A 72,089-nucleotide genomic window follows, 5' to 3' on the forward strand; every position below is an offset into this window, starting at 1 on the left:
CCTAACCTTTATATGATTAAATTTTGCTAGGCCATTTTAACCGTATTTCGTATCTTTCACTATCTCTACCCTAGCTCTTAGCTATAGTGCTAAGCTGGAGACTTCTATTTTCTAATTTTCAAGTCTATTAAATAAAAGTGGTGACCCATGAAAATCCTTATTTAAAATAAATTTGCTACCTATGTGAGCCAGTTGTTAAAAAATTTGCGGCATGCAAGCCAATTTATAAAAAAAATTATATAAAAAAAACAAATGCGTCAATTAACAAATTTATTTCTAGCATTTAAATTTTACGTTTGGCATTTATCTTTAATCGTGACCCCTCATTTTAAGGTATTTCTCACTTTCGGGGAGCTGACAATTAGGTAATCAATAAAGATTGGGTATTTTGTTAAATAAGAACAATTGTCCAATTCTCCGGTGCTTATTCGAGTTGATTTATATCTTTACTGTTCCAATTGCTTCAAATAATTGTATTTATTTTTAGCTGTATTTTTTCAAGCAATATTTCATAATTTTCTTGGGTTTCAATTTAAAACAAAAAGGGTCATGATCATATTCTTCATATTGGCTGATAGTATTCTTTGGATCCAAAGTTTCTTGAGAATTTCATCACTAAAATTAGTGATGTCTTCATTTCTATTAATGCTAGCAATACATTGATGTCTCTTACGTTTTTTTTAACTCCGAATTTCCTCTAATATATTAGTATCATCTAAATGGTTTTATGACGATATCCATGGTTCAACCATGTAATCTTTTTTTGAAATTTTGACTTTCATCTAATCAGATTCCTAGTCCGAAAAATATTTTGCGATATTTGTATTTATTAATTTATAAGGGGGATTAATTATGATCCCAAAACAAAATAAAACAATAGTTAAAATTGTTATTGCGCGAAGAAATAATATATGAAAAAATATTTTAAATTTTTTAGAAACTTCAGGCGTTTCCCACCTTTAATCTTTATAATATGTCCTTTAAATTGAATCAAATCAAATTTCAAAAAATCGAGATAAAATGGATGAATCACCGAATTATCTATTAACAGTTATTATTTAAATGAAAAACTTAAATATTTCCAAAGTTTAAATTAAATATATATTTCCTAAATTAAGATAATTAATTAGAACAATGAATTCATTATACTTGTAATTTAATTTAAATGCTATAATTATTTTAATGGTTTAAAATACTATAAAACTATACATTTTCTAAAAAATCTATCAAAATACTGAAATATTATTATGGCAATCTTGTTATTGAAAATAAACAATAAATACTGGAGAAATAAATAACAGCATTTATGTTATTTTTTTATTGAGATTTGAAAACGCCAAATTATTTTCAGTCAATTTTTTTTCTTCGGATAATATAATTGTAATATTTTTATCTATAAATATAATATCTAATGAAGGATAATTCGAATAAATCTACAGGCGCGTGTCAAAGAAAATCGGCTAAGTATTGAATACGAGTTAAGTTATTAAGTTGAACTACATTTCAAAAATAAACCCAAGGCCAAAATTATTTTTTCGTCGACTATATATATATTCGCTAATAGAGGACTTACCCAACGGTGGGAACCAATAGAAAACCAAAAAATAATTGAATACAAAAAAGTAAGATTAAAATATACTTTAAAAAATCAAAATATAAATGCACTTCTTTAAAGAACCAAAAGTAAAAAATATAATATAAAAGTGCACTTTAAAAAAAAAATAGCAAAAATAAAATAAGAAAACCAATATTAAAACCAGGGCTGTGTACCCTCCTTCTAAAAAAAGGGGTTCAGGTTTGGGTTCTGGTTCAGTAAAATATCTTTGAACCGGGTTATGGTTCAAGGTTTGTGGTCCAGAAAAATAAAGACTCATAAGATTTAGTAAAAATAATACACATCAGTTTTTTTATAAACTTATTTTACTATATTTAGATACCATAAAAATAATATATATTATAATTAGTATATAAGCGAAATACCATAATTATAAAAAAAAGATATAAAAATATGCTGGTAAAATTTTAAAATTTTTACATGAAATGGAGTACTCTAAAATAAAATAGGATTCCACGCAAAATAATTTTAAAAATGTTTTTATATTGAAAATAAAAAAAATATATTTTAAATAATTTGCAGGTTTTTTATATTTAATTTTATGTAGTTTTATATATTTTTCAATATAAATAAAAATTTAATATTTTTAAAAAAATTATTGAACCCTGAACCCTACATTTTAAAGAAGGGTCATGGTTCAGAGTTCGGGTTCACAGCCCTGATTAAACAAAAAATGTCATTTTCTTATCAATTTTTACTAAAATTAGAATTAACCAACCTTGATCATCTGCTGACCATAGGGTATAGATAAAGCTGTGACCTGTGTCTACCTTGTAAATTTAAAGGGTGCGGGAAATAGCCTGATCATAAGGGATGGCCTAGCTTGTTTATATTCTAAAGGGAGGTTCAGCCGCCAAAGAGCTAAATTTATATTCTATAATAAATTAGATTTGGCTAATTATCCAAATCTCGTGGAACTCGTTCAGTCTAATGGGAAAAGGCCAGATATCTTAAAAATATTCTTTGATTTAGAGAAACACCTTATTTGGGATTTCACTTGTGTCTCACAGCTTTTCTCTAATTCAAAGCCCGATTATTATAGCCAATCGAAAATTTGAAAGTACCATGCCATTTAGATTTTTATTTTATCTCTAATTTTTTAAGATTTTGGGTGGAAAAATTTTACTAATTAAATTAGAATCGTGGATCTTAAATTTCACAACCAATCCAAATTGCTGTGTTCCGAGGCATTATTCTTTGTTTCCTCAGATCTCAATTATAGCTTTTCTTTTTAAATTTATAGTTATTTCCCGGTTTATGTTTTTTTAAATATTTTTTAAATAGTTAACATGTTTTTTATATTTTAATATAGTTTTCTATGTTATTTTAATATATTTTTATTAAATTTGCTGCCATATTTATAGCTTATTTTGAAATAATATTTAAATTTTAAAAATTAAAATAAATAATAAAAATATACAAAATCTCATACTATAAAAACGTAATAGTTCCCAAAAAACAAGAATGATTATATTTTAAAAAAATAAATTTTTGGGGGTTTTGATGTAAGGCCTCTTATTTTGCCACCTATATTTTTTAATTTAAAGTTCCGATGATATATGTCAAAGGAAAGAGATCACGATTCGTAAAAAAACATATTTGTTGATTTTGAATATTTTTTTCCTCAGCTATATCAACCGGATTCTAATTTACATTTTTTGGAAATGAAGAGACGCATGTGAAATACCAAATTAAGGATTACCCAAAGACCAAATTACCGAAATTAAACCATTTGGCCTCAGGTCATCCTGATGATAAATTAGAAGGTTACAGGATGTTTAGTATTAGACAAAAACTAGTGAAAACAAAAAAAAATATAGAATACAATACATTTATTATTCCTGATTTTATTTTGGTTACCGTCCAATTCCGAGTTGAAATTATGTTCAAATGAGAATTCTCATGAAACTGATGTTTCAAATGAGATTAATATTGATCCGTCAATTAAAACATATGATATTTTAATGACTGAGAGATTAGTTGAACCTCGTCCTTGTCCAAGAGTTATCGTAAGAGTTGACTCGAGGGATATTGACATGTTGTTCGACACAGGGGCTAGCATTTCTATAATGTCTCGAAGAAATTATTTTAAGTATTGGCCTAAAGGTAAGCTTGAGAAAGAATCTATGTGCGTCAGACAATTTGATGGGTCTGAGATAATAGTTTTGGGAAAAACTAAATTGGGCGTAATTCTTCATGATACCACATTTTTCCTAGATTTATGAGTAGTAAAGAAAGATTGGAAACCATCATGGGGTGGGATTGGATTGTTCAGTTAGGTCCTTTCAGTAATTATTGGAATATTTTTGCCCTACATAATGGTTCGGCCATAATTAACCCGAAAGACCAAAATATTGCCTATAACGCTCGAAAAAATATCCGTGAAATAGAAGGGAAGGATTTAACCATAAAACAAAATGATTCAACCCGTAATTCTGATAGGTATGTAAAGTCCACGGAATTAATGGTTGAAAACAACATTAGCATTGATAAAACCCCAGTGGTTGCTATTGGTATTCCTGATTACATAAAATGAGTGAAAATATATCTCGTTTAATGAAGAAGTATGAAATAATTTTCGAAGACAAATTAGGTTGTCTTAATGATTATCAAGTAGATATAAAATTAAGGGAAGGATTTGCACCTATTTTCCTAGCGTGTCGTCGAGTCCCTTTTGAATGGAAAAAGGAAATTGACGAAGAATTGGATCAATGGGTTAACGATGGTATCATTGTTCCAGTGGAATATAGTGTATGGGCAACCCCGTTGGTGCCGGTTAAGAAATCAAATGGTAAATTGAGACTCTGTGCTGATTTCAGAGTAACCGTTAATCGATGGGTAGTAGAGGTTAAATATCCTTTACCCCGAATTGAGGAAATTTTGGCCCAGTTGAAGGGAGCGAAATATTTTTCAAAGGTTGATTTTTCGTCAGCCTATTTACAATTACCTTTGAGGGAGGAGATTCGTAAATTATTGACGATCACGACTCCCAAAGGGTTGTTCGCTTTTTGTAGATTACCATTTGGGTTGAGTGTGTCAGCGCCTATTTTTCAGCGCACCATGGCGTCCGTTTTTCAAGGATTAGAGGGTGTATTTTATTACATGGATGATGTGCTAATTACAGGGATAACGCCTGAGCAGCATAACCATCGTCTAGAGGAAGTTTTTAAAAGAATTCATGGTAAAGGCTTGAGAGCCAGCAAAGAAAAAAGCATTTTGGGTGTAATGGAGGTCGAATATTTAGGCCATCAAATAAATGGGATTGAGGTGAAGCCATTGCAAAAAAATTTAAAAAATATATTAAATTTGAAGCAGCCCAATAATAAGGCTGAGGTGCAGTCCTTTTTGGGTATGGTAAATTACTATCATCGTTTTATAGAGGATTTTGCGAAGGTAGCTGCCCCGTTATATGATTTATTAAAAAAGGGTGTTCATTTCGATTGGAAAGTAGAGCAACAAGAAGCATTTGAAATTTTAAAGGGCAAAATTGGGGAAGAGCCAATTTTAGTCTGTTTCAACAATGATTTAGAAATTATTTTAGCGGTTGATGCCTCCAACAAAGGTGTTGGAGGAGCCCTATTACATGTAATTGATGGTGTGGAAAGACCCATCCTTTTTTTTCCCGAGTTTTTAGGGATGTCGAAACGAGATATTCGGTGATTGAACAGGAGGCCTTGGCCGTGATTTTCGGTTTGACGAAATGCCGTGAATATTTGATTTGTAAAAAATTTGAAATTTTTACTGACCACAAGCCATTAATCCACCTATTCCGAAAGGATAATAGAGAGTTAATGCTATCTCTCCGGTTACAACGTTGGTTGTTATTAGTGGGCAGTTTTAACGTGGAAGTTAGATATCGTCGGGGCAAAGAGAATCATTTGTAGAGATATTTTGTCCAGGTTGGGTTCTGACTGTGCAGACCCGGAAATAAATAGTAGTATAAGTGATAGAGAGAAAGCCTTAGTGCGTTCTCTGTCTTATATTTTAAAAGGGGGTCCTACCAATTGGGAGGATTTGAAAGCCAATACTGCGAATGACAAAGTGCTAGGTCAGATAAAATTAAGTCTAACAGGAGATAAACCTTGGAAAAACAAATATGATGCATATAAAAAAATACAGAAAGAATTATCAATTGTTGATGATTGTATTATGAGGGGAAACCGGGCCGTAATTCCTTATAAATTACGGAGTAAAATTATGAAATTATTGCACGCCGGTCATCAAGGTCGAGACAAGATGAAGTCTTGGGCTCGAGAATATGTATGGTGGCCTGGTATGGGCAAGGATATTGAACGGATTACCAGGAAATGTGTTCCTTGTAATGCCTGTGCTCCTATGCCCCGTAAAGAGGTAAGGCAATTTTGGCCTAAATCAAAGAAACCTTGGGAACGTATCCACATCGATTTCTTTGATCTTGATAAAAGGACATATTTTTTAGTGGTAGACTCGTATTCTAAATGGATAGAATATGCAGAAGTACATGGATATACCACAAAAATTGTTGTGAAAAAATTAAGAGAATTATATGCTCGGTTCGGTTTTCCGGACAAGATAGTGTCTGACGGGGGTCCCGCCTTTGTCAGCGAAGATTTTAAACAGTTTTGTGTTGAGTCACAGACAAAACACATTCTAGCTCCACCATATCATCCCAGCTCGAATGGACAAGCTGAGAGAATGGTAGCCATTGTTAAAGATTGGATCAAAAAGGCTGGAGCCCATAAAGAGGAGGCTTACATGTCTCAATTATATTACCTCAATTCTCGTAATCGAGATGGAGTTACGCCTGTCGAGTTATTTTTAGGTAGGCGAACACGGGGTCCTTTGGACTTCTTAAAACCAAAGAAGAAGACTATTACCTCAATGGAAGTAAAATTAGGGGTACGGTTTGCCGTGGGACAAAAGGTTTGGGCCCGATTGTTCGACAATCGGGCAACCAAATGGGAAAAGGGTCGGGTCATATTGAACCGGGGTTCGAAATTAAGTGAAATTTTGTTAATAACAGGGGTGACCGTGGTTCGTCATCACGATCATATGAGATTGGGATAAATAAGAAGCGTCTTATTTGTTTGGGGTTCATATGGGTTCGGTTTCCGAATATATTTAGTCATATTGAAAATAGTTCAATATAGACAGGTTGTTGGTCATTTGCAGTTATAATCATAGTTCTATTAGACGAGTTTAATAAAATCGGTTTCTGAATATATTGGTCATATTAAAAATAGGTCAATATAGACGGGTTTAATAAATTTGTCAACATGGTAAAGATATATATATTTGGTCATATTAAAAATAGGTTAATATAGACTGGTTTAATAAATTTATCAACATGGTAATGATATGGAAAGTTTTCTTCGGTTTGGTTCGTTAAGGAATGTCTTTGTCTGTTTTGTCAAATGAAGATTTGTGTTAATGTTGTCTTGTATTAAATAAAGTTTGGTTTTCAAAGTAATGAAAACATGTTTGTATATTGTCCGTTTTTAAATGAATAGCAAGTTTTTTTTTGTGTAAGGAAAAATTGTGTTAATGTTATCTGGTATTAAATAAAGTTTTGTTTTCAAAGTAATGAAAGGATGTTTTTATCTTTCATTAGATTAATAGAAAGTTTTTTTTTTAATGTAATGAAAAGATGTTTATCTTTTATTAGATTAATAGAAAGTTTTGTTTTTAATGTAATGAAAAGATGTTTATCTTTTATTAGATTAATAGAAAGTTTTGTTTTTTTTCTTTTAGTTTTAGGATGGCAAAATTTTTCCTCACTTATTTTTATTGGGGGATTCGCGTGAATGAGTTAGAAAGTATGTTATTTGTTTCAATTGACGCTCCCACCAAGGGATATTGTAATTATATTATTGAGAAAATTGAAGCACATGGGAGAAATAGGTTTTATTTTTGTTATAATGTATGCACCGCAAATAGTATACATTAATACATCAGACCATAATTTTTTTGTAAAATATATTATAAGTTTTTTTTTTTAAAATATTATAATAAATTTTTTCAAAAAGTATTATAATAACTTTCTCATTCAATCGGTAGTAGCGACAATGACAAAATCAACAATTATCTTATTAATCGAAAGTTTTGATTAAAAAAAAATACTTAATATTAATTATATAAAAAAAAGAGACTAAATTCTAATATAAAAATAAACTCAAAAAGAAACACTACTGAATTAAAGAGTTAAATTCGGAATTATAAAATAAGGAAACACTTTTTTATTAAATTTCATAGTTTTTATCATTACAAAAAATATCATGAAAAAATTACCAAGTAAAAAAATAATGATTTCTTTTTCACAAAAATTAACAACCTATTTTTCAGAAATGACTGACATTTCATTAATTAAAAACTAATATATATATATTTATAAAAATTGATTGACATTTCTATTAAAATAAGTATCGTTTACGACAGTTACCGTCCAAGACTTCTAAATTTTAAAGTACTTTTAGAAAATTTTAGAAGAAATTATTTTTTTAATTGGAAGATATTTCATTTTTATAAATTGAGAGAGTCTTCCCAGATATTCGATTCTATTTATTTCTAAAAAAACAAATATAAATTTCAAGGTATAAGCTCCAGGTTTGCATTCTGAATAGACCTGAGCACCAAATCGGGTTGTAATTTTTATGAACGTTCTTTACAATACTATAAATCTATTTCAAGTGTGAACTTTCTATTCACTTTAAAAACTGATCAAGTGAAAGATCATCTGCAACATGTATGGTAGCCCTTTCCATATTGTAAAACAATTAAAATAAAAAGTGTGATAGCTCTCATATTGATAATTATAGATTGCTAAATGTTCCTAACAAACCTTTTATTTATTGTTTTCCAAAATTATTTTTGATATTCGATCAATTCCTTTGAGAAATTTCAAAAATTAAAAAAATGTAAATATAATTTGAATTTGATAATTAGCATATTTGTGATTCTGTACAATTATTTTGATATTACAATAACATTACAATCAAGTTACACTATAAAATGATTCAACAAATCAAATGAATACAAAATTTTGTAATATCAATTTAACAAAATTTAAACTATAAATAATTAACAAGAAAACAAAATGGGCTGAGATCTCTCACACAACATAATCCAACGGCCGATTGAATCCACCTTTTCTATTCATATATTGTCTATAATTTTTTTTAAAATTAAAATTTATCAAAAAATAAAATTTTTACATGTTTGAATAGCTAGGATTCGTGATAGAAAAAACATAATTTTTCGATCTATTAATTTATAAAAAAAATTATGCCTTTTACAATGAAAGTCGCTAGAAAAAAGGGTATATTCTATTATTCTTTACTGAATTTTTCCGAAATGAGTCTAATAAATCCATGATTCTTTGGATACTCTCACAATACATATATTTTTTAGTTTGAGATTCATTTTAGTATATACATATGCAATAGCCTTACCTGTTCCTTGTTTTAAAAAATTTTAACATTCCCATTCACGATTTTACAACTATAAAATTTTCAATTTAAAGATGCACCAGATTCTAGATAATCGATCCGTACCCACACTGAATTTCAGACAATTTTGCCATAAAATTATAAATCACGCTTAATTTGTATGTATTTATATATAGATTTTTCGTATAAATTAATTAATACACAAGGTTTAATGGCAAAAATTGTCTGAAATTAATAAAATGGTTACTCTACATATGTTGGAATACATTTCAGGTCAAATCAGATTTTCCAAATTTTGAAATCGTCCTCAATAAATTATATAAAATTGAGAGATTTTAAATACTCGTGGATTCCATATCCCAATATGAAATATTTATATTAATGCATTTATTTTTGTAAATCAAAAATTATAAATCAATAAATTATCTAATTTTTTCAATTTAAAATTAATAAACAAAGTATTAATTAGAACACTAAATAATTCATCTTTAAAATAATAAAATATTGTAGATTATTTATATTTATTTTATTGTTCAAGATATACTAATAAATTTTAATGTATTTTTAATGAATTAAATTTAAATTCTAAGAATAAGAGTGTTAAAAATATTTTTTAATATCCTAATTCAAAAATTTTAGGATATGGTAGCAGAACCGAGGTAAAATATCTTTAAATATTATGAAATAATAACCTGTCCTGCTAATTTCGCCTGTAAAATATTTTAAATTCACCTGCTCACCCATTGTTTTAAAAATATATTTAGCCAGTTTGCTCAAAGTATGGAAGGATAAAAATTCAGGTTTCAGACCTCCGCGTGTATTAAAAAAAATAACCCACCAGTCCATTTGTTTTTGTTACTTTTCAACTGATGCTTAAAAATTATTTGATTGCTTGGTTTTTTTAGGTTATTTTATTTTAATTTGATAAATAAAATATCCAATATCTTGAAATAAATAAAATAACTAATCTTTAATAAATATAAATCAGCCTTACTTATTTTGCCCGCAAAATATTTTAAACTCACCCACCATTCGTTTAAAATTTTTAGACAGTCTAATGCAGACATAAGTTATGGTGTCAATTTTAAAAAATATATATTTAATTACCGATATTTCCGTTTTTTGATAATATTTGAACATTCTCCAAATTCGACATTGCCTTCAACGTGTTTTCCCTTTTGTATGTCATTAAAATATGAAAAAAAAATATTCATAGTATTTATGATTTTAAAATTTAATTGATAAATAATTGTTTTAAAAAATTTAATCGGTATTATAAATAATAAGCTGGACTGAGAATAAACAAAATAATTGCCAATAACCCTTTGATGAAGAGAAAGTCGATTTTTAAAAAATATCTAAAGTGTACATAAATAATTCATATCTAAAGTTGTTAAAGATACAGAAAATAAAAATATATAAAAACGAATAATGATCATGTATAGTGTGATTTCTTGTTTCAATATTGAGATATATTATTTTAGGCCATACTGCCAAATTATGTTTTGACGTTATACTGTGCTTTAAAAAAAATTAATTATAGTAGTGTCACTATAGCTAAAGAAGGTTTGAATCCTTAGGCAAAAATTGGCAGTTATACTAAGTGGAATATAAAAGATAGTGCCTTTATGTTATTTCAATTTATATCTATTAAACAAGAAGTGAAATGGATTGCTTGCAAATAGCCCTTGATAAAGATGGTGAGGATGAAAATAATTATTCATTTTCAGAGTAAATTTTTTGATTATTTTAAAAATATTTGTGAATTTTTTAATCAGCTATCCAATCAAATCTTTTTCAAAAAATATCAGCACATCAAACATAATAAAACATTTACTTGACAAACATGACTTATCATGTAAAAAAGAAATATCTAAACAAAATTTAAAGTTATTTTTCAAGCCTATTGTAAAAGATACCCTATAAAAGATAAAAAATGGATTCTGGTAAGGAATTATGTTCTCATGTGTTGCAAGGATTTAATGCCAATCTCTTCTATAAATAATACTGGAATGCAAGATTTTCTAAAGGTTATTTGTAAAATCCTTATAATTTTTTATAGGGCAATCTTCATTTTTATTTTAACTGTTAAGATATTTAATTATTTTATGATAGAATATTTAAATAAAACTGAAATCATCAGAATTTTTTATGGCATAATATTTTTATTATTAACTTTTTATTATATGGAAATATGGCATTATTTCAGATACAAAAGATTTACCAGATAGATCAACACTTGGCCGGAGTGGATTCGATGATATGTATTTATCAATGAAAGCATACATATGCCAACAAATTAATATAGGTCCTAAATTTTGTGCTATAACTTTTGATATGTGGACCGAAAATATAGACGACGAAATTATATTACTTTTACATTTCACGAATTGTATTTTATACATGGCGACACATCATGTCACTCAAAAACATACCGCTGAAACTATTCTTTACGAGATAGAAAAAGTTGAAAATGAATTTGATTTATGGTCCAAGAAAATTCAAATGATTGATGCAGGACCCAATGTAAAGAAAAGTGTTCGTTTAGGAGAATATGACCATCATTTATGTTTGGGGCATGGATTACATAATCTAGTGACAGTTGAGGAATAAAAAAAGTTAATAAAATAGAAAATCTCATTAAAAAGTGAGAGAAGTTATAGTTGCCTTAAGATTCAAAACAGCGGACTTTGAAAATATAGATGATATCGAAAATGTTTTGAATCGATATCATATACATCGGATATTTTAGATTTGGTTGATAATGATCCTTTTTATGAAGATCGTTTGGGGTTTGATGATGATAGTGCAAATCAAAAATCATATGAGAAAAAACATAAAACCTTAAAATTAAATGTGCCTACAGGTTGGAATAATATTTTAATAATGCTGTTAAGTGTGACTGGCAATAACAAAAATCTTATAAATATTCTATTAAATAGAATGGAGAACCCGGATCTCAAATTATTTAACTCCGATTGGGATTTGGTGCATGAACTTTTAAATTTTCTTAAAACCTTCAAAAAAACTGTCGAATTTTTATCCGTCCAAAAAGGGATTACTATAAATTTATCCTTATTATTTCGTAGTGAAATTAAAAATCATTTAATTGTAAAAGAATATGATAGTCCTCCCATAGCATCCCTTAAAAAAATATGCTTACTAAATGTGATCATAGATTTCCAATAACCGATCTTCAGGTAGTATTTTTAAATACATTAATTATTTTTTATATATTATTTCTCTTTGTTTTAATTTTTTACTTAGGTGTTAGGAACACTTTTGGATTCTCGTTTTCAATCTATAAACATAGTAAATAAATATTTAAAGGAAAGAAATATTACTCCGGTGCAATTTTTATGTCAACACGCTACTTCTCTACGACCTTACAAGGACGAATTAAACGAATGTGAAAAGACGGAAGTTGCTTCAAAACTCGATTATCTTAAGTCATTGGCTATGAAACATTCATCTATTCATAACAATAACCTGGAACAACAAGACAATCTAACAAGTTTAGAAAAAAAGTGCTATTCATCATTTTCGCCTTATAATTTAGAGATAAAAGATGTCTTAGATTTTTGGAAGATAAGAGCATTGGATCTTCCTAAACTTTCAATATTAGCTAGAAAGGTCCTGTGCGTTCCAGTTATGAGCACACCCAGCGAGCGTGTATTTTCCATAGCTGGACTCACTCTGAACTCTAAAAGATTATTATTATGTCCTATAAATCTAAATAAAATAATATTTATACATGATAATTATTACTAAAAAGGGTTTCCAATGAATTTATAATTTTAATTAAAAAAATTAAAGTTAGAAAAATATTTGACGCCGCCACGCCGCCGCCGCCGATTTTTGTGGCGGCATCTAAATCGATTCGCCGCCGCCAGCCGATCATTTTAAAAAAGAAACGCCGCCGCCGCCAAAAATGCTGTCGGCGCACATGTCTAGATAATATGGATTTTTTTTACCATAATATCATATATTTGATATAATTGTATTGATAAATTATTATTGATTTTTATTATATTTAGAAATCCAAAATGTTAATGTTTTTTATGTGATAAAATTGAAAAAGAAATAAAGAAAAATTAATTTTTAATAAATTGGAATTATCGTAATATAGGTGCCGTTCTCTTCTAGGAAAAAACATTTTTGCGGCATAGCGACAAATAAAAACTAACTAAAAATTTACGATCATGGACAATTAGAAAATAAAAAGGAAATTCGAAATCAAAGTTAAATTTTTTTCAGTTGAATTTTAATGTATTGTTGATAGTGATTTTATTATTAATTGCATTGGCTTATTTTATCATTTAAAATTGTAAAAATTTTTTAATAATATTAATTAATTTATTATAAATGTATTTAATATATATTATATATTTTTTTTGGCAATATATGATACTTTATTTAAAAAACAAATTTTTCTTTTACAAATTATAATTAAAAATATATATTAAAAAATAAATAAGCATATATTAAAAATGAATTAAAAAATATATATATGTATATATATATAAAAGAACTGAGAAAAATTTTTTTTAAAAAAAGAGTACAAATCACCCTAGAGAAGAGTGAATGCTTAAAAAATTGGACCGACAGATTTCCAGGGAAATCTGCTGACGAAGGTGATATCCTTCATTGGGGTTCCCTGAGATCCGCCAGGGAAATCTGCTGACGAAGGTGAAATCCTTCATTGGGGTCCCTGAGATCTGCTTCATTTTTTTTCCTATGGTTTTAATGAAATTGAGAGCATCACTTTCGAACATGCCTAGGGTAATAGTAACGATTGGGATAAACACGGTGTTGGTGAGGCAAGCATATTTGTTTTTTTAGGATTTCGGCCTTTTCGATGGCAGAAAATGAGAGGTTGGACTTGGCGGCAAAATCGACACAGGTATAGTCCCAAGCAAGTGGAAGACAATTGGTCCAGGGAATGAGAGATATGCCATCGGCTATTCGATGGGATGGCTGCAGTCGATGCAAATGGAGGGAACCACGGCATTACAGCCAAGGCGGAGGGCTATGGAAATGCGTAGCTATTCACCAGTCAAAAAGGAGGCCAAGATTGGAACTGGGGATGACTTCCAGCCATTCGTAACCTCAGCTTGCATATAATACTAAATTATTGAGAATGTCCTCAAAGGGCCTGTTCGAAATAAGGTATTCAACGGAACGGGCGATGAGAGGAGCATCCCAGTCTATTACGACAAAGGGTGGGTGAGCAGTTGCTGTCCCAAAAGGTGAAGGCCTGCTAGAGGTCAGTATCTAAAGGAGTGGATCCATTATCAATGATAGATTGAGCAGCAAGACGAGATGAGATAAAGGTTGAGAGGGAAAGTTGTATCGGGATCGGATACCAATACCACCAGATTTGCTGGGAAGGGTGGCCTGAAGCCAAGATGAATTGGAAAATTTAAGGTTTAATATGTTTTCAAGAAGACCCTTAATTTGGGTTTCATGGGAAACGAGCAAGTCACGGCATTTAAAGTTCGGAAAGGATCTCAGGGCGTAAAGGATTTTAGGTATGTTGAAATAATTTTTTATTGAAAAAAAAGATTGATGGGTTGGGAGGTAATTAAATAATGTATTTAATGTGGATAAATTGTTAAGGGATTTGTTTAAAAATGCTTCAATGCCCTTTTCACCTCCCATGGGTGATCCTAGGTGTGTCATCTCGTCTCTGTTGATGACGTGATATGCCATGCCTGAAGGCATAGAAGTGGGATTTAGGAAGCAAATCTCACATTTGGGGAGGTTGAGAGATAGTCCTGTAATATGAGAGATTCTCAATGATGAGGGGGGTGGATGTGATTGTGGAAAGGTTGTCCGAGACTATGCCGTCACCAAGATACCAGGAATTAAAGGTAAGATTAGATTTAGATTGAATTTCCTGAATTATCTTGTGGATCTCGATGCAAAAGAAGGCTGGGCCTAAGGGGTCTCCTTGTTGAATTCCCTCTTGAGAAATTTATTTGGAAATTAAAGAATTTTTAGATAAAAATAAAATTTTAAAATGCTTAATAGAAAAAGTATAAAAACTAATAATTATTTTGAAATTATAAATGTTTCCCAATTAGATATTTACTTTGGAGTAGCAATAATTTTAGTATTATGGATTATAATTTATTTTTGGTATAGAAAAAGAAATGGAAATAAAGGTGCAAATAAAATAATAATGTTTAGAAATGGAAAAAAATGAAAAATTTGGTAAATTTAAAAAAGAAATGGAAATATTATGCAAAGAAATATATATGTAAAACAATGAATAAAAAAATAGAATAATAAAAACAGATATATTTAACTATTTTAAAAAAAAATATTTGGAATTAATATTAATAAACCAGATAAGAATGGAAATCTGGGAGAAAAGAATAAATGGAAATTAAAAAAAAGATAAAATGAGTTAAAAAAATGGAAAAAGAAATATTTAGAGTAAAAATGGCAGTAATGAAAATAAAAATAAAAGAATTGGAGAAAAATGAAAAAAAAGAATAGAAGAAAATTATGGGAATAATAATAGAGGGGGAAATCGATATAGAATTTAAAATAGGAGGAATCAGCAGAATAGAACGGGGCAAAATGGATCATCTTATAATTGCGGAGAGTATGGTCATATAAGTGGTGGGGAATGTAATCAAATAATAAACAAAAGAATGTTACCGGAATATGTAAAAGATGTGGAAATAAAGGGCATAATGCAGAGGAGTGTGATGTTCTGGCATATAAGTTTTTAGATGAAAAACAAAAAATTGGGGTTTCGTGTGAAAATTGTGGATATACTCAAGATAAATGTTATAGAAATAAACAAGGATATTCCAAAGCATTACAGCTGTGGAATATGTAAAAAATGATAGAATACATATGAAAGAAACAATGTGGGAGACATAACTTGCTCTAAGAGGCGCAATATTTGGCATTATGCGAAAGATTGTACAGTAGGTTGACTGTATGATAGCGAAATAAAAACATTTGCAGTTGTTATATCAAAGAATCCATTGGGTCAAATGAATGAAATTATAAATGATAATAATAAAATGGAAATTGTTATGTATTGAATTGCTTATGTTGTTATTTTGTATTTTTTGTAAAATGTTTTTTTCATTATTATATTATTATATGAATTTGAATAAAAAAGAACATATTTTTTGATAAAAAATAAAGAAAATGAATTATAAGAATTATTTCTGGCATTATATTTCGATTACTACTAATGGAATTGCAAGAATTATTTCTGACATTATATTTCGATAACTACCAACATTACAATTTAAAAATGGCGCAGTCAATAAAAGTCTAACGGATTCAAACCTGTGTTAAATAGCTTACTACGACTTTTTTAAAGATTTAAAAACACACAACCAAGTTTAACATCACCATAAGAAAAATCACTATTATTAACAACATAGGATGTAATATTTACAAATTACTGGTAAATTTATGTGCACCTGATCAGGAAACAAAAAGGTATTAGAATTACGTTTTAATCAAATTTTTTCATCCCAAACCTAATATAATTGTGGAGAGATATAATTTTTAACAATATAATCAAAAAAATGAGGAAAAATTAATAGACTATATTCATAAAATTAGAAAATTAGCAACGACTTGTGAATTTGGGGAATATTTAAATACTGCATTAAGAGATAAATTTATATTCCACGATCTCAGATATAATCTTGGATATACTTAATTTGATTCTTAGATGCAATGGTTTCTTCCAACTTATGATTGTAACGACACAGGAATATGCTTTTTAATAATTTTATTTTTTATTAATTCTATTTATTACAGAGTTAATAATTAAAATTCAGAAATATTAAAATAATTTTTATAACAAAAAAATATGATTTCAAAAAGCACAATTTCAAAAAATGAATAAAATTTCGACGATTAAAATTATTATAAAATCAAACTAATATAAAATTAAAATGATCATTTTGTTTTTGACTAATAATATTTTTCTTTTTTACACCAATCAACAATATCAAATATCGTTGATTGACGTTTTATATAAAAATGCATATAATTATTTATAAAATAAGCAAAGCGATGGCATGCCACCCCTTTATGGGTTAGTGGCATTCATCCCCCCCCCCCCCAAAAAAAAATATATAATAAAAACAACAATATAAGCTCATATATATATAATAATCAGGAATATCTATGTTAGTGTATTATTATTTAGGAAAAAAAATTATGCCTATGTACTATAACTCGCTTACACTAACATCCATTGGCGTACGCAGCGGGGGAGGGGGCAGGGGGACAAATCCCCCCCCCCCCCCCAAGCCAAAATATGCAGATGCCGGATATATTTTTCAAAAATATTGTTTATATTAATTTATATTTGTTAATATTTATTCGTATCTCATATTAAATATATATTTATTATCACATTTATCTACTAAGTTATTTTATCAATTAATTTCGATTTCAAGTTTTCCGGCGTAATATTTACTTATTATTTTCAAATTTTTAGTGGCTTAATATTTATCTACCATTTTCAAATTTCTAGTCAAATATTAATTATTTCTCAAACTTCTTGTCCAACAGGGAAAAAGAAATTGCAACCTTGTCCAACGAGATAGAATCTCTGCCATCAAGCACTAACAGCTTTTAAGGATAGAAAAGCCAATTATTTGCTATTACTGAAATATCACAATGAAATATTTTCTCAGAAGCAAGAAAATTATTGGATTCAATGCTAATTCCAAATTTTATTTCTCATTAGAATGTATTATTTAATTATACAACTATTTTAAGTATTACTTTTCAAAAACATGACATTGACTTGATTAAGAAGATGAGAATAGCGGAGAGCATTTTATCAGAACTCAAGGAAATTAGGGCTAATGTTGATGGAGAATTTCATATTTTATTGTTGAGTCAAAAGCAGAGCTATACGTGTTTAATATTTGTCTCCCTCGACTTGTAGCAAGGCAAGCTCATCGTTAAAACATTAATATAGGATCAGTAGAAGAGTATATCTTAAATACAGATAAATTTATAGCCCAGATAAATGAATTTTTAATTCATCATGCAGCACTTACTAATCTGCAAATATTACTTCTACAAAAGCCTTCCCAACCTTTTTCAGATGGTGATAGAAAAAAAAATATTTGTTAGATTTTTATTATGAAGATGTTAAAGTATCTTAGGATGCCTTACTAGCTGAATAATTATGTTTATAAGATTAACTATGGTTGATATAGTCCCAAAAAATGCTATGGATGCTCTGCATTATTTCAAACACATTTTAGATTAAATTCCCAATGTATTAAAAGGGTTTATAAACTCTTCCCATTAGTAAACTAATGAGAGAACATTCTCTTTTTTAAGAAGAATAACAGAGGCCTGCAGAAGTACCATTTGCAGGGCGCGGCCCGGATTTTTTTTAAAGATTTTTTATGGCCCGGCCTGGGTTTTTTTAAAAAAATTTTTATGCCCGCCCCGGTTTTTTTTAAAATAAAATTTTCAGGCCTGGCCCGGATTTTTTAAAAATAAATTATTTTTATTCTTATAGCTAATAACGATTTCAAATATAGGCTGTTTTAAAAAATACAGCCCGAATTGGGTGTTTTTTAAATATAATTCAGGCCCGGCTTGTAGTTTTTTAAAAAAAATTCGGGCCCGGCCCGGGTATATTTAAAAAAATTAAAATACTATCCAGCCCGGGAGCCGGGCCTGCAGGTCTCTGAAAAACATACCAAGAAGTATAACATCTGAAAGTAGATTGAAAGGTTTGGATTGAATTTTCATAGGCATTTGACGACAAGCAAGGATGAGATAATTGAAAAATTAGCTCAATCACAACGAAGATTGGATTTTACATTGCAAATATTTAACATATGCAATTAATCCTAAAAAACTTTTGTGTAAAGGCTCAAAAAATTCAAATTTCTATTTTGGGTCATTTACAGTGAAGAGGGGGATATTTTTCACCAGATGTTAAAACAAAATAAAAGGATGTTATTACATTTTTATTTTAATGATACTTAAACATTAATCTATGTTAAAAAAATATTAAACAACTTTTACAAAAAATGCCGCACTTGAAGTTTATAATTAAAAAAACTTTTTTAACATATCATTTACATAATTTAATATTTTTGTATATTTAATTTAATATTAATTAATTTTTCAATCTTTACATATATAATGTTTAATATAGACTACTTACTTTATAATTTTAATAACTCTCCTTTACTCCCAAGTACTTCTGTAAATTATTCTTTGCCAATCTCAGATGGGAATGATATGGAAAATTATCAATCACATTCTAGCATTTCTGCCAATAATAATTCTTTAGCAACTATTAATGAAAATATAAATCATTCGGATCATATAATGGTATATTATTCCGAAATTCGTTAATGGAGATTATTAGTATGTTACCACCAGATGCCATCTTAGTTATGGATAATGCTTCTATACATAAAAGTCATCTAATTGATGGAGTATCTCCCCGCATATTCACCACAATTGAACCCAATTGAAAATTTTTTCGGGGTCTTCAAAAACAAATATAGGTCATTAATTCCCAGACCAAGCACAAGGGAGCACATAATAACAAATATTAATCAAATTATGCATCAATTTATTCCTTATGATTTTAAAAATTTTTATAATCATATGCAACAATATTTGGAGTTGAGCTATCGTGGACTACCTATTGACTAAAGTAATCTAATTATATAATAAATTACGATTAACATTTTTTAATATTTTAATTAAATAGGTACTACTAAGCAAATTTATGACTATGAACTACCATTAAATATTTCATATTTTATATAATCAATATTCATGTATTAATGTAATTACGAATTTATTATATAATGTTTATATGTAATATACGAATTGAATAAAATATTAAATTAAAGTTATGTCTCAAATATGATAAAATAAAGTGAGAGAAAAAAACTATTTTCAGAAATAAAAGATTTTGACTAAGATCTAATAACTAAGATGAATAATTTATTATTATTTTTAAAATTATTCTACATAAAATATCGTTAACTAAATAAAAGAAAATATGTGATGACAAAACTTTATATTTTTTTATAAAAAAATTTTTTAAGTGTGACATTTAAGAAAGTTGTTTAATATTTTTTGAACATAGATTAATGTTTAAGTATGATTAAGATAAAAATATAATAATATCCTTTTATTTTGTTTTAACATCTGGTGAAAAATATCCCCCTCTTCACTGTAAGTGATTTTTTACATATAATTTTTTTATAATTCACATTAATTTAAAATTGTGTATTAGAAATAGTTATTAGTCCTAATAAATATATGCTTGATATTTTAAAAAAACAATAATATTTCTTAAAAAATTTTATTATCTTCCCCCAGACCAAATTCCTGCGTACGCGCCTGATAACATCTGATTCTCCCACAACTCCATAGCATTGCTCAATCCCGTATCGAATAAGGTGACGGAGATGCTGGGCACATCCTGACTGATGGTAGCCATCATTCGATGTAGCAGATCATCGGTGTTCTGGGAAATGGGAACCTCCGCGCCGTCCTGTCCAGAGTTGTGTAGAACAGGTAGGGATCCCAAAGTTCTCGCAGGTCGCTCACCCCAGAATATTGCTGGCTGTAGTCGGCTCCCGAACACTTCTCTGACCAACCTTATGCTGGTTACGCTGAAGCTACTCATCGAATTGTCTTGGCGGATTCCCAGCGGCATCTTGGCCCCTCTAGTCGATAATTGGGATTGACTACGTATATGATCGTCCGCGTTGCAATTGAAGCAACGTCTTTTCTGGCACCTGAGATTGCATCGTGTTTTCCTTCTGCGGACCGGCAACGATGTTGAGTCCATTATTTTTAGGAATTAGCGTCAAATGGATGTAGTAGTCGCCTAAGTCCACAAGACGAAATTTAGTTTCGATGGTAAAAAGGAGAATTTTTGATTACACAAAAATTATAATACATATTTCTTTTTTTTTACTAACAAAAACAATTATATGAATTTTATTTCTTTTTAACTGAAATCAAAATTATGGAAAACAAAAAACTTTTTTTTAATTAATTAAAAAAATATATATAACAAGATAAAAAAATATATAAATTATTTAAAAAAAAAATTTTTTTCGTGAACAATGAACCATATCTGTATCAAGAAAAAGGGAAAATAAAAAAATATTTTCACACCACAACAACTAACACAGACATATGCATCACCAGGTTTAATTATATTACACACTAAAAACACAACTTCTGCTTTCCCTTTCTCTTTTGCGGTACAAATAAAATCATACAAAAAATAATAATACAAAGGAAGGGAGGAAATATTCTTCTCCCGATGGCGTTTATTGAACCACCATCCTTATTGGTTAATTATAACCTTACCAATAAAAAAAATTTCTTTTTTCCCAAATGTTTAACGATATTACTATCTTTTAACAAATGTTACGCAAGGCCATCATACAAAAAAGTCATTTACCTATTCATGTATATAAAAAAAAATCCTTTATATAAAAAAAAATCAACAAATATGATTACAGTCGTAATACAAAAAGGTCATTTACCAGGCAATGAACCTATCAGCACAAAACATTCTACTTGTCTCCTTTTCCCCCCCTTTTTTATACTCTAGTTTTCAGGTGATCGTTGTGCCTCACCACGAGAACCCCATTGTCCAAGCTGATATAATTTAATTTTGACCCCATATTCTGTACTATACTAGCCTTTTCCTATTTTTTATTCTTATTATCGAATAAACGCGTCCATACCTTTTATTCCAGCCGAAACTTGGGACTTGTTTTTTCACCCGGTAATGCAATGGTAGTGGCCCTCGGGTTCTTCTATCCAAAAACAACTCAACCGACGTAACTTCTTCCTGATTTTTGGAGTTATTGTAATATAACTGGGCCATTCAAATCTCGTTTTTCCCATATTTGGCTTTTTGATCAAATTTTTCATTATGGCTACCATTCTCTCAGCCTGCCCATTAGTAGTAGGAAGATATGGTGAAAAAAATTTTTTATCTTGGTATTATATTTTTTTTTTGTTTTCCATAATTTTGATTTCAGTTAAAAGAAATAAAAATTGTTATAATTGTTTTTGTTAGTAAAAAGAAATTTGTATTATAATTTATGTGTATTCAAAAATATTTATTTGTACCATGGAAACTAAATCTCGTCTTGTCGACTTCGGCAACTACTACATCCATTTGACGCTAATTCCTAAATGGATTCAACATCGTTGCCGGTCCGTAGAAGGAAAACATGATGCAATCTCAGGGCGTCAGAAAAAGACGTTGCTTCAATTGCAACGCGGACGATCATATACGTAGTCAATGCGAATTGCCGACTAGAGGGACCAAGATGCCGCTGGGAATCCATCAAGACAATTCGATGTGTAGCTCCAGCGTAACCGGCAAAAATTTGGCCAGAGGAGAATTCGGGAACCGACTACAGCCAGCATATTCTGGGCCGAGCTACCTGCGACAACTTTGGGATCCCAGCTACACAACTCTGGGCAGGACGGCGCGGAGGTTCCCACTTCGCAAAACAATATAAAAAGAAAAATAATAGATCTTTTAATAGCTAACAATACATTCATGAAAAGATATTATAGAAAATTTACCTCCGGGATTTCCTAAAAATGAAGGAACTATAAGAAAATATATTTAAAAAATAGGATGGTCTAAAAAATGTGGAGGAAAGTAACCTGATAGGAGGAACACACTGGGCACAGTCAATCAATATACGCCAAATTTATTGTATAAAAATATTAAATATAGCCAAAGAAAAAATATTTTTCTTAGATGAGACAGGCATAAATTTACATGTTGTACTGTTTACGCCTGGGCACTGTCGTATTCGTAAATACGTTTACATTATATATTTTTTTTTACATTAGATATAATTGTAGTTATAAATATATATAGTATATATTATAACACGTCACTCATAATCACGTGTTTTTTTTGTAATATTGTAGTTATATAATATAGATTTGATATTATATTGGGGAATCATTATTTTTTTTGGAATTAATTTTATAAATATAAAAAATTATTGATATTATCTTAAATAAAGATTTATTATTATTGACTTTTGAGTTATTTAATGGATTGTCATTTAGTTTTTCTTGGTTTTCTGATTGGTAATTTCGTATAATCTTTGATAGTTTGTTTTTTTAGAAGGGTTGGGTTTAGTTTCGAGGATTTGTTTAGGTAGATTTTGTTTAGTTTGTGTTTTTTAGGGATTTTTTTAGGCACCATGCAACCTTATGCCAACTGTTAAAGTCCCACCATCGAAGGGTAAAAATTTAAGTATATTATGTACTATGGGAATCGAAGGTGTGATAATTTATTGAATCATCGAGCGAATTTACAATAGTCTACTATTTCTGTTATATTTGAATATCGTATATATACAAAAGGTTACGTTATATATTTTAAAAGGACGTCATTTGTATATTATATTATTATAACTTTCCGACATGTAATATTATATTATCGAGGTTAATCAAATTGCATATTATTAGAAGTTAAATTGGATAATTATATAAATGTATATATATAAAAGAATTACAAATAAAATTCATTATTGTTTTTAAACATTAATTGATATAATATTTAGCGACGAGGTAAAAAAAAAAGTCGCGCGGTTTTCGGTCAAGTTAAATGTTATATAGAATTATAATTTTTTATTTTTTTTTTCTATTTATAAAAAAATAAATAAAATGTTTAGAAATTATGGATAAAAGATGAATGAGATAAATGGGCTATTGACGACTATAGACACATAAAATATCCTCAAAATTTTCTATTGACGACTATAGACACAAAAAAAATATTTCTCAAACTGACGTCATTTTGAAAAAATTATTTATAACTTATGGAGGAATAAATATTAACTGATATAAAAAAGAATTACTCTTCCCAAGAAAATATGGGCAGATATATACAAAATTGCAAAACAACTTATAAAGATAAAGCAACTGCAATTATATTATTAGCATCATTCTTGTACATTATATCATAATCATATGCCGATAATTTATAAGCCCAACGTAATAATCTTTGGTTTGTTAATGAGCTTAAATCTCTGTTATCACCATATATTTTTATTAAAGGTTTAATAAGTAGGGGAGAAGTGCCATGAATGGCCATGTTTTTGCTTTTTTGAAAAAAAGGTATTAAGAATAGGGTTTAACCAAACAAATTTGATATCAATGTGTAGCTAAATTATTAATCTTTAAAATAAAATTTGAATTAAAGCTCTATCTATAATTGTTTATGAGCTAGATGAGGTTATGTGAAAGTTATTTTTCTGATATATTGACTGGCCATATACTATGTGTTAACTGGCCATAATATATTAATTAAGAATTTTAATATAAATATGAAATATTACAATATGAAATACTTGCAAAAGACCTATCTTATAAATTTTTGCATTTTAGGTATATAAAAATTTAATTATACACTAATTTAATAAGTATAAGCATTAAATTTTTCATCATCCATTTAATGATACTTTATAAATTAATAACTTAATTATCTTTTTGTTTATAAAATTAACCACTCTCTATTTAATGACTTTATAAATTATTATCTTAATTATCTACATGTTATAGACTATTTTAATAATTAAATCATTCATCAATTTATAAATTTATGTTTAATAACCTTAGTTAGACAATATATTATTTAGAATTTTATTATAAATATGAAATATTACAATTAGAAATACTTCATGATAATATTTCTTAATTTTTAGGCAAAAAAAATTTAATTATAAGTATTAACATCTAAATTTATCATTATCTATTTAATGATAATATTTTATAAATTAATATCTTAATTATCTTTTTGTTAAACATTCTTATTTCAATATAAAATTAATCACTATCTATTTAATAATTTTATAAATTATTATCTTAACTATCTACATGTTAAAGTGATTTTTAATAATTTAATCATTCAAGATGTTTAATAAGCTTAATTAGGCAATTATTAATACACAACAATAATGAAAGCCATTTTATTAATTTATAAATGAAACAATATCTTTATTTACATACATAACAAACAAATAAATCATTGTTATTACATTGAGTATGGGTCCATTCTTCACATTGCACTTGCAGGCATTTAATCCACTCTTCACCTTTCTTGCTCTTTGAATATGCCTTCTTGCATATTATGCATAGATTTTTTTTTATTGTTTTTTTAAATATTAGTTAATTTATGTTTTTTATAAGGTGATGAGGTTAAAATTTCTGATTTCTTTCTCCTCTTGTCTTTTTTGATAATATTATTGCTATATAAAATTGGATGTGGTAGAATAGATTGTGAATTCAAATTATTATTGGGCTGATGACATGATGTTAAGCATAACTCATTATCAGAAGTGGTAGTCATAGGGCTAAGAGTGGAATTTATTGTATCATTTTCAGGATCACAATAAGCTAATTTTCCCACTGCCAGAGGAATATTGGATAATTCTGACATATCATCATCATTAGATATTAAATAACTATCTTCAGAGAATATATCAGGGTTGAAGGGATATATCCCACAGGCTAAAAATCCATTCTGAATATTTTTGGGGGTTGTAGCTTTAGGAAGCTCCATTTTATAAAATTGATGGTATTTCATATATGGTAAATGATTTGCCTACTGTCAATGCTGTTATTATAAAAAATTTTAAATGGTCCAAAGACTGATTTATCTAGTGGTAACTTGTGGGAGCAGTGTGGTGGTAGGATGAGCAGGATTATTCCATTGTCTCTGCAAAAATCTATTGATCTTAGTGAGCAATGTGAACAATGATTGTCTAATATTAATAAATTTTTATTTGTTTTGGATGCTTTTGTTAGTTTGCAAAAATGAGTTAAAAATATCAGGAATTCATTTTCCTGCATCCAGATCCATTTCCAACACCAATACAACCTGAATGAAGTAAAATATAAATAATAAACATTCTTATAAAAACCTATAGGGCCATCTCTGATAAACCAATCTTTGTATCGAATTCTTGGAAATAGTAACATAGGAGGAATGCTATTTCCAATTGCATTTATAGCTATAGCAATGGTCACTAAGGATCCTCTTTCACCTGAGGTTAAAAATCCTACCTGTTTCATGCCCTTCTCTGCAATAACTTTACCAGGATCTTGGACAGTGGTTACTCCATATGTCTTGTGGTTCAAATTTATATTCATCCATTAGAGATTTTAAATTATCAAAAAAAAATTTGACGTGAGAATTGAAGCCTCGAGCTCTAGCCAAGCTTGTTGCTTCAGGGGTTCTAAGGGCTAATGTAGGATGTCTATTTTCAAACCCTTTGAACCAATCCAAGCCAGCCATTCCATCACGAGTCCAACTTTCTGGAAACTTTAACTCATAATTTTTTGCTAAATCATGTGCCAATATTCTTATCTAATATTTAATAGAGAATTAAATTCTTTAAAATATAAATTTTACTTGCTTTATGCCAAAACCCATTAGTGATTTACTAGCCTGAATTATATAATCTTTTAAAAGGTCCTCCTGAGCTTTAGTGAATATTAACCTATTTGAACTCCATCCCATATGAGGATATTCCAAAGTCTCTTTATATTTATTCATAGCTCTTCTTAAAGTCGTTCTAGGAATATTAAATTTATTAGCTATTGATAGTGTTGATTTTTTATTAATGATTATATCAACAATTGCCAGTTTAATTTGTTCATCACTTGAATTTGCACCAAATATTGTTTTGCGCGCCTTTTTCATTTCAATATGAATGTATGATTTTGGCCAGTCAATGCCTGGCCAGACAATACTCACCTGTATTATTAATAAGCGCCACTATATGTCTATTAAATAAAACTTTTAAAGTCTTATTTTTTGTGTGAATAATGCTAAATGCCTAAGGATAATATTTATATAAAATATCAGTAATTTTTTCACCAAACAAAAAAAAATGTGTAACGTGATTTTTCCAGAAAGAGGTACCAAAAACATTTTTTATAAAATATTTTTATATTGAATTGCTCTATTCAATAAATGAACTTAGGTAAGGTAAATATCATAAATATACATATTTTGACTAATTTTGAGAGAAATCGGTCCAATAGAAAAAAACAAACATGGCCATTTATGGAACTTCTCCCCTACAGCTCCAAATCCTTGGTTAAACTTTTTTATATTCTCTATATGTTCAGTATCATTTTTCCCTGTGATTATAACATAATCTAAATAAATTGCTTTATCTTTACATTACGATGGTTAATAATTCTTGCGATTCATCGTCAATGCTCATTTGTAGATATGCATCTTTGAGATCTATAGCGATTTTTGCGATTAATTCTTCAAACATTGGTAGAATTATTCTCCACATAATCGTAGTTCACCTGAAATTTTACGTACCTCTACCATTGGAATACTCCAGGTTACTTTTGTTGTTGATGAATCTATTTTCTTTATTATATTCACGTTACCATTATCATTTATATCTATTGTTGCTCATATTGATATTTATACTTGTTGGTAACGATAAAATTCAATTATCCACCGAAATCTAAATAGGCTGTATTAATCACGATAAGTCAAATTCTATAATCCACGGAAATCCAAATAGGCTGTATCAATCATTTTGATAGTGCCCTTTATCATTATCATAAATGAACATATAGAGTATATAAAACAAGTTTAACCAAGGATTTGGAGCTGTAGGGGAGAAGTGCCATAAATGGCCATGTTTGAAGACTGGCCACCACCCTTTAACTTTTTTCTATTGGACCGATTTCTCTTAAAATTAGTCAAAATGTGTATATTTATGATATTTACCTTACCTAAGTTCATTTATTGAATAGAGCAATTCAATATAAAAATATTTTATAAAAAATGTTTTTGGTACCTCTTTCTGGAAAAATCACGTTACACATTTTTTTTTGTTTGGTGAAAAAATTACTAATTTAGATTACTGATATTTTATATAAATATTATCCTTAGGCATTTAGTATTCACACAAAAAATAAGACTTTAAAAGTTTTATTTAATACATATAGAGGCGCTTATTAATAATACAGGTGAGTATTGTCTGGCCAAAATCATACATTCATATTGAAATGAAAAAGGCGCGCAAAACAATATTTGGTGCAAATTCAAGTGATGAACAAATTAAACTGGCAATTGTTGATATAATCATTAATAAAAAATCAACACTATCAATAGCTAATAAATTTAATATTCCTAGAACGACTTTAAGAAGAGCTATGAATAAATATAAAGAGACTTTGGAATATCCTCATATGGGATGGAGTTCAAATAGGTTAATATTCACTAAAGCTCAGGAGGACCTTTTAAAAGATTATATAATTCAGGCTAGTAAATCACTAATGGGTTTTGGCATAAAGCAAGTAAAATTTATATTTTAAAGAATTTAATCTCTATTAAATATTAGATAAGAATATTGGCACATGATTTAGCAAAAAAATATGAGTTAAAGTTTCCAGAAAGTTGGACTCGTGATGGAATGGCTGGCTTGGATTGGTTCAAAGGGTTTAAAAATAGACATCCTACATTAGCCCTTAGAACCCCTGAAGCAACAAGCTTGGCTAGAGCTCGAGGCTTCAATCCTCACGTCAAATTTTTTTTTGATAATTTAAAATCTCTAATGGATGAATATAAATTTGAACCACAAGACATATGGAATATGGATGAGACTGGAGTAACCACTGTCCAAGATCCTGGTAAAGTTATTGCAGAGAAGGGCATGAAACAGGTAGGATTTTTAACCTCAGGTGAAAAAGGATCCTTAGTGACCATTGCTATAGCTATAAATGCAATTGGAAATAGCATTCCTCCTATGTTACTATTTCCAAGAATTCGATACAAAGATTGGTTTATCAGAGATGGCCCTATAGGTTTTTAGAAGAATGTTTATTATTTATATTTTACTTCATTCAGGATGTATTGGTGCTGGAAATGGATCTGGATGCAGGAAAATGAATTCCTGATATTTTTAACTCATTTTTGCAAACTAACAAAAGCATCCAAAACAAATAAAAATTTATTAATATTAGACAATCATTGTTCACATTGCTCACTAAGATCAATAGATTTTTGCAGAGACAATGGAATAATCCTGCTCACCCTACCACCACACTGCTCCCACAAGTTACCACTAGATAAATCAGTCTTTGGACCATTTAAAATTTTTTATAATAACAGCATTGACAGTAGGCAAATCATTTACCATATATGAAATACCATCAATTTTATAAAATGGAGCTTCCTAAAGCTACAACCCCCAAAAATATTCAGAATGGATTTTTAGCCTGTGGGATATATCCCTTCAACCCTGATATATTCTCTGAAGATAGTTATTTAATATCTAATGATGATGATATGTCAGAATTATCCAATATTCCTCTGGCAGTGGGAAAATTAGCTTATTGTGATCCTGAAAATGATACAATAAATTCCACTCTTAGCCCTATGACTACCACTTCTGATAATGAGTTATGCTTAACATCATGTCATCAGCCCAATAATAATTTGAATTCACAATCTATTCTACCACATCCAATTTTATATAGCAATAATATTATCAAAAAAGACAAGAGGAGAAAGAAATCAGAAATTTTAACCTCATCACCTTATAAAAAACATAAATTAACTAATATTTAAAAAAACAATAAAAAAAAATCTATGCATAATATGCAAGAAGGCATATTCAAAGAGCAAGAAAGGTGAAGAGTGGATTAAATGCCTGCAAGTGCAATGTGAAGAATGGACCCATACTCAATGTAATAACAATGATTTATTTGTTTGTTATGTATGTAAATAAAGATACTATAATTGTTTCATTTATAAATTAATAAAATGGCTTTCATTATTGTTGTGTATTAATAATTGCCTAATTAAGCTTATTAAACATCATGAATGATTAAATTATTAAAAATCACTTTAACATGTAGATAGTTAAGATAATAATTTATAAAATTATTAAATAGATAGTGATTAATTTTATATTGAAATAAGAATGTTTAACAAAAAGATAATTAAGATATTAATTTATAAAATATTATCATTAAATAGATGATGATAAATTTAGATGTTAATACTTATATTGAAATTAAACTGTTTAACAAAAAGATAATTAAGTTATTAATTTATAAAGTATCATTAAATGGATGATGAAAAATTTAATGCTTATACTTATTAAATTAGTGTATAATTAAATTTTTATATACCTAAAATGAAAAAATATATAAGATAGGTCTATTGCAAGTATTTCATATTGTAATATTTCTGATTTATAATAAAATTATTAATTAATATATTATGGCCAGGGTATCACGTCAATTCGGCGCGGAAAATTCGGCGCATCGTCAATTCAGCGCGGCGACAACTCGGCGCAACGTCAATTCGGCGCGGTGTCAATTCGGCGCGTATCTAATACAGTTGCAATTTATTAGTATAAAAAAAGGATGATTAAATAGAAATGATTATGTTGGTCATATTAATTATTTCTTCGTATTTTTTTTTACAAAAATCTCAATTTTATTTACTAAATGTGTAATATCAATAAAAAAAACAACCAATATTTATACCGATTTCCTTGCTGGACCAATTTACCACATTGGTAGGGGAGACTGGGGTTAGTTAGACCGATTTTTATAAAATTTAGCTCCTGATTTTTTTAGATAATATAAAAAATAATATATGATTAGATACCTCCTAAAACTATACTCTATAAAGGTACCTTATAATAATTTTAAGAATATAATCATTTTTTTTAAATTTTACTATTTGAAAAAGTAAAAATAATATCCAAAAAGTCCCAATAGCGGGGTGAGGCAAATTCAAGGGGCTTCCTAAATCATTGATTTTTTTAGCCATAATAAATTGAAATGCATTTTTATTTATTAATAATGATACGTATAGAATAATTTTATTGTTTTATTGTTAAAAATATCATAATACTTATAAATTGAAGCAAATTATATATAAAAATTGAAACTTAATTTAGGTTAATTTAATAAACATTTTGGACATAAAGGAGATACTATGATTTCTTAGAATAAATCCTAAATACCAATCATAAACAGCCATGAAATTGCCTTTGTGCGTTAATTCGTTTTTGATTATTTTATAATAGAAAAAATTAGTTAAACATAATATATATTTAAAATGATTAATAGAATTATTTTAAGGATTTTTAATAAATCTAAAAAATGAATCAGTCTTAATTTGAATTTTATTGGATCAACATTAGTGTTGTTAAACGTCCGATTTGGGTCGATTAAGATTTTAGCCATAATAACATGTAAGATTAGAGATAGAAATCAAAACTTTCCTTACATTTAGCGCAAAATCTCGCTTACATAATATTGACTACTAATCAAAATAGGGGAGACTGGGGTTAGGTACCGGGGCTTGGCAAACCACTTAATCTCATCTTAAAATTAAATACACCAGAAGGTTACGCCTGTTATTACCATACTAGCTGACGGGGTTGAAGGGTAATTATTTAGTTTGTGTGTATGGTACTAAATATATTTTATTAATAAATTTTATAAAAATATTAAAATTTAAAAGAAAAAGAGGTAAAATTGTTGCAATACAGTGAGCATTAAGAGTATTAGAAATATCAAAATTTAAATTTGTGATGGAAATCATATTGGATAAAATTTAAAATAGAGATGTTAGATTTGAATTTTAAATATGGGTTAGACATTGGCCTGAAATTTTTTTTTGCAGACATAGCTAGGCCTGATCAAAAAACTAAAGCTCATGCAACTTTCATATTCTGATTGTATTTTTAAATGAATTATGACTTTTACATATTTTATTTCAGTTCTTAACTACCAAAATTATTATAACCTTTGGAAGGCTTGAGAAAATTTTCTCAACATGATTATGAGCATGAACCTTTTGGGAATTTTTTTATATTAGATATTAGGCATAATATTTATATAGGTCTCAGGTAAAAGCTAATTTAAATATATTTTTACTCAAAAAGTAAAAATAGTTCACTATTAGTCCTAATGAGTTGGTCTTGGTCTGAAGTAGGATTGAGCAGGATTAAAAAGAATAAAAAATGACTATGGTTTTTAAAGATTTACCTATCTCCAGGCTTAAGGTAAAAATTTCAAAATTATTACACCTTGGTCAGGTTTGAGAAAAATTTTTTAAAATTATTATGGGTGGGGCTGGGTTTGGAAAATATTTATATGAATTATATTGGACTGGGCTTAAGGAAAATTTTTCAAAATTATTATCAGCTTGGACGCTTGGGAATTCCATTATTACTATGGATCAGACATTGACCTAAAACAAATTTTTTTGAAGGCCTGAGGACCTGGCCTGATGGAGGAGGGGGTTATAAATAATAAAAAGATATTATTTTCAAATAACAGGTAACAACTATCATAAAAGTAGGGAGAAAAACTTACTAATTACCCCTCAACCTCGTCATTCTTTACGGATTATTTTTAGCTAGTTTTATATAAACAACATTCTCTATCATTATTTTCTCTATTAAAGTTTGTTTTTTCTTTAAATGTTTGTCACCAAAGATCATTTTAGAATATTTTAAGTAATAATATTTATGTTTTTTAAATTTTGATAATTTTTTTTTTAAATTATGGCTGAAATTATTTTAAATAGTCGAAACAATCAGTTTCTACTTCTTGATTTTTTACTTATTTCAAAGGGAAAAATATTTAACCAAACGACCTATAGGAGATGTATTGAATTCCACGTGGGTGAATGCAGTAGGCGCGCTATAACTAAGAACGGAATACATATATTCCACAATCAAAAGCATAACCATATACCAGACATTGCAGATATTAAATAAAGAAGAGAGCTAGATAGAATTAAACAAGAGGCTTCTAGTTCCCAATATCTGCCCAAAATATAATGTCTGATAAATCTAGCAATATGTACATAGCCGTCACTTAGATGCCCAATTGTTTCTTAATTAAAAAGACAATTCAAAGGATAAGACCAAGTAGGAATTGCGCCAGCAGTTCCCGTGAGCCTGATTCACTTAGTTATACCATTGAATAACATTTATCCAATAATAATGAGCAATTTTTGTTATATGATACTGGTCATCATGATCACCGATGCATCATACCATCAAAAATTTACAATTTTTATCAACATGCGATAAAAGGTTGCAAATGGCACATTCAAGATATGTCCTCCTCTCTTCCATCAAATATACACCATCCACGGGATGAAACATATAACTATTATCCCCGCTATTTATGTTTTGATGACATCACGTCGCTAACAAGATTACGTTGATATTTTCAGTCAAATAAAAAAATTTCAAATTTTTTTAAATCTTAATTCATCATGATCGACTTTGAATTAACAGCAGTCGTTTCCACTGACTGCAATGCGTGGTTACCTATTTCATATGCCGCAATGCATATGGCGCACGTTTCAAAAAAATCCGATAATTTTCAATGAATACAAAACACAAACAAATTTTGCTATGTACATAAAAATGTTAATGTCACTGGCATGTAGATGTAATTCATGGATTCGAGGAATTATGTGCTTCTGAATTCTATCAAGAAAATAGGGATATTTTCGCCCAAGAGACATGGATTTGAAAAATGATAGCGATGGAGAGGAGGTCGCCAATATTTAGCATTTCTCTTTGGAATTGCTACGAATCGACACTATCTTGTGAACCGAATGAATACCAATAATTTAGTAAAGGGCTGGTATCGAAGTTTTTCGTCGTTTCCATCATCTAACGATCTGGAAATTTGTAAAGAGTTGGTAATTATATTATGTAATAAATTTTAAAAACTTTTTCATTCTTAGCTCTCAATAGCTGAATTATTACAAATTGGAACAATATTCTTTAGGACTATTGGCTCCACTGTCAAAGAAAGAATATCGCGAAAGATCCAAAAGAATTTTTCTAATTGTTGAAGATTTTCATTCAAGAATCATGCTGGATTATTTAAGGACTTTAGCCCACAATATAAATTTAAATGTTTAATTTAATCATATAATTGTATTTTTTATATTGGTATATTTTTATAGTATATTTATTTGGATTTCTAATGAATAAAAATTTATTTGATATTTCGAATGAATATTGCTGAGCTCTTATTTAGTAGATATACAATGTTAATCTTATAAAAACTTCATATACAAGTGGTATTAATCATATTCTTTATAAAATAATTCTCTTATAAATAAATTCTCTATAAAATCATTCCCTGTAAAATCATTCTCTATAAAATAATTCTCCATAAAATAATTCTTTATAGACGACATTCTCTATAATTGTTTTATCTGTAAAAGTTTCTCTATAAATGTTTTGTAGATTCCGTAGAGAAATGTTAAATATTGGCAACCTCCTCTCCATCGCTATCATTTTCCATGTCTCTTGGGCCAGTGTATCCCTATTTTCTTGATAGAATTCAGAAGCATATAATTCCTCGAATCCGTGAATTACATCCTTATGCCAGTGACATTAACATTTTATGTATATAGCAAAATTTGTTTGTGTTTTGTATGCATTGCAAATTAGCGGATTTTTTTGAACCATATGCCATATACATTGCGACATATGAAACAGGCACCCGCGCATTGCAGTCAATGGAAATGACTGTTTAAAAGCAGATAACGCTGTTAATTCAAAGTCGATCATGATGAATTTAGGATTTAAAAATTGAAAATTTTTAATTTGATTGAAAATATTAACGTAATCTTGTTGGCGACATGTCATCAAAACATAAATAGCGGGGATAATGGTTATATGTTTCATCCCGTGGATGGTGTATATTTGACGGAAGAAAGGAGGACATATCTTGAATGTGCTATTTGCATACCTTTTATCGCATGTTGATAAAAATTGTAAATTTTTGAAGGTATGATGCATCGGTGATCATGATGACCACTATCATATAACAAAAATTGCTCATTATTATTGGATAATTGTTATTCAATTGGTATAACTAAGTGAATCAGGCTCACGGGAACGACTGGCGCTATTCCTACTTGGTCTTATCCTTTGAATTGTCTTTTTAATTAAGAAACAATTGGGCATCTAAGTGGCGGCTATGGATATATTGCTAGATATATCAGACATTATATTTTGGGCAGATATTGGGAACTAGAAGCCTCTTGTTTAATTCTATTTAACTCTCTTCTTGCTTCAATATCTGCAATGTCTGATATATGGTTATACTTTTGATTGTGCAATATATGTATTCCGTTCTTAATTATAGCGCACTTATTGCTTCCATCCAAGTAGAATTCAACACATCTACAATAGGTTGTTTGGTTAAATGTTTTTCCTTTTGAAATAAGTAAAAATCAAGAAGTAAAAACTGATTGTTTCGACTACTTAAAATAAATTCAGCCATAATTTTTAAAATAAAATTAATAAAATTTAAAAAAAAATAATCAATTTATTACTTAAAACATTCTAGAATAGTCTTTGGTGACAAACATTTAAAGAAAAAACAAACTTTAATAGAGAAAATAATGATAGAGAATGTCGTTTATATAAAATAACATATTTTGTTTTCAATTGATAAACACCTACTGCCATAAAAATATTTTGATATACCACATTGAGGTATTGTAGGAAAGGTTAATCGCTTCGTGATAAATATCTTTTAACTAAAGAATGGATTATCCGTATGTGACATCTATAATTTAAAATTTTTAAGAAAAATAATTAAGAACTAAAATAAATCTGCTAAAGAAAAAATTTATAAATGAAAATCTCTACAATAGTGTTGTTAAATTAAGTGGTTACCATTAACTAGCTACATTTTTGCTAAAAAAATAACTATAACTATTTATATTTACGAAATATTAATAGTGCTGGCTATATTTTTAAGAAAGTAACTATTCACTTAATTTATATATATGTATATCTTAATAAATATAAATAAATTTAAATTTGTAAAATTTTTCAGAATCAGAGTTGTTAAAGTAGCTCGCTATCTTTTTTGGTAGTTATAGCTAATAACGCGCTCCTTTTTGCTACTTAAATACTTTTTTAAATATAATGAATGTAACTATAAACATGAAAATTTAAGTATAATATCATAATTAATTATAATTTCTATAATTTATTATTTTAAAAAAAATTGAAACTTCAACTTGTATTATAAACCTATATCATATCATCTAGTGTAAATTATTTAAAATGTCATCGCAAATGGATATCCAAATCGATGTAAGTGACTCAGACAATTATAATAATAATGAAATGGAAGGTACACTGGAAGAAAATGTTCTTGACAGCAATAATAAAAATTTTCCATTTCCAAAATTTGAAAATATTTTCAAATTAATGTAAAAACAAAAGCTGGAAATTTATTTGTTCAAACTGTAAAAAATATATATCCTTAAATGTAGCCATAACCTTAAAAAACACCTAAAGGTAATTGTCATTTTTAAATTTTAATAGTATTTTTATTTTGTAAGAATGTAACAGTGTTAAAGAGATAGAAAAACATTTTAATAATTTTGTTATAATGGAAACTGCATTCAAAGAGACCAATTCAATTCAAGCTAAATTAATTAATAATAAATATTACACATGCCAATATTTCTCAGAAACTGGCTAATTAAGTTATTGTCGATTATAATTGATACAGTTCATCCAATGTCATTGGTTGATAATCTATCATTTACCATGATGATTAAAACTCTATCCTCTGGTACAACAACTTTTTTTCACTACTGATTGAGATAGCAGACAAAGATGTCCTAATTAGAACCATAAAAACGACTTCCAAATTTTTTGAAATAAAGGAAACTAATATAATAAAAAATTCCCTAGACGCATTTTTTAAATCTAAAATACAATTTTTCTTTTATTAAAAATATTTTATAAAATAAATTACTGCCTTCTTCTCAAGTGCTAGTGTAGAGATTATTTAGTAAAACGAAATTTATAGTTTCTGATCGTCGCGCTAGACTTGGGGATGATAGTATAGAAAGATTTTATTATTAAAATGCAACAAAATAAATAAAAAATGAATATTACCATAAATAGTTCATTTTATTACATAAATTATGGTATTTTTAACTAAATTATTTTATAATCAAAACTAACTATATTTATATATATAAATGTTGATTTTTATGTATTATACACTATGGAATTACATTATAAGCAAAAAACAAACAAATTTATTTCTAAATTTTTTTATAAAAAGAAGCCAAAGCTACTATTAAAAAGCTAATAGCGCGCTACTTTTTTTCGTGGGTAGTGATAGAGGTAGCGCGCTACTTTTAAAAGTATGGTTTAACATCTCTGTACAGATTTGATTTAAATCTTAGCCAATGAATACTTATTTTACATTAATATATAAACATATTATAATATATTCCATTTAACGTAATTTAATTGATCCGGCTAGCCTGTCTACTATCCACTAGATACTAATATTTATAACCTTCTAAAATTTATTTAAATATGATATAAGATTATAAAACTTTCTGAAATTCTAAAATAGAGTTTTATATTATTATGACAATTTTATATTTAATCTCAATAATGCCATCAAATATAACGATATAAAAACACTTAAATTTTCTCTCAAAGATGCGCTCTATTAATATTTTATGAAGTAACTAAACAATTTTCTGTGCCGATTGCAATAATTTTCTTACAATAAAAACTACCCAATTATTCGCTTATATAAGGTAATTCTAATATTTAATATTATTTCATATACTATAATATATTATATAGATATAAAATTCTTTATAAAATAATCATATTCTTTATATAAAATTCTTTATAAAATAATTCTCTATAAAATACATTCTCTATAAAATCATTCTCTATAAAATCAGGTTCTACGTCATTACAGAGAAACCATTACAGAGAAACCTTTATAGAGAAAACAATAATAGAGAATGCACTTATAGAGAAAGTCATTTATAGAGAATTATTTTATAGAGAAAACAATTATAGAGAATGTCGTTTACAGAGAATGATTTTATAGAGAATGATTTTATAGAGAATGATTTTACAGAGAATGTTTTTATAGAGAATGATTTTACAGAGAATGATTTTACAGAGAATGATTTTACAGAGAATGATTTTATAGAGAATGTTTTATAGAGAATTATTTTATAAAAAATTTTATTTAAAGAATATGATTATTTTATAAAAAAAAATTATTTAAAGAATATGATTATTTTATAAAAAAAATTTTTTAAATATGATTAATTTATAAAAAATGTTATAAATTTTTTTGTAAATTTATGTGCTCTGCATAGTCAAAGGGGGAAAAAAATTATATGAAATATAATTAAATATTAAAATTACTTTATATAAGCGAAATATTGGGCAGTTTTTATTGTAAGAAAATTATTACAATCGGCAAAATATTAAGAATTAAAATATAAAATTATAAAAACACTATTTTCGAATTTTAGAAAGTTTTATAATCTAATATCGTGTTTAAATAAAATTTTAGAAGGTTACAATTATATTAGTATCAAGTGGATAGTAAATTCAGGGCAATCAGCTCTGTATAATATTATAATGTAAAAAAATATAAATTTATTATTTAAATATATTTATTAAGAGTACCTAGTTACTTTGGACAGTTACTTTGTATAAATTGTAGTCAGCTCGGAATCATGTGGGATTCGGAAACCCAACATGGAGATTCGAGATCTTGAATCCCCACGTTTTATTCGGAATATTTTCGGAATATTTTTTTAAAATATTCCGAATCCCCATGTATATTTTCTAAAAACTTTTAAATTATATTTTTTTTTCTTCCTTTTTTTGCCGTCTGGCTGGCACCAGAAAATTATATTTTTTAGAGATATTTTATTTTCTGTTTTTGTTATATAAAATAAAATCATAAATATTTTCACCTGAATATATATTTTTAAAAAATCAGAATTATAAAAAATTATTTATTGCAACTCATTTTGCAATTGCAATAATGTTTTCCCATAGTTTGTAACAGGGAAGCTCCTAAATATTTTTAGCAGCTTAAATAAAAAATTAATATATTACACGTACATCAATTAATTTGAGGAGTATGTGGTTACTATAAAAATAACTTAAATTACATATGATTGATATATCTTTGTTGGGAACTTAAAAGATTAGAGAAATGGTGATGAAATTCTTCCAGCACACGTTCCTACCCATATTTTATTTTGTTCAATTTTTAATACATTCCCTTCTAAATTTACAGATATTAGTCCTATCCAGAGTTGTTAAAGTATCTAGATACAAGTATCTAGATACTGTATCTAGATATAAAAATGTAGTATCTGTATCTAGATAGATTTTTTAGAAAGATATCTGTATCTGTATCTAGATATTATTTTAGAGGTATCTGTATCTGTTTTTAGATACTTTTTCAGATACATTTTATATACCCCTTTTTTTATTATAAATAAAAATATTTGACTGTAAAATTTATTTTATTTCATATGTGCTTATGAAATAAATATATATATATATATATTATATATTAATATTTATTAATATTATAATAAAGAATTATATATACATAAAATATTAAAACTTATATATAAAAAATATATATAAATATTCATTAATTTAAATATTATGTCCGAGTTTATCAATAAACCATACAAATTTTAATATTACAATATGGAAATGGTAAATTTTATTTTATAACTAAATTTTTAAGTTTATATATTTATTTAGATCTATATCGATGAAGAAGAGGAAGCAACAACAAGTTCTATTGCTTTACCATGGCCAATTTATAGAGAATATTTTAAAATAATATCTCAAAACAAAGAAAACAATTCTCTAATGGTATTTGCCGTGTCTACCTAAAAATACAAAAATATCCGTCAGTAAGACTTCAACGTGCAATATCTTGAAGCACATAAGGGTATAGATATTATATATTTAAAATTCTAATTTAAATTTTAAGAGAAAACATCCAACCTTGTTAACAAAAATAAAAAAGGGGAAGGAAAATAAAACTACCAAAGAAAATACTGGACAAGGCTCATCCTCCATCAATATTTTTGCTAAAAGACCTTTGACTTTAACTCAAGGCACTTTAGATGATTTAATTATTGCTTTTATTATAGATGGCATGCAGCCATTTTCAATTGTTGAAAATCCTTCTTTTAAAAAAATGATCAACACTTTGGCTCCACACAAAAATATAATTTGCCGACAGACAGTTGTTGGTAGAATTTCCCAAAGATGGGAAAATGAAAAGAAAGAAATAATTAAGTCTTATAGAACCATCATTAATATGCACAACAGCAGATTGTTGGAGTGCCTATCGCCGGTATAGTTAACATTTCAATTTGTATAATAATTAATTAAGAATAATTAATTCAGCAATTTTAATAAATTTTAATTTCTAGTTCATATATAGGAGTAACCGCTCATTATATAAATCCAATAAGTTTGGAAAGAAAAAATGTAGCGTTGGCTTGTAAAAGAATGACTGGTAGTCATACATATGATAAAATAGCAAAAAATTTACAAGATATAGCTAAGGATTATTGCATTCAAAATAAAATTTCAAAGACCATTACAGATAATGCCAAAAATTTTAAAAAATGTTTTAGGTTTATTTTATTATAAATAAATATAAACATAATATATGATTGATTACTTAATTTATTAAAGAGTTTTCAAGCCAATTGAAAATAATACAAGTGAATCAATTGATGATCTGGAAGATGAAGCAGTTGTGCCAATTTCTATATCAAATCTTTATAATACTGCACAGGATTCTGAATTATCAGAATCATTTAGTTTACCTCATCACCAATGTTGTGCCAGTCACACATTGAATCTTATAGCCACTGTGGATGCCAATAGAGCCATGCAGTGTAAACAATATCAGAGGGTAAAACTAATTTTAATTAAATAAGTAATATTTTCTTCATTAGATATATAGCACAACACTACTTAAATGCCAAAATATATGGAATAGGCAAAATAAGTCTCCTATTTCATCTGAGATTATTAAGGAATATATTGGTCGTTATTTTATATGTCCTAATATAACTAGATGGAACTCCACCTATAATGCCTTACAATTAATGTCAGAAATTATAAAAGATAAATCTGACAAAGTAGACAAGATATGTGATGGAATAAAACTACCTAGGTTTTTACCTAATGAATGTGATTTTATTCATGAATATTGTTTAGTAAGTTATAAATAATATTTATATATATAGCATTATTTTAAATTAGCTAATGAAGCCAATAGCTAATTCCCTTGATATTTTGCAGGGAGATAAGTATATGTACACAGCTTATTACTGTGCAACTATTTCACAACTTATTATCAAATTAAAGAATTTTAAAGAAATGAACCTGAGATTCTGTTTACCACTCTTAGATGCCTTACTTAAAGGGATTGAGGATAGGTAAATTAATATAATAAATTAAAAATATTTAATAATTCTAGGTTTATTGTGACCTTATTTGAAGATGATAATATTATAGCAACCATGCTCCACCCTTTTTTTAAACTTGATTGGACATGGTTGCAAATGGAAGAAAATCTTAATAAAAGAAAACAATTAATACAAAGATTAGCTGGTGAATTATCAAAGTCATCAACTGACTGCAAGCAAATAACCTGCCAAAAAAAACAAATAATTTAATTTCAGATTTTTTTCAGTACCCTACAGCAGATATAATTTCTAATAATGATTTAAATTTTGATAATCAACAAATTTTAAATAATTTTTTCAAAAATGAATGTAGAGATTTTAGCATTTTTAAAGAATACCCTGATATAAAATTGTTATTTATTAAATATAACACTACAATTCCTTCAAGCGCCCCTGTGGAAAGACTATTTAGTGTTGCTAAAAATGTCTTTACAGATAAACGAGGATGCCTAAATGATCAAAATTTTGAAAATGTTTTATTACTGAAATCTAATAATTATTTATAATTATTTAATCATATATTATCATATATTATATTAAAATCATTATTTTAGTTATATTCTGACAAATGTAATATCGCGTCAATAAATTTTTTAGCTCATTTCATGAATTTTCACAATATAATATTAATTTAGGTTTATGCAAACCTATAAGAGCATAATAAAAAATGTATCTGTATACAGATACATTTAAAAATTGTATCTGTATCTTGATAACTTTTTAGACGCTGTATCTGTATCTAGATAACTTTTGAGACTATGTATCTGTAACTCTGGTCCTATCTGTCCTATGGATAGATAATAACACGTGATCACCTAATAAAGTAACGCCCACGATCATTTAAATATGAAATAAAAGAAGGGCCCTTTTTAAAATATTAGAAATACTATTCCCGTATTATTGGTAGCATAACTACTTTTCCATGTATAAATTATCAATAAATTTTTTAATCTGAATAAGAATCGTATTGGGCTGGATTTTTTTTTCAAAAAATTTCTAAATTATTACATTTTGAAAATTTATTTTTATCTTTGTAAATTTATATTAAGACAAATATTTTTTTTTTAATTTTAGTTATTTTTTTTAATGCCTCAATTTTTTTACCCAAAACAGATACAGAATATAATTTATTTAAAATCACATTAAAAACACCCAAATACAAATCTATTCAAAATATACCGTCAAAATTAAAACTTAAAGTATTTTTATATTTATATTTAGAAAACGAATCTTTTATTTGTAAAAAAACAGTTATTATAATATCCAATATTCATTCAATATTAAAGGTTAATCATAACGACAATAATCATCCTAATGTTAATACAACAATTAAAAATATTGAAATAATATACGCATGATAGAATATATCCAAGAATGTTCAATATTCACGATTTAAAAAAATCTTCTAGGGGCGATCTTTTTTTTATTTAAAAAATCAGAAGCTAAATAATTTAAATATAAATATCGATTTTCCTCGATAATAAGGAAATGAGATTATATTTTTAACGATTAAGGAAAGAGGGGATATTAAATAAAAATATTTATTTATATATTCACAGATAAGCCGTCACTTTTTTTATTGTTTACCTATGAGGAAAACCTTATATACATCGCTACTAAAATAGCAAATGTTTCAAACAAAAATTCGTGCTTCAAATTGTCCATATTATTACTAATAGTCCTTGTTCAAAAAATGTTGGCTATAAAATTATATGGAAAAATAGTTGTGCTACCAATAATATTGGGAATAGTATTTCTAATATTTTAATAAGGGTCCATTCTTTTATTTCATATTAATGATTGTGGGCGTTAAATCTTAATTTATTCTCAAATAATTGGACAAAATAACTTTATATTAGGTGATCACATGTTAATACATATTCATAGGACAAATTGAACTAATCTTTCCTAAAAATTTAGAAGGTGAACAAAATAAAATATGGGTAGGAACGTCTGCTAGAATTTCAACAAAATTTATTGCCTCTAGTCTATATAAAACTATAAAATTAAATGATTTTAAAGTCCCAACAAAGATAAATCAATCAGAGGTAATTTAATATTTTTATAGTAACCACATATACTCCTCAAATTAATTGACGTACATAAAATAAATAATTTTTTAACTGCTAAAAATATTTAGGAGCTTCCCTGTCGCAAACTATGGGAAAACATTATTGTGCAATTGCAAAATGAGTTGCAATAAATAATTATTTATAATATGGATTTTTTAAAAATATATTCAGATGAAAATATTTATGATTTTATTTTATATAAATTTATAAAAACTGAAAATAAAATATCTCTAAAAAATAAAATTTTCTGGTGCCAGCATGACGGCAAAAAAAGGAAGAAAAAAATATAATTTAAAAGTTTTAAAAAAATATACATGGGGATTCGGAATATTTTTTTAATATATTTTAAAAAAAGATGGGGATTCAAGATCTCAAATCCCCATGTTGGGATTCCGATTGATTATTATATTTAGAAATCTAAAATGTTAATGTTTTTTATGTGATAAAATTGAAAAAGAAATAAAGAAAAATAGATATTAATTTTTAATAAATTGGAATTATCGTAATATAAATTGAAAATAATTTTTAATAAAATGGAATTATCGTAATATAAATCAGGGTTGGCATGTCGGTCAATTGACCGGTCAAATACGGTCAATTGACTGGTCAATTGACCGGAGGAGTATTTGACTGGTCAAATACGGTCAAATACTCTAAAATCTTAATGGCGAATAAATATTTTGATATAATTAACTAGTATGCATTAAAAGCATGTTTATCAATCTTATTATTTTTTTATTAAAATATAAATATGTAATTTTTCTAAATATAGTAATATTTTTAGTTATTTTTTTGCCTAATCATTGCCGTTTCTCCTATTCTTTATTTTTAATTCATTTTTCTTAAAAAAAATAAAAATACCCGATTTATTATAATCATAATATAATTTTTTCATTCTTATTTTTTAATAAATTTAAATTTTATTTAATATTTAGCCGAGTATAAATTATATTAATTCTCATTTGTTTTACTTACACTTGCTATATTTGGTTATTAAAATTAATTTTCATTTTAATTGTTCTGGTCAGATTTACGGAATATTATTCAATTCTGGTAAAAAGTTTATTATATTATATTTATAATATTAAGAAATTATTGGAATAATTGGTCGATAATTATAAAATAGTTAAGATTGATTAACTTTACAATAATCAAAATCATTTTTTGTTAAATTTTAATATATTAGGGATTATGGTCAAACCAAAGCATCATGTTTGGAAACATTTTCAAGAAGTACGCGATGGTAAATCAGTTAAAGCGGTGTGCAAGTTTTGCAAGATGTCCTATATCACCCACGTTGATAGAATGGTCAAACATTTATTAAGCAGCTGTACTATGTGCCCTGTTATAATTAAGGAAAAATTTTATTCAAATTCCAAAATATCAACCTCTACAAAAAATATCACAAATGTAATTTGTAATACTTCTAAGTCTAACTCTAATGAAGAATTGGGTGAAATTAGTGAGAATGATTATCAAATGAACAATATTTTGTCTTGTGACTCAGGAGAATTTGATTCCCTTATTTCTAATCAATCTACAAGCAAGGCGATTAAATATAAATCTCAATCTTGTATAACCGGTTTCATAGATAGAATTAATCCCAAAGAAAAAAATGAGCTGGATCAATTGTTTGCAAAGGCTGTATATGCGAGCAATTTACCTTTCCACATCACTGAAAATCCCTACATCCAAGAATTTTTTAAAAAAATACGTCCTATTTACACATTACCCAGGAGAAGGTGGCTGGATATCTTCTAGACAAAGCGTCAGGTGATATGGAGGTGAGAGTTGCAGATATAATAGATAAAGCTCCTTACTTATCAATTGTATCAGATGGCTGGAGCAACATTAGAAACGAGAGTATTATTAATTTTATGGTGATGACGCCTGTTCCAGTGTTCTACAAATTTCTAAATACTGAGGAAAATCGCCATACGGCAGATTATATTGCCCAGGAATTTAAAAATGTAATTCATGAATTGAATCCGGTAAAAGTATATTCTTTAGTTACTGATAATGCCGCTAACATGAAAGCAGCCTGGAGAATTCTAAAATCTGAATCTATTTATAATCATATACAATGTTATGGTTGTGCAGCGCATACATTGCAGTTATTCTTTCACGATTTTGAACGATTGGACGCCTTCAGTGACCATATTTCAATAATTAAAAAAATTGTTAAATTTTTCAAGAATAAACACATACCAGCTGCAGTATTTTCCCGTAATAAGAATCTTCATGGCATACCATATACATTAAGTACAATTAGCCAAACAAGATGGGCATCGTCAATAAAATGTATGGAGCAAATTCAAATATGCAAGAAAGCTCTAAAAGCATGAGTTGTTGAAGAAGCTGTTTGTGATAATTGTCCCATAGAAATTACCAATAATATATTAAACGAAGAATTTTGGACGAAAAATTTAAAATTTTTAGCTATACTCCAACCTTTAGCTACCTCATTGTTGAAAGTGCAAGGGGATAAATGTACTTTGGCCCAAGTAAAAAACGAGATGCTTAATTTGGAAAAACACATAATACAATCATGCCATGATTCTATATTTTCTCCATCTCAAGAAAAAAAAATTAAGGTTATGTTTGAAAAGAGAAAAACTGATATAAATACATGTGCTCACAATGCTGCTTATTTATTGGACCCCCAATATCAAGGGGAGCATCTTACTAATACTGAATTTGATGAAGCATGTAATATAATACAAGAATTGGGTATTTTACAAGGTGGTGATAATCAAAATATTTTGAGTAATATAGTAAATTTCTGAAGCAAAAGCGGTATATTTAATAGCCATAATATGTGGAAAGTTGTAACTTCCATAAGAAACAATCAAATTTCGCCTCAAGTTGGTGGAATGCATTTTGCCCACCTTGCCCATTAAGAGAAGTCGCTAATATTTTACTAACATTTCCTAGTTCGACTTCTTCTTCTGAAAGAAATTGGTCGGTTTGGGGCAATATTCACACGAAAAACAGAAATAGATTAAAGGCTTCTACAGCAGGAAAATTAGTAAAAGTGTATCATAATTTAAGATTGATTAAAAATATTAAAGAAAATAATGATATTGAATATGAATCGGAACAAGACTCTGCCACGGAGGGTGAAACATTGACTATAGAATGAATTAAAAAATATTATGATATTTATTATTATACATAGATTTATTATAATATTATATAAATGCAAAATAAAGTTAATATTGGTGTAAAAAACATTTATTTGAATTTGACCATATTTGACCGGTCAAATATCGGTCAATTGACCGAATTGTATTTGACCGGTCAAATGCACAACCCTGATATATAGATATTAATTTTTAATAAATTTGAGTTATTGTAATAATAATGAACAAACTTTAATATAAATTATTAAAATATAAATCGTTTAAAATATAAAGCCATTCATTATAGCCCTACTATGATAAAATATTATTATTTGTTAATATTCTGGGTTTTCGATTCCCACATAATCTCTAATATATTTTTTAAAGAATATATCTACAACACTATCTTCTAAACTTTTGTTTAAGTCAGAGACCTGCAGAGGTTTTTTAAATTTAAGCCAGGCTGGGATTATTTTTTGAAAAATTTTTTCAGCCTGGCCCAGTCATATTTTTTCTGCCTGGCCCGGTCATATTTTTAGACCCGACCCAGGTATTTTTTTTAAATTTTCAGGCCTGCCTCGAATATATTTTTAAAAAAATTAGGGCTAGGCCTGCAGGTCTCTGGCTAATAAATTCTATAGATATTGTGATCCTTTCAAGGTTTTTATAAATTTAATTATATGTATGATAAGGTTCATCTTGCTCGAAGGTGTAATTTGCTTAATTTTCATAATAAATGAATTGAGAGGATCAGTGCTTCTATGAGAATACCTTGATATTTAATATTTATTTATTACTAAAATTTTTACTAGAGCTTTTTCCCCCAATACTAATAAACTAAATGGAAGTTTAACAGACTTTTTATAAGCAATCAGGAAGGTAAGAAGTTGCTGCTAATCTTATTACCCTATTTCGTACTATTCAAAAATATCTATAAAATTTGTCTCTGATACTGATTGTGTGCTCTTTTATAAATTACATTATTTTAATGCAATATAAAAATATCTATAAAATTTGTCTCTGATGCGATTGTGTGCACTTATAAATTATATCATTTAAAGCCCAATTTTATCTTTAGTAATGTTTAAAAATGGTTTCTTCTAGAGCTATATGAAGTATGATGTAAACAGAATTTTAAATGCTTTATTATCTTATAGTAGGAGTATCCTATTAAATGCAATCTTTGTCAATAAGTTTATATGAAAACTTGCTACTCAATTACAGAAATCTAATCAAAAAATATTATTGAATATTGAAATATGCCGAGAACAATTTTTAGTAGAATATTTCCTTTTTTAAATTAGTTATCCCCGGGATTTATGATTCTGTCTACACTGATTGAGATTTTGTTTAATATTAGATCCTTTTTTAAAAAAATTTTTTTTATTTAAGGCTGTGTCCTAACTATCAAAAATATAAATAAATTTTAATTAAATTTTGCTTAAATTTTATAAATTTGTATAATTTTATGAAAAACTAGTAAATAATATTAGAGTGGTGGCATTGTTATTTTTCGTATTTTATTCTCTTTTTTTTGTTTTTATCGTTTTTCTTTTTAATTTTTCTTTTGCTTTTTTGGCTATTTAACCAATACTAAATAGCCGGCCATTTAGTATTAAGATCTCAAAACATCGCTCAAAATGATATCATTTAATGTAAAGTTTGAATATTTTAAAACTTTATAAAAAAAAGAGAGAATTTGATTTTAAAAGTGATTTAAATAATTATTTTTATTTGCAAATGATTGAATAAACACTCTTACAATTATTTAACATCCATGTGAATAACATGATAATCAGAAATGAAAAGCTCGCCAGTAGTAAAGAAATCATTTATGAACATCGAAATGTCCACAATCTTAGAGGGAGGTAGATGAATAAACACCCTTGCAATTATTCATAATCCATGTGAATAACACCAAAATCAGAAATTAAAAGCTCGCCAGTAGTCAAGAAATCATTTATGAAAATCGAAATGTCCACAATCGTAAAGAGGGAGGTAGAATTTATTTATGGGATAGGCTCCTATAATTATATTGAACAGACATTAGTTAGAAAATATACGACTTGAGTTTTTACTTTAAATGCATGACTCTTATACAAATGCCATATGGCTCAACAAAATGTGAATAAATACATGATGTTTAAGGTATTTAAGGCCTTTATTGGCAAAGAATTAATAATGGCAGAAGTAACTAAAAAACAGACAGCCAATGAAAAATGCACAAAGCATGGGAAAAATAGTACTTTAACCTATATCTGACATTCAATATGACATCAGAAAATGGCAATCCAGAGTGCCAATAAAGCAAAGATGTAAAATGTGTATAAAATCATATCATTCTAGAATTATAAGCACTAAAGCAAAAATGACTTAATTAAATAATAATAAAAATTAATAAAATAGAAAGGCCAGCCAATGAAAAATGCACAAAACATAGGAAATCAATAGTTCTTATATTTGGCATTCAATATGACAACATCAGACACTAGAAATCCAGAGTGCCAATAAAGCAAAGATGCAATTGTTATATTTCATCCTAAATATTTGTAAATAAGTTTTTTTTTATATCAAAGCAAAATAAAAGACAATTGATGCTAAATTCAACATTGTATATATTGCAGTGACATAGCTTCCATTGAAGCAAGGGAAGCATTGCTTCTTTTAAAAAAATTTCCACAAAATTTTTAAATAAACTTAATATAATCTTTATAATATGTTAAAAAAAACTAATCTGACTATGTTAATAAAAAAATTAATATAATCTTTATAACATAAACAAAAATAAATATAATTTTTAAAAATATTAATATTATTTTTACTTCTTTAAGAAGAATTACTATTATTTTTACTATGTTAAAATATTTTACTATTATATTTACTACGTTAAAAAAATATACATGAGGGAAGCAAATTAATATTGCTTATTTTTTTGAATAAATAAAGAGAAAATTATGCAAATTTATTGTGTAATTTTACGTTTAAAAATAAGCATTGGGGAAATAAATAAAAAAAATGCTTATTTTTTTAATAAATAAAAGAGAAAAAAAAATTTTTAACAAATTTTTTAAGCAATAATTAATATTTAATAATTTAATTATATTATTGAAAATTTATTAAGATTATCAGAGTTGTATAAAAAATATCTGTATCTATAAACTATTTCAGAGGTATCTGTATCTATATATAGATACTTTGTAAATTTTCTCATATATATGAGCATATAATTTAAATAAATATATATTATAAAAATATAAACTAAAATATATATATATAATATTAAAACTTATATATAAAAAAGATATAAATATTATTTTATCACATTTATATCTATAGATATCAGTTTAAGATGTGAGGATATTTTTATCATGCAATAAATTTATAAATCCTTGCTTAGGCATGAAACCCATTAATTATAAATAATACCATTGATGCACAAAATTATTTTAAGCAAATAAATTTATTTTGAATTTTAAAATAATTTTATAGATATTCCGCTAACCTTTCATGAATAAATTATAAGTTTAATGTAAAAAAAATTTTTTTTTAATATCAAATCTATTTTTGATTTTGATTGAAAAAAAACTTATTAAAAATTTAAAATCTAGCAATAACTTTTATAATTCAGAACTTGATCATTTTACTCAAAAACAAAGACAAATTCTACTTATTCATATATTTTATTTTTTTATGGTTTGACTAATAAATATTTTTTTTTGATTGCTTTCCTAGTAGTAAACTTGACACTTCGTCATTGATTTGTCTATATGCAATTAAATTAAAAATTTTTTACTAAAAATGAGTTTGGATTTATATTAGATATACTTTTTATGAAAAAAAAATTTATCTGAAGAAAAAAGTTGTCATAAAAGGGTCAAGATTCTTAAATCCTAGAATCATTTTTTAAAAAATTTAATTATCCCCCATATAGATTTATGTACTATATAGAACTAGACCATATAGAAATTTTAAAAAATATGGATGGATGTGCTGAAGATGGATATGAAAGGAGTGGGTTTTACTAATGATGATGCCCAAGATTGTAGTAAATAAAGATGATGAAATGTGTAGCAGGCCAGTCCAAATACTATGATTACATATAAAGATAAATAAGAACATTTTAAGTTTTAAAATAATTCAATAGAATAAGTTTTATATTTGTTTTGATTTTATTAACCAATTTATATATTTAATAATTTATTTTTAATTTAAAAAAAATATAAAAAAATAATAATAGGAATTTATGTTGAATACAAATAACTTCTTAATTATTATGAATTAACCAAGGTTTTTAAATATTATAATTATTAAAAAATTTCACTTCCATTATTTTTAAATATTTAAAATAAAAAAATTTATTAAATATTAATTCGTAAGATATCATGATTAATAATGTATTTAAAAGTTTATATACTTTGCTTGTATCAAAAGATGCAAACCCCAATAATTTTTTCATTTCTTCTTGCTCAGCTAAAGTTTTTGCATCAACTATAAAAATTATGAGGGTTTAATATTCAAAATTAATTACGTATATCTGCATTTGGCAAGGGAGGCACAATATTTTTAGGTGATTTTTTATCACTTTTTTGATTGTAATATATTGTAGGCTCTGTAACTTTATCTCCTCGGTTTCTTAAAGATTTATTATTGTCTCTATCCTTATGATGTTTATGCCTTTTAGTACTTTTTAAAGATTTGGATCTTAATAAAAAATTATATAGTTTAATACATTTAAAATATATTACGGTGATCGTTTTTTATCTCTGGATGAACTTCTACGACCTAAAACTTATTATATTTATAATTATGATCTCTGATAACTTCTTTTAAATTGATCCCTAGAACCAGGACGTTTGTCTCGAGATCTAGAACGGCGCCCTTAAACATATAATATTAATTATAATATAAAGTCTTAATACTTCTGTGTGGAGAAACCATCAAATGAATTTACTCTGCTTTATATAAAAACTGTTCGTGTGACATCTGGCAATCAATAAATAGCATGATATAATACTTTTTTTAAATAAAAAAACTTATTATCAAAGGGGATGAACGATCCATGTCCAACCTAGAGCTTTTGCTATAAGAGAAAATGAAACACAAATATGATATTAGTTAATCTTTTATATAATTTACATAACTATTTTTTTATAATATTTTTGGCATCTCTTTTTATAAATTTTACTCTATATATGTATATACATTATATTTTCTTATACATTTCATATAGTTGAATAAATTTATTAAAAATAATATTGCTGCATTATTTCAAATTAGTTTGTGAACACTTTATATTGAAGTTAGTGTTTAAGATTTTCTGATGATTGAATTGAAAGCTTAAGGACATTTGTTGGTTGCTAGTTCATTTTGATAATAATTGTCTAAAATTTATAAAAATTTTTAACAATAATACAATATTATGTCAATAATGAGCCTAAATTAAAATTTTAAAGAATGGAAATGCAGTGAAAATATTTATTGATTTACTTTAAAAAACATCTACACCAAATTATTTTAAGTTGCATACTTATATTTTGTGTCAAATTTCTTGATTTATCGTATTAATTTATATTGCATTTAATTGTATATAAGTGTAAAATACTGGTATTTTACATAAAAAAACAAAATTAAAATGCAATTTTAATAATAATTTACCTCAATAATTTTTTGGTTTATTTCTAAACCCATAAAAATGAATCGTGATGTTAAAAATATTCAAAATAAGGCCATATAAATTTTTTTTTAAAAAAATCATATGAAAATAATCTAACAAAAAGTGCTCAATATTTCTCAACACGATGAGCTTTTGTTCAAATGCTTTATATGGTAGCCTATTTTGTAGATTCTTATTATTTTAAAATCAAAATAAAGAAAAAAGAATTGCAATTGATATTACATCCAAGCATTTATCAGGTGATCATGGCCTTAGCCTAAATTTTCTTGCCAGAGGGGAGGGGGCAATTTTATACTTAAGGAGGGGGGGGGGTTCACATTTTGAAATAAAATAAATATTTAGGCACATATATGTAAAGATCATATCAAATATAATTACGATGGAGAATATCTTGTATTTAAACTAAATCTATTGTATCATATAAACAAGATCCACATATATATTTCTATATAAAACTATAAATTAATAAATTGACCGTCACTTCTTCAACGTCATCCCGACACCTTCCCCCATTACAAACAATTTTTCATTTTTCCATATCACACTCACCCTCCAGCACAACGTCTACGTGAGCGGGAGGGGTAAGAACAGTTTGCATCCTATTTTTTTGAGGGGGTATGGGGTATGCTTTAATGGGGGTAGGATATATTTTTTGGGGAGTTGTCTATTAAATTTTGAGATGAAGTAGGACAAAATTTATTGCTGTAAAAATTAATACTTTTATTATAGTATTATTATATTACAATTCATCGACCAAATCTATATATTGCAAACAATCATACACATTGTTTCCCAACTATCCTTTAAAAATCCTTTTAAATGTAATTTAAAAGGTTTAGATATTTCAGCAAGCTCATAATGCCATAATAATAAATTCATTGTAAATAATGGAGATTTTAATTGAATTTATTATCTAAAAAATAAATTCTTTATATTCATAAAATATCGATAATAACTGATTTGTATAATATAAAATCAATATTCAAATTGGATCAAACAGAATTCAATAATTATGTTGAACAAAAAAAAAACAAGTTGAATAAATATAAAATTTTAAATTATTATTTATTGTTATAGATATAAAACGGAAATATTTTTCCCTGTGCTAAATGCAATAATTAACCACCTAAATGATCGATTTAATTATGATTGTTTAAATTTTTTATCACAAATATTCATTTTTACTCCCGCTGGAATTATGGATAATGAAAAAATAGAAGGATGGCAAATATCCGAAATTTGTAATACTTATCATTGGATGTCCAAAACATTGTTAATGAATATAATGATTTTCGCTCTTTATATTTGGAGTCTCAATCAATCATTTTTTGCGAAGATCTTTTGAAAGTTAAAAAGAATGACGCGTTATATATCGATAAAAGTAATTTATTGATATTTTATTTGTAATAGGTATTGCAAACGATCAAACTACCGAAGAAAATATCAACAGCGAAATCATGACCAAAATAAAAAAAATGGATAAAATATTCTTTTATATTACCATACCGACTTTTAAATCAATTAAATTCTTATTCTAATTTAAATTTTATATAAATATGTATTAACCATTCCTACAACTTCCTGTTCAGCTGAAAGAGCCATGAGTAAAGTAAAAATAAACAAAACTCGAATGCGGAATAAATTTTTGGACCCATTTTTAGAAAATTTACTGTTAATATCCTGCGAAATTGATGTTTTTGAAAAATTTACAATTGATTAATGATATTATAACACAATTTGCATTAACATCTATAAGGTTATCCAAATTATTAATAAAATAAGTAATGTATCTTTTTCACAGCGAATATATACGCTTTTAAAAAATGTAAATTTAATTTAACATTTTATAATCTCAATGCAAAATATACTATTTTTAATTTTATTCTAATATTTTATATAATAACTCTATTTACAATACATGTTTTTAATTAATTAAAAGGTAATATAGGTATGTGGAATCAAGCTAAATATACCTTTTAAAATTACTTGTCTTATATTTTTTACAATATTTTAGATCTTTTAGAAATATTAATATGTTATCTCATTTAATTCACTTATATATATTTTATGAAAATAAAGTGAATATCAACCAAATTATGAAAAGATTGCATTATTTAGATATAAGTTGATTATCACCTACAAATTTTTAAATTTTTTTCCATAAATAGGCTTGAAAGATTGTAAATAAAATTATATAAGATTTTTTATATAAAATCACTATAACATCGTAGGTCTGTAAATTTCGCGGCCGAAGACCGCGGGATTTCTTTTAGGTGGGTATGGGTAGATTTTGGAGGGGGTTAGCCTCCATTAAATTTTCTGCCATGTAGACGCTACTCCAACATTACCATTCCAATGTATTCCAGCATCATACCATTCCATTCATTCAAATCAAATACACAAATCAAATTAGACCATTGCAAATCAAACTAGACCATTGACAAATCAAATTTGACCATTGCAAATCCCCATTTGACCATTACCATTGTTAATCATTTGCCCATTACCATTCTACATCACCCACATCTAATTCATCATTGTTCTCCAAATCATTATCCATCTTGTCTCATTCGCAATACCCATCATTCATCATCATCCCCAAATCCTCATTTGACCATTACCATTGTTAATCATTTGACCATTACCATTCTTCATCACCCACATCTAATTCACCATTGTTCCCCAAATCATTATCCATCTTGTTTCATTCGCAACCTTCTCCATCCCTTCCATTTGATCCTTTATTTGTATCATTATCATACTTTCCTCATTACTCATCCTCTAATCCCAAGTGATCATTTCACATACAAAACAGCTGTATCTCTCTTAGAACTTTTTAATGTTTTATTTCCTCATTCTCAACAATATTTACACGATAATTCTTATTCAACCTAATTATATATATGAATTAAATAAGAATTAATTCGAAATACCACTAATGTCTTAATAACATAAAATATTAAATTAGACCTTATCAATACTATAATTGTCCTATAGGTGGAGATGAGTAAAAAAGAGGTGGCTGAGGAGATTAAGTAATGCTAAATAAAGGGGGAAATGGATTGATGATGGATAATATAAAGCCGGGGAGTAGGGAAGGGGATGGAATGTTTGAGAGGGAAATAAAGGAGATTTTGGAGGAGTATAAGATAATATTTGAGAAAGGGTTAAGGACTTTAAAAGATTTTAAAGTGAGTATGAGTATAAAGAAGGATTACAGGCCCAGGTTTTTACCTTCAAGGAGAATTTTTTTCCAATGGCGCGAGGAGATTAATAATGAGTTAAATAGGTGAAGAGAAGAAGGGATAATAATACCTCTGGTACATAGTGAGTGGGCTACTCCATTAGGTTCGTAAGGCTGATGGTAAGTTACGTTTGTGTACTGTTTTTAGGATAACTTTGAATCCGGGTATAGTTGAGGTGAGATATCCTTTGCCAAGGGTGGAAGAGATCCTAGCTAGTTTGGGAGGGGCTAGATGGGTTTTAAAGGTGGATTTAAGTAATGCCTATTTACAATTAAGGGTGAATAAGGAAATGAATGATAATAAATTGGAATTGCAATAATTTCTAGGAAGGATTAATTATCATCATCGATTTATTGAAGATTTTGCAATGGTGGCAGTGCTATTGTATGTTACTCAAGAAGAATAGTAGATTTGAATGGGGGGATAGACAGGAAAGGAGTTTTCAGAATTTGAAACAAGAGATTGGTAAGAGTCCTATATTGTTGAGTTTTAATGAAGAGTATGAGGTAGTGTTAACAGCGGATGCTTCTAGTGAGGGGGTTGGAAGGGGATTGTTGCATATAATGGATGGGAGGGAACGACCGATATTATATTTTCCAAGAGCTCTAAGTAAAGCAGAAAGGAATTATTCCGTCATAGAGAAGTAGGCATTAGCGCTAAAATTAGGGTTAGTAAAATGTAGAGAATATTTGATAGGTAGAAGTTTTGTAGCATACACTGATCATATGCTGTTGGTGGGGTTAATTAAGAAGGACAACAAGGAATTGTTGTTATCAGGACGTTTGCAGCAATGGTTGTTATTAGTTGGGTGGCTTAACATGGAATTACGGTATAGGAACAGGATTGTTATGTCTCCCCCCATCAGCGGGAGACTCCCGCAATTTTTTAGTTTACAAGCAGACATCTCTCTCCCGCAAAACTACCGCAATTGGAAATCTCCCGCAAAAATCTACCGCAATTTTTTAACATCTCCCGCAAATTTTTTAAAAAGTATATTTATGTTTTTAATATATAAATAATAATTTTGAGAGACAATAATTGATTATTTTTATATTTTTAAAATAAATTTTAAATATTTCGAAAAACATATCTAATTTGTAAATTTCTTTTTATCCAATAATAAATCATCATCATTTCATTCATATAAGTCAGTACAGGGTAGTATATCGTATATCAACATCGATTGCAATACAAAAATAATAAATAATACAGATGCAGCTACAGCTGCGGAAATCGTACAAACCTATTATGTAGTTCGACATTCACAAAGCTATATCATCACAATGTTGGTCGAATTTTTTTCCCATGATATTTAATGACTCTAATATAAGTACAAACCTTACTTGGTTTTAGTACCTGAATCCTAGAGGTCAATTCTAGACGATTTGAAATGGGCATTCTTATGCAATTCTAACAGATGCATCTAATAAGGGAAATATTAAAACATTTCCCTTGATCCTTCGCTATTTCAACTAGAATAAGAACATTTCAATAAAACTGTTAAAAAAATTTCCTCGGATAGTGAAAAATCCAACGATGTAGCTAATCACATAATATAAATATAGCTGATTCAGGGTTATCAATGAATTGCATGTCAGCTATTTGCGCTGATAAATTCCTCCGTAAATTTTGGCAAAAACCAAAGTGTATTTACCGAATTGAGCAGCACAATAATGACTTATTAATACCAATTGGCTGTATATGCCATATACTACATAATTTTTACAAGAAGGCAATGAATGTACTTACTATCTGTGGATGTCGAAATAATTGTGATGAAATGTTTTAACGAATTTAGTTCATCAATTAAAGAGTTAATGAATTAAAAGAGTTGGTGGAGTGGTCTGACTTGCGATGGTGTGAGTTGTTGGGATACTTTCCTATCAGGTGGTTGTCATTAGTACCTGCCATCGATAGAATTTTAAAATTTTACAAACCCTTAAAAAAATACTTTTTAAATAAAGATTTCAAAAGCTGTCCTAAAATATTTATTGGATTATGAAATGGCAGAAGCATATTTGGGATCAGTTTCACATGTAGGAAATCTACTTCATGCAGTTAATATTCAGTTGTAATCAGAATATTTATTAATAAAGATTCACAAAATCATGTTACAGTTCTGTTCATCTTTACATAAAATTGATAATAAATTTTATATCGCTATTGCTAAAAATATTATATTAAAATGTTCAAATAATACTCTAATTATTACATTTTTAAATGAATCAAATATTTTTATTATGACAATTTTAGAATATTTACAATCAAAATTTGATTTTAATAACTCTATTTACAAATGTATAAATATGACCTTAGAACAGACACCATCAATTGATCGTTTTTGTAATTTAATAAGAAAAACATTGATGTCTTGTTTGAGGAGATTGTAATTCTCTCTATTTTTTATGATTGGCCAGAAAACTTAAAGTTAGATGGTCTAAAAGTAAAGGATAAATGGGTTGAATTTTTTCGTAATAACAATAAATCCCCATGCTCGAAAAAAATATGCGAGTATGTCTTCTCCTTAACTCATTCTGATGCCTCATCCGAGCGCATTTTTAGCCTGATGAGGACTGCCTGGAAAAAGGAGAGAAATCGGATTGATTTAACAACATTAGAGGCCGAGCTAATGGTTAAACAAATTTAAAATATGTCATGCCAGGAATTTTATAAATATCTCAATAACGACGGTAAACGTTTAGTTCCATTATTTAAATCTCAAATAAAATATAATTAACATTATAACTATTTAATTTTCCATATTTTTTTATATTTTATAAAATCTTATTTATACATTCGCATAAAATATTATATTTTTTACATTTTAAATAAAAAATAGAGAGCATTATAATCTCCTCAAACAATACATCAATGTCTATCGGTATTTTTATAATATTTGAACATTTTAATATAGTTTTATCAATGGCGCCATAAAATTTATTCCATTTTTAACTGTAAAGATGAACTCATTTGCAGCATAATTTTGTGAATCTTTGTTAAGATTCTACTGATTGCAACTGCACACAGCATGTAGTAGATTTCCTACGTGAAATCAATCCTAAATATACCTCTGCCATTTATTATTGAAAAAAATTTTCAAAATTTTAGGACATCTTTTATATTCTTTAAGAAATTTATTTTTAAAGGTTTATAAAATTTTAAGATTCTATCGATGGCGGGTATTAGGAACATATCGCAAGCAACCATCATTGTGCTGACTCAATTCTGTAAATATACTCTGGTTTTTTAAAAATTCACTGAGGCATTATCAGATCAGAAAGCTGACATGCAATTTATTGATAATCCCGAATCTGCTATATTTACAATTATATGGTTAACTATGTCTTTGGATTTTTTACTATTTAAGGGGAAAAAATTTAATCGTTTTCTTGAAACGTCCTTAATTTTGTTGAAAAATATTTCCCTTATTAGATGCATCTGTTTGAATTGCATATTTATGCTCATCTTTCAAATCGTCAAGAATTGACCACCTGAATTCAGGTTCTAAAACATTGATGATATCCTTGCTCATTTTTGTTGTAAAAGTAAATTTTCATTTATCTTGGAGTCGTTAAATATTTTGGGAAAAGATTCTACGCACATTGTAATGATAAGTAGCTCTTTGAATGTTGTATTACTAGATAAGTGATTACAATTGCAGTAACTGTAGTTGCATCTGTATTATTTCTTATTTTTGGAAAATATTTTTGTTTTGCAATAGATGTAGATACACTCTCCTGCAGTAATTATAATAATATGATTGAACAATAATAAATAAAATAATTATGATTGAAATGAGTACAATATTACCTTATTATGTATTTAAACGTGATACGTGAATCCCTATAATGTTATACATACACACAAGGTAGATTTCCAATTGCGGATGTTTTGCGGGGGACATTCTCATAAAATATATTTTTTACATTGTAAAATTAAAATCGTTTGTTTTTTTTATAAGATTTTATCTTGTTTACTTTCTTTTATATTTAAAAAGGATCGTTGGTTTTTTTTTATAAATTAGTATATTATAATAAATCAAGATGTTATTTTATTTTGAAAAATAGTAGTTAGCGACATTGTATTTATATAAAATAATTATAAAAAATAATAGGCGGATAATTAAGTCTATTCAAAATCTCGGCCGAAGGCCCGCAAAAAAATTTTTTTTTAGCAATTTTTTTATTTCTACAGCAATTTTCATATTTCTCCCGCAAAATACCATATTTCTCCCTCAATTTGAAAATTTTGACCTGGCAACCCTGTATAGGAAATGGAAGGAGAATTTTATGCCTGATATTATGTCCAGGCTATTTGTGTGAGAGCCAATGGTAGAAGATGGGGACGGTAGACAGGAAAAGATAAATGTAATAGGGGTTAAGAGAGAGAAAGATTATGTGTAGTGGGGTGAGTTAATTGAGGCAACGAAGCAAGACATGGAATTAAGTAGAGTGGTGAGCAGTTTAAAGGGAGAACGTGAATGGGATATAAGAGATAGAAGGTATGAGTTGTTGAAGGAAGAGTTAAGTTTGGTAGATGGGAATGTAGTAAGAGGGTATCGGATGATCATACCAGTGTCTTTGAGGGAGTTTATATTGGAAATGTTGCATATGGGGCATCAGGGGGTGTGTAAGATGAAGAAAGATGCGAGAGAGTATATATGGTGGCCCAGTATTAATGCGGAGATTGTAGGGGTAGTGCAAAAGTGTGAAACGTGTAATGAGTGGAAAGCTGTGCCGGGTAGGAATAAGAGAGATAGATGGGAGAAGGCTCAAAGGGCTGGTGAGAGGGTACATGTCAATTTCTTTGAGTTGGATAGGACATTTTATATGGTGGATGCGTATAGCAAATGGATAGATTTTCACAATGTGACAGGATTGACCACTAAAATAGCTATTAAAAAGATTAAGCATTTTTGTGCAAATTATGAGATTATTGAAACTATCGTTTCTGATGGAGGTTCAAAGAATTTTGTGTGAAGTTAGGAATAATACATATTATGTCTCCACCTAATTATTCCCGCTCAAATGGACAAGCGGAGCGGATGGTGGGATAGTAAAGGGATGGTTGAAAAAGGAGAAATATGGGGAGGGAAAGATGTGGTTAGCACAGTTATTTTATATAGGCGTAGGTGGGTCATTATCGGAATTATTTTTGAGAAGGGTAACTAGAAGGCCATTGGATATATTAAAAGAGAAAGAGAAAGGGAAAGCAAAAAGGAGGGACGAGTTGATGTTTAAAGTGAAAATGAAGGTCTGGGTATTGATCTGGAATTGTCCATGTAAGTTTGTAAAGGGAGTTGTAACGAAAAATATTGGATGTAAAAATGTAGAGGTAACATTGGAGGAAGGAGGGGATACGGTAATTAGGCACATTAGACAATTAAGAATACGGGTATAGGGAGAAATAGGTGAGAAAATTTTTAAAAAATAGATGCGAATATTGTATTATGGAAAAGTATTAGAGAAGTAAATGTAAATTATTGTATAAAAAAAAGGAAAAGAAGAGTTATAGGAAGAAATTATAATTGAATAATTAAGGTATAAATATAAGGACAGAAATTTGGGAAGCTTAATAGAGGAAAGGTAATCGGATAATTATAGTATTGATAAGGTCTAATTTAATATTTTATGTTATTAAGAAATTAGTGCTATTTTTAATTAATTCTTATTTAATTATTATATATAATTAGGTTGAATGAGAATTATTGTGTAAATAATGTTGAGAATGAGGAAATAAAACGTTAAAAAGTGGTAAGAAAGATACAGCTGTTTTATATTTTTGTTGATAATATAAGAAAATATTAAGGTATAGTTCATAGAGAAAATGTGAATGTTATTTAAATAGAAATAAGATAAAGTAACCTATAGTATTAAATGTTTTATAGTAGTGATAATTTGGGGGTAATGTTATGTTATTTTTAAAAAAATGTAAAGTAAAACATATTATATTATATTTTTCGTAATGTAATGGTAAGATGAGAAGATATTGATTTTTTTTAGGTTATTTATATAGTATTATGTATAATTAGAAAAGGGAATAATAGGTTATTGAAAGGAAAGTTTTTGTTTGGGGTATTAAATCAATTAAAATTGGAAGGAATTTTTGAAGGTTGATTTTGAGTTAATTTGAATAAAATGTGAGTTGGGGTATTAAATAAATTAATATTGGAAGGAATTTTTGAAGGTTGATTTTGAGTTAATTTGAATAAAATGTGAGTAAATATTATAGATGATATGTTGATTTCGTAATTACAATATGGTAATAAAATATATTTAAATAGAAATTATATTGAAATTAGTAAGGGATAAAATTTTGTGGGAGTTGGTTAAAAGGATAAATAATTGGTGGGGGTTATATTTAATTGTAATTAAGGTTAATTATAGAAGAAATTCTGTTTTGCAATTTTGTTATGGTAAAGGTGGATGATTTAAAATGTAATTTTGGTTTATTTTTGATTTAAATTGGAGGTTTTGGAAATGTTGTGATTTGAAGTATTGATGAAAATTAATTGTATTGATATTTGTTTGATATTGGATAATAGTTATGGTAAAGGTGGATGATTTTAAATGTAATTTTGGTTTATTTTTGATTGAAATTGGATGTTTTGGAAATGTTGTGATTTGAAGTATTAATTAAAATTAATTGTATTGATATTTGTTCGATTGTTTTTTTTGATTTATGTTAAGTAAATTGTCTTATGTAGATGTTGATGGTTGAGGGAAAATGGAAAGAATGTATGTTTGTATATATAAAATTTAGTATTAATATGTGTAATGTAAAAAAAAAGAAAGAAGATAATATATATTTAATGTTATGTTAATGAGTGATTGAAAAATAATATATATTCTTAGACAATTTATTTGGTGGTAACCAATTAGAATATGGTGTTTTTAAATATTTTTTGGAATGGATGTAGCCTGAAACGATTATATATTTATGTATAGTTTTTGAAAACAATGTTATATGTATAAAATAATTGATATTGGTATTGTCAAGATGTTGTTTTGTTTTAAATTTACAAAAAGAAAAAGAGAAATTATGGTTAATAAAAAAATTTTAAAAAAAAGAAAGAAAAGAAAAAACGAATAAAAAGAAGAATAAAATAAAATTAAAGAAAAATAAAAAAAAAAGAAAAGAATCAAAAGAAAATTAAAAAAATAATAAAAGTTAAAAAAAAAAGAAGAATAAAGTTTTAAAATTTTTTTTTTAATAAATAAGAAGGAAATAGAAAGGTATTTTGGTGTTAGATGATTAATGGGTAATATCCAGATGGGAGGTGAAATGATCAATTGGGATTGGAGGATGAGTAATGAGGAAAGTACAATGATAATAATACAAATAAAGGATCAAATGGAAGGGATGGAGAAGGTTGCGAATGAAACAAGATGGATAATGATTTGGAGAACAATGGTGAATTAGATGTGGGTGATGAAGAATGGTAATGGTCAAATGAGGATTTGGGGATGATGATGAATGATGGGTATTGCGAATGAGACAAGATGGATAATGATTTGGAGAACAATGGTGAATTAGATGTGGGTGATGAAGAATGGTAATGGGCAAATGATTAACAATGGTAATGGTCAAATTTGATTTGTCAATGGTCTAGTTTGATTTGCAATGGTCTAATTTGATTTGTGTATTTGATTTGCAATGAGATGGGATTTGAATGAATGAATTATGAAGAAGGGCAATGGTCAAATGATTAACAATGGTAATGGTCAAATGGGGATTTGGGGATGATGATGAATGATGGGTAATATTCGAATGAGATTTAGCAATGAGATGGAATTTAAATGAATGGAATGGTATAATGCTGGAGTACATTGGTAATGGGCAAATGGGAGGCAGATGGAATTTGGTTAAATGAATGGAATGGTATGATGCTGGAATACATTGGAATGGTATGATGCTGAAGGGTGAGTGTGAGATGGAAAAATTAAAAATTGTTTGTAATAAGGGAAGGTGTCGTGATGACGTTGAAGAAGTGATGGGCTGTCAATTATTGTAAAGATCATATCAAATATAATTACGAATGAGAATATCTTGTATTTAATCTAAATATATTGTATCATAAAGATCCACATATATGTATTTCTAAATAAAACTATAAATTAATAATGATTGACAGCCCGTCACTTCTTCAACGTCATCACGACATCACTATATATCTATATAAATTTAAACTATAAACTATTAAATCACTTAATCTCCTCCTTTCTTTCAGTCATGCCCCTACCCTCTCATGAATTCCCGGGAAATCCTTAATCAAATGATCCTCCTTACTACATTTAAAACATCTTCTATACCCCTTCATATTTCTCACTTCACCTACTATACTGCATTCCCTACTGATATGACCCTCTCTGCCACATCTGAAATAACGTATTCCCTTCACTACCTTCCTTCCCAGAAACTCCATTTCCGCCCTTCTTTCCACCCGAAATCCTACATTACAATTCACTTCACATACTCTCGTCACACTTATTCTTCCCATCCAAAACCCCACATAATACACTACTAAAACTATTACTAACACAATTATTGCTAACACATCATGTAATTGATTAATAGTGTAATAGATAAATTTTGACATTAACAATTTATTTGTATCATTATCATTGTACTTTCCTCATTACTCATCCTCCAATCCCAATTGATCATTTCACATCTACTAACCTTCTCCCCAACCTCGGACCTTACATTTGAACCCTCCCCAAATACCCTTTTTGTCTCACCCACCAGAGCCATCTGTTTGGACTCTCCTTGTGGACTCAAAAATAATCCTTGCAACTTACTCCTCCCAGTCAAACTACTAATGAACTTTAGACCTCGGACTATGCCCCTAGGACTCAATACTCTCTCCAAGACTTTGGACTCCACAACAAGATTTAACTTATCCCAACCCTTCTCCACTTTAACCCTCCCTCCTCATTTACTTTCCGTGTCTCTATGGATCCTCACGGTACCCCAAACATCCCCATTTACACAATAATCACTAATCTCCCTTAAATACCCCCATATATATTTATAACTAGAGACAAAATAATCCCTATCTAAACATTCATGTAAAATCTTTCAATTAAAATTATACATATTATAAAAATTAATAAAATATAAAAATTTAATTAAAATCATTCTAAAAACACTACTCACATTAAAATATTTTTTGTAAATATTAATATATATATATATTTTCCAAATAATAAATAATTTTGCTATTAACTATATATCTATATAAATTTAAACTATAAACAATTAAATCACTTAATCTCATCCTTTCCTTCAGTCATTCTCCTACCCTCTCATGAATTCCCGGGCAATCCTTAATCAAATGATCCTCCTTACTACATTTAAAACATCTTCTATACCCCTCCATATTTGGTTAATGATGCTTGGTACCTTAAGGTACCATCTATCAAATTTGAATTTTGTTCATTTTTCATTTGGATAGGCACTACCAAATATATTTATAATATATATTTGAAAAATCGTGATTTTTGGAAAGCCTCTATGGCCTAGTAGGCAAGAGCTTGGTTTACTTATCCCATGCTCCCTGGTTCGAATCCCAGGAATGATCATGTTTTTTTTTTCTTATTCTAACTTGGTGGTTTCATCCTTGGGTGGATAATATATAGGAGGCCGGACTCGACCACGTGATTCCGTATTAATATATTAAATAATAAGGATCTTATTACATTTTAATATTTTGGTCGGTATTTAGCAAATTAGGTTGGTATTTAGAATATTTCCATACATTCACTTGGTAGTAAGCATCATTAACCTCCATATTTCTCACTTCACCTACTACACTGCATTCCCTACTGATATGACCCTCTCTGCCACATCTGAAACAACGTATTCCCTTCACTACCTTCCTTTCCAGAACCTTTTCCACTCGGAATACTACATTACAATTCCCCACACATACTCTCCTCAAACTTATTCTTCCCATCCAAAACCCCACATAATACACTACTAAAACTATTACTAACACAATTAATGCTAACACATGTAATTGAACAGTGTTATAGATAAATTTTGACATTACCACCTTATTCCTATAATAAAGAAACTAAAAACTTAATTAAATATATTCTAAAGTAATTATTTGATAATAACAAAATCCCTGTTAAAACTATCAATGTATAAATAATATAACACATTAATTTTAACAAATTAACCTGAATTCTTCTAAATATGCGCAAGGTCCCGGGTTTCAGGTACCAACTGTAAAGATCATATCAAATATAATTACGAATGAGAATATCTTGTATTTAATCTAAATCTATTGTACCATATAAACAAGATCCACATATATGTATTTCTATATAAAACTATAAATTCATAATAATTGGCAGCCCGTCACTTCTTCAACGTCATCACGACAATATAAATATTTGCTTTTTATTGAAAATTTGCAAATGTAAAAATTAATACAAAATAATACTATAATATGAATATATACAAAATAATACTATGATATAATGCGACGAATTTTATATTAAAATTTTTACATAAATGAATTTGTTTTATTTTTTTCATAAGCCATTTAAATACTAAATTTTATTTACGTCGATCTTTCATTAATTCTTCAGTGCTTGATAAAACTCTTTTTATTATAGAGAATGAGGCCTCACAATCTGTTATCCCAATGATGATGATGGCTGCTGAGTAGCATATATACAATTCTGATTATATTTTTTTTTATATATGATATTTATAATATTTTTTAAATTTTCTGTTTTTTTCTGCAGCTAATAATCCTTTCGCTATTTCTTTTCATGATGTAACGTTTCCACACTTAAGTTTAATAATAATTCTAATAGGGCTATTTTATCTGATATAAAATAATCTAAGTCAGGTGGAGGGGGCAATGTATTAAAATATGATTGAAGATTATAATCATCTTGTGTAAATCTATCTAAAAATCAATCTATAATAATGTTATAATATTTCTTTTTTAATGAATCCAATTGGAATCGTTTTCATAATAAAATTACAATTTGGTATTGCCTAAAAAATCTTAAAGATTTGTAAGCGTTTTAAGCTCTTGATGATTTTTGAGGGATGATATTAGGTATTGATATAAGTCTTTCTACCATATTCTTATCAAATCAAAAGAATTATCACTTTTTATTTGTAGTATATTAATTGAGGAATTAATATAATTTTTAGCATCCATACTATTAGTACCTACTGACTGTAGATACTTATTTAGTGGATCTATTACTATCACTTCATAAAATATAAGCCAACATAATGTAATATATATTAACGTATTGAGATAAAAGATCAGAGCATAGGCGTAGCCAGGATTTTCATAAGGGGGGGGGGATCGTTTGGTCTAAAAGTCTCATAAGAGTACGATCTGCATATTTACAGGATACGTTAAAACGCCTAAAAAAAATTATATATGCATTAAATAAATTAAAATACAATATTATTATACCAAGGTACTTATTTATTTATCAATTTTTTTTAAAGCAGGGTTTGAACTCCTCCATTTTGGCATTAATATTTATTAATAATGCCTTCAGTAGAAAGATATTGTAAATTGGTGATTCCTATTAGATTTTTAAAATTTTTCCACAAAAAATATAACGAATTTTAGGTTCAACCTGATGCAACTTTTGTTTCATTTGTCTTAAAACAAAAAAAAAGGTACATCCCACTTTTGCTAGACATCATTTTGAATTTTAGGTGATATATAAAGTTCCTTTTGGACATTTATTTTATAATTTTACTTAATAGTGCGCACAAATTGAGCGTTTTAAAGCAGCGTTTCAAAACGCAAATAAAAAAATGTAAATGCAGCTATGTTTAAATTGAAGCGTTAATTATTATTTTTTTAATATAAAAACGCCTAAATTTAAAACAAAATAACATGCTGTCCAATTTAAACGAATGCATTTAAAGTGCATTATTTGTATTTTGAAACGCGGCGTTGAAAAGTTCAATTTGTGCGCACTATAATTCAGGATTTTTTTGGATGGTTTATGAAAACATTGCTATATATCGTCCAAAAGAATAAATTATATTTTCATCTTATGCAGCATCCTTAAATTTTATTGAACCTGTATCACAAAAAGGTAGCTCCTGTATGCTATGAAGTAGCATCAAGTCAAATATTTACTTAGGATAATAACGATTACCGGTTATTTCCTCCCAGAATTGTTGCTATTTCAGTGTCATTATTTATATTGAGATCTTTATCATGCCATATTGTTATTATATTTAAATAAACTTTTGAGCTTTCATTTCATAGCAGTCTCTTTTTTGCAGCTAATGCATTTTTCCAATTGTTAAATCTTTTTTATCCAAATTAATCACCTGTGTGATTAATAAGTAGGATATTTTATAAATAATATTTTATATTATTGTTTATTGATCTGTATAAATTAACAATATTTGTCTAAAAATTTTGTTGTATTTTTATTTTGATTTAATTGCGAATTAAAATTCAATAACTAATAAAATTTTTTTTAAATTTGATGAATAATTTTGTCGTCTAAAATTTTTTTCGAAAGGTCAGGTTTTGGGGCTTAATCCCGTGGTTACAGCCCTGCAGATGATGGTGTTGACCCAATCCTAATTTTCTCTAAATGCTGAAATTGAGTTGGGGTTTTTAAATTTTTTAAATCATTTTTTAATTTATGATCCTTTAATACAATCGCTTTATTGTATGGATCCTTGGAAGATTCTTCAGCATCCTCTGATGTAATTAATTATACTTCAATATTTTTCAAGGGTAGATAAAATGAGGGACTTTGGCAACATTCGCCTAAAGCTAAAAGTGAAAGGTTATAACTGTCTTGTATAGTAATTGGGGGTGCATTACAAATGTTTCTTTGAATTCTTTCATGATATATGCCTAAATAAAAATATTTATCAAGTATATTAACAAAAGAAATTCAAACAACTTATATTAATTTTGCTTTAAAGCAATTAGCTGAGCAATATTTTAATTTTATCCCAATATAATCATTGTATTCAGAATGCAGATTAATTAATGTAGCTTTGAGTTAATGATGAAATAGTTTTTACATTATTATATATATTGAAATTATTTATAGACAAAAGTATAGGTGTAGCCAGGATTTTCCTTAGGGGGGAGAATTACAATTATAAAAGTAAGTAGATATATAGTTGATATTCCTCTATTATGTAGAATTGGTTACAAAATATTTAAAATTTAGATATAAAGCTATACTTTGGCAAGTTGCTATTGTTTAAAATTTGGATATAAAGTAAGTTAAGAAAAATTATTATTTTGTCCAACTCCTATACTAAGGTTGTTCTCCCTATTATTCGATTTATTTCTCAAAAATAAAAAATATTTTTAAATATAGCGGGTTATCATGCGAAAATGAATTGTCATGTGATAAAATGTTATTAATAATCATGGGTGTTAGTCCTAGCATATTTTACTAAATATCACGGGTGTTAGTTCTAGTATATTTTACTAAATATCACGGGCGTTAATTCTAGTCATGGCCTTAAAAATTAATCTTCATATTATTCACCCAACAATGGATGTACCTTATTAGATATTGACGCTACTGAAATATATAATTATTTTTTTCATTTACATTCTTTAAAAGATATTTCTGATGTCCTTATCAATATTTTATAGTCTACTGTAAAATATATAATTCACTATTGGTAAAAATTATTTGATTGCCATGCGTGATAAAATTAGGTATACTGTAAATCTACGACATATAATATTCCACGGTTTGTATTGTGCATTAATTTTTTATAATTTAATTTTATCAATAGTTTTATAATTATATTTTACTTTTATTAAGATAAATAAATTAAAGTTTGTAGTTTTCTGAGGATTGGACATAATATTCGGAGGTAAACATCAAATTAATTTTAATAAAGAATAAAATATATTTTTCACTCAAAATATAAATGAAATTCAATCTTTTTATAATAAAATTTCATATAATATCATTCACAATTAGAATAAGTGTAGTTCAAAAAAAAAGAAAAACAATTTAAAATTTGAATATCATTACCAAAACAAAAACAAGTAGTTTAAAGGAGAATTATAAATAAAAAAAAACAATTACAACTATTTAACATTTCACTCATTTTTTTTAAGTTTTCGCCCTCTGTTTATAATCTTATCGTTTGTCTTGATAAAAATATTTTATTATATATCTTTTTTTAATCTTTTTTTATATTCATTATGAAATTTTCGAATTTTTTAGATAATATTATATTTCTGATTGGTCTTTAACTGTTAAGACTATGATCTTTTACTTGTATACTTTGATTTCGTATTGGTTCATCATCACTTCTTCCCCATCTAAAATTTAAAATATAAGGTATTGTATTTTAAACATTTATTTTCAAATCTGTTGTACCATTATTAAGAGGTATAATATTCGTTGACCTTTTTTTAATCTGGTCTAAATGTCTTTTTGTAATTTTGTTTCCAGTATCTATTTCATCCGATAAATTCTCATCTTTACGTGATATCGTCCCTTTGCCCCAAATATTTTCCTTGAAAGTTTTATACCAAACTTTGTCACCCATTACGATATTTCTATTTGACGTTATATTTCGACTATATTCATTCACTTTATCTTCTTGTGGTTTATTTAAATCCCATCTGGTTCTTATAGTTCTGGAAAACATCACTTCGCTTGGTATCTTGTTGGATGTTGCGTTTGGTGTGTTACTATAATTAAATAAGAACTTTTCTAATGCTATATCTTAGTCTATTTTATTATTAATTTCCATATTCCTTTTCATGCTCATTTTCATTGATCTTATCATTCGCTCACACTGACCACTGGACTGTTGGTGGTGAGGTGCGGTGAGATGCGGTTAGTATATGTTCAATTCCATGATCTTCGCAAAATTTCTTGAATAAATTACTAGTAAGGTTAGTTCCATTTTCACTGACTATTTTTTCAGGTATGCCAAATAAGCTGATTATTTTCATCAATTCTTTAATTGTTGATTCAGTTGTTATGTTTCTCATTCCTCTAATAATAGGGAATTTGCTAAATGTGTCAACACATACCATAAAATTGCTATCTTCAAATTGCACAAATTCTATGTGAACGCGTTCGAATATATTTGTTGTTGTTTCCCAGGGGTTTTGTATATTATGAGGATGGTCTGCATTACATGCATCACAATTTTTTACCTCCCGATCTATTTCTGCATTTAAATCAGGCCACTACACTCTTCTCTTCTCTTCTCTTCTCTTCTCTTCTCTTCTCTTCTCTTCTCTTCTCTTCTCTTCTTCTTCTCTTCTCTTCTCTTCTCTTCTCTTCTCTTCTCTTCTCTTCTCTTCTCTTCTCTTCTTCTTCTCTTCTCTTCTCTTCTCTTCTTCTTCTTCTTCTCTTCTTCTTCTCTTCTTCTTCTCTTCTCTTCTCTTCTCTTCTCTTCTCTTCTCTTATCTCTCGCTAATGATTTCGTTTTCCCAGCAGCTAGATGCCCTTTATGCTACTCTTGCAACATCTCATTTCTCATATTTTGTGGTATTAATTTTCTTTAAAAAAACAAACTTTAAATAAGCTCATTTCCAACTCCATATTTTAATATGTTTTAATCTTTATCTGTTCATGATTCTTTATATTGTTAATTACTTCCATTAATTATTTATCAATACTAGTTTCTTTAACTATTCTTTTAAAATTTATTGGTATGTCCCAAAATTTGTCATCAATTATTTCACCATCTATCTTTTGTACCATCTCTTCTGTATTAGTTTGCGGTATTAATTCTTGTATAGTATTATCATAATCTTCCTTAATTAGTTTCACAAATTTGTCTAAAATATTTTTAAAAACTGTTATCCAGAGCCTTCCCAAAAGTTCAATCTTGTCACTTTGGACCACATAAGCATTTAAGATTTCAGTTTTGTCCTCGAATTTTGCCTTGACTTGGACAGTACATACTTTTAACATTTTTCCATCGTATCCAGTTAATTTTGTATCTGATTTATTTAAGATTTTTATTCCAATCTCTTGCAATATGAATCGGCAGGATGCTGAATCTTTTCTTAAATGGTTGCTAACGCCAAACGGTAATTTTACCATTTTACCAGTTTGCATGAGGCCATTTGAAAGGTATTAATGGCGCTTGCAAAGCAGCGTTTAATTGCTCAATCTGTTCTTACTATAAAATGAAAGGTCCCAGGTTTCAAAATAAAAACGCGGGCCGGGTTTGAAACGGAAAATATAAAATCCGAGCTGGACCTAAGAATTCGTGATCTGCATCGGGCCTAATTTTTCAAGCCCGTCACTGCCCGAAATTAAATTAAGATATATATATTATTTACAATTGATCTTGATATACACTCTTCATTATAATTGCAAAATCTGATTTAAACGAACTCCCAATTCAGTCATATATGTCAATATCACTAAAAAAAATAAGGTTAAATCTTAACATATGTCATAAATGCCAATATCACTAAATTAGAATCTATTTAAAACAGGAGTTCATTTAAAACCATTCACCAGTATCTATTTGCATTAATATTGGCACGTC

At 27.6% G+C, this 72,089-nt stretch overlaps 1 protein-coding gene and 1 long non-coding RNA gene across 2 annotated transcripts; both read right to left on the bottom strand.

The window, feature by feature from the left end:
- Nucleotides 1-8,247: 8,247 nt before the first annotated feature.
- LOC135932054 (U4/U6.U5 small nuclear ribonucleoprotein 27 kDa protein-like) lies at nucleotides 8,248-51,638 on the bottom strand. The gene is made up of 7 exons (XM_065469397.1): nucleotides 51,566-51,638; nucleotides 51,468-51,524; nucleotides 51,392-51,428; nucleotides 51,175-51,347; nucleotides 51,061-51,134; nucleotides 10,147-10,214; nucleotides 8,248-8,757 (listed from the first exon to the last, which is right to left on the bottom strand). Exons 1-7 carry the CDS (start codon nucleotides 51,582-51,584, stop codon nucleotides 8,703-8,705), a joined length of 483 nt encoding a protein of 160 aa, XP_065325469.1. The 5' UTR covers nucleotides 51,585-51,638; the 3' UTR covers nucleotides 8,248-8,702.
- Nucleotides 30,301-35,696, bottom strand: LOC135922576 (uncharacterized). The gene is made up of 3 exons (XR_010570963.1): nucleotides 35,622-35,696; nucleotides 30,622-30,701; nucleotides 30,301-30,463 (listed from the first exon to the last, which is right to left on the bottom strand). It is a non-coding gene; the product is annotated as an uncharacterized LOC135922576 (long non-coding RNA).
- Nucleotides 51,639-72,089: the final 20,451 nt, after the last annotated feature.

The sequence above is a fragment of the Gordionus sp. m RMFG-2023 genome, chromosome 1 (genome assembly GCF_954871325.1).
Source record: "Gordionus sp. m RMFG-2023 chromosome 1, tfGorSpeb1-WG-v2, whole genome shotgun sequence".
In the NCBI taxonomy this organism is placed as follows: Eukaryota; Metazoa; Nematomorpha; class Gordioida; order Chordodea; family Parachordodidae; genus Gordionus; species Gordionus sp. m RMFG-2023.

Excerpts from the sequence above, each read along its gene's own strand:
- LOC135932054 (XM_065469397.1), bottom strand. Across the intron at positions 51,429-51,467 it reads TAGGGATCAATTTAAAAGAA|GTCGTAGAAGTTCATCCAGA; the intron begins GTTATCAGAGAT and ends AATAAGTTTTAG. Across the intron at positions 51,135-51,174 it reads CTTGCCAAATGCAGATATAC|TTGATGCAAAAACTTTAGCT; the intron begins GTAATTAATTTT and ends TAATTTTTATAG.